This window comes from Eschrichtius robustus, chromosome 4 (assembly GCF_028021215.1).
Source record: "Eschrichtius robustus isolate mEscRob2 chromosome 4, mEscRob2.pri, whole genome shotgun sequence".
NCBI classification, from domain to species: Eukaryota; Metazoa; Chordata; class Mammalia; order Artiodactyla; family Eschrichtiidae; genus Eschrichtius; species Eschrichtius robustus.
Window position 1 is genome coordinate 106,174,591 of NC_090827.1, and position 72,089 is coordinate 106,246,679.

The 72,089-nt window shown below is 36.8% G+C and overlaps 1 pseudogene; it reads right to left on the reverse strand.

Annotated features, from left to right (window-relative positions):
* Positions 1 to 30,114: 30,114 nt before the first annotated feature.
* On the reverse strand, positions 30,115 to 31,976 carry LOC137763516 (ethanolaminephosphotransferase 1-like; annotated as a pseudogene).
* Positions 31,977 to 72,089: the final 40,113 nt, after the last annotated feature.

Sequence of the window (72,089 nt, forward strand, 5' to 3'; positions counted from 1 at the left end):
GCTGCTCTGTGTGAGACAGGCCAGAACAATGTGTCGGTGCTTAGCAGCAGATTGTTAATGACTCCTGACAGGGGTACCCCTCCATTCGTCCTCAAAATATGGGCCTTGGGGAGGTAAATTCACTGAAAGCCTGTTAAAATAGGTGGTGGGTGGAAGTGAAAATAAATAAATAAACCAATGGATAATCTAAGTGGGTTGAAACCCTTCTCCAAGGCAGAGGAGAGACCTGCATCCATCACACAGTGACATTATAAATCTGTATGCTTTGCAAGGCAATGACATGAAAAATTAGACTGAACAAGCCACAGATGCACAATTTGTCAGCCTCAAAGGAAAGGTTAATGCAAGTTAAATATTGACATGTCAGCAATAAGGATTACGCCAATTATAAATTTACACCAACACCGCCTGCACTTTAATGACTGTGTGACACTGACAGGTCAACATAGGAGGGAAGAATGACAACTGAAGAGAACATCATAGAAATTAGCACACTTGGACTTTTTTAAAACCTCAGCTTTTTTTTCCCCCTCTATTTTACCCTTTAAGAGATTTATTTTGAGAAATTTGCTCACATGATGATGGAGGCTGAAAAGTACAAGATCGACAGAGTAAGTCTACAAGCTGGAGATCCAGGAGAGCTGATGGTGCAGATTCAGTCTGAGTCCAAAGGGCTGCAACCAGGAGAGCGGATGGTATAGTTCTTGTCCAAAACCAGACAGCCTAGAGACCCAGGAAAGGCTGATGTTTCAGTTAGGGTTCAAATGCAGGATGTACCAAGTAGGAAGAATATTATTTTACTTGGGGGGAGGGTCAGGCATTTTGTCTTATTCAGGCTCTCAGCTGACTGGATGAGGCCCAGTCACATTGGGGAGGGCAACCTATTTTACTACCTATTTAAATGTTAGTCTCATCCAAAATCACAGATACTTAGAAAAATGTTTGACTAAATACCTGAGCACCTGGCAGCCCAGTAAAATTGACATATAAAATTAATCATCATACTGCCTCTGAACTGAACACTTTCTATGTACTGGGCACTGTGGTAAATGTTTTTCATTTAAGCTCCTATAAAGGATAACACAATCCCATAAAACTACTTGCATTTGCCTTGGTTCCATTTCCTAGATGAGAGGTTAAGTAACTTGCCCAAAGTCACAAAGCTGGTAGGTGAAGGGGCCTGGATTGGGAATCTGAATTGGAATCTGAACTCATGGTACTAACCTCTATTGATGTTAAAAAAGTTCTCACTAATTTGTATTCAAACAACTTAGTGAGAAACTTCTTTATAATTTTAGAAGAGATGAAATCTTCATTTCATCACCTTATGTTTTCTGCTTCTGTACATTCTTCCTATGGGCCACTACAGGCACTATGTAAAATATATCTATTGAAATGCAACCAGAATTCATCATTGTGGTTACCCAAGAGGAGGAGGAAAATACCAAAGACCCAGCAAATAAAAATAAATGATCTCTCTTAAAATTGAGTTATGACTATCATTTAAAATGTCTAATTTATTAAATAAGGAACTAGATTATATCATTGAATTTTGAATATCTTGACCTAATTTCAGCAATGGCACTTAACTGAAGTATGCTCTTCTGTGAGACAACCACTGTACATGTCATATGTGTATGGTCACCTTTCTTTTCACTAAAGTTGACTGATTTAGGCAAAATCAATATACCTCTTTTTAGAAAAGAAAAGAAAAAAATTTGGAACAAAACGATGGCTAATAAATATCTTCAAGGGGAAAGTCTTAAGTGACTTTGAAAAATTTTGTTACTGCAGCTTCTAAAACTAGAGAGAATTCCAGGTAAATAATCTTATGGTAAAAGATAGGATGCATTAAGTTTTTCATTATGCGAACCAAAAAGACAACTGAGAGCTGCCCTGTTCTGATAGCCATCCACAAAAACATTAGCTGTGTCCTTTAATACTTCATGAAACTTCTCAAAGGGCATGTTGGGAATAATTTAAACCTTGCATGAATTTTAAGTCTCCATTGGGTATCATCACTCTTATTGGATGTATTTAATTTTTTAAATCTACTGACTATAATTCATACGAAGTTATAACACAAGAAAAGTAAACCAAAAATTTTAAGAGCATTACCAACTAACCTATTATTTTGATTTGCTGCTTCAAATTTTGTTTCAACATTTAGAAAACACTATTATTCAGAGAACTCCCCATGCCTAGAGAAACAACTAATGCATAGATCTATAATTCCTATAACTTGGGTCAAAGCAATCAGTAAGGACTTTCTCAATGGTTGTGTTTGCAGAATAACTTTATCTGTGTATCTTTTCCAAAATCCTCTACCTGTAGCCAGGCCCCATAATGATGACATTACTGCTTGTTACTGTACAGAAGGGCTCTAACTTGAAGTTGTTGGAACTCAGTCATAATTTGGACTTATAGAGAAGACAAATGAACTGAGAAAAAAAATGGATGCAACTCAGGAAGATATAGTCAAGAATGGGGAAGCCAGCCTAGTTTTGTTGGTAAGGCTCAGCATGGGCAGTGGTGTAGGGCAAGAAACAGGGCACTAACGTTATATCCAGTTCAGGTTTTGGCTACAGTAGTGCCATTAAATCACATACAAAGAACAAAGCACAAATACAGTCCTGGGCAGGAGTGAAAAAATGTAATAAGTGGAAAGAAGTTTGATGTGGTATCGACATGGCTGGCTATCCAACTCAGGAAACAAAACATGAGACAAAATCAGAGTACCTTGATCTTGGTTTCTTAGCTCATTCTCCAGAAAAGGAGCCAGAGCTCTTTGGAGAAATGACTGGTCCCAGGACTAGGTCAGGAATTACACAGTATTAATCTGGAGCATCTTGCATTGTCAGAAAGTGAGAAAATAATCAAAGAAACAAAAGGATGAGGCCATGTCAGTGGGACACGGAAACCAACCTGAAAGGGCTTCAGATTCCAAACCTGGAATAATTTGAGCAAAAAATAATAATAATAAATAATGTACTCTTAGATTATACTTCAAAATATAAAATAAATATCCGTAAGTCCATACTGAAATAAATAAATTACTCAAAAAATAAATAAGGGAGAACAGACAAATCCTACATACAGAAGAATTCCAAATAGTTTAAGTAGTTATTCTTCCTCAAGGAAGTGGACTTAAGACTCCCAACCCTTTTAGTGCAGGCTGTATTTAATGACTTTGCTCCAATTAATGAAATATGGGAAGTAGATAAAAGTGACTTACAGTGGAGAAACTCTACAAACACTGCCTCAGCCAGTGCAACATCGCTATTAGAGAAGAGCAAATCAAAACCACAATGAGATATCACCTCACGCCAGTCAGAATATCTATCATTAAAAAGTCGACAAAAACAAATGCTGGAGAGGATGCGGAGAAAACGGAACCCTCCTACACTTTTGTTGGGAATGTAAATCGGTGCAGACACTATGGAAAACAGTAAGAAGGTTCCTTGAAGAATTAAAAATAGAGCTACCATAAGATCTCACCCCTGGACACATATCCAGAAAAGACGAAACCTCTAATTTGAAAAGATACACGCACCCCAATGTTCATAACAGCATTATTTGCAATAGCTAAGAAAAAATGCATTATTTGCAATAGCTATAAAAAAATGAAATATCTCCATTTTCAGCAACATAGATGGACCTAGAGAATATTATACTTAGTGAAGTAAATCAGAGAAAGACAAATGTCATATGATATCACTCATATGTGGAATCTAAAAAATAATACAGATTAATCAATATACAAAACAGAAACGGACTCACAGACATAGAAAACAAATATGGTTACCAAAGGGGGAAGGGAGAAAGGAAGGGATAAGCTAGGAGTATGGGATTTGAGATACAAACTACTATACATAAATTAGACAAGAAACAAGAATTTACTGTATAGCACAGGGAACTATATTCAATATCTTATAATAACCTTAATGAAAGATAATCTGAAAATTATATATATATATATAAAACAGAATCACTTTGCTGTACACATGAAGCTAACACAATATTATAAATCAACTATCCTCAATAAAAAGAATAGGATTTAGGCAAATAGCTTCAGTCACTTGCAAAGGAAGAGTGTTGAAGCATGATGAGCTCCATCACTAATCAAGTAAATGAAAATAATAATTTGATGCAACAAACATTGATGTAACGAAACAACATATATTTTAAATAATTATATTGATAACCAGTACTGGTAAATGGAAGGGAAATGGTATGCTTATCACAACTATTATGAGAATAAATTAGTATGGTAGTGTGAATTTTAAAACTTAAAAGTAGTCTGTCCAAGTAATTTTATTTCTAGGGATATTCTATCCAAAGGAAATTACTAAGAAACAATGTAAAATGCTATATATGAAAAAGATGGCTTACTGCAGTATTAGCTATAATTTTAAAAAATTAAGAGAAAGAGAATTGGACATAGCCCAAGTATATAAAATGTGATTTCTCAGGCAAATTATGGTAGACCTATAATTAACTATTAAAACTTACATTAAAGAATCTGTATGGACTGCATTATGTCTCCCACAAAATTCATATGCTGAAACCCTAACACCCAATGTGACTAAATTGAAGGTAAGGCCTTTAGAGAAGGCCCTATGGTGGGGTCCTAATCTCATAGATTTGTAGTGCTCCTACAGGAAGCGGAAGAAACATGAGGTCTCTCTCTCTCTCTCTCTCTGCCAGAAGAAAGACCATATGAGAACATAGCTAGACAGTGACCAAGCACATGCCAAGAAGAGGAGACTCACTAGAAACCAACCCTGATGTCATCTTCATTTTGGACTTCTACTCTCCAGAATTGTGAAAAAAATAAATTTCTATTGTTTTTAAACGAATCGGTCTGTGGTATTTTGTTATGGCAGTACAAGATAATAGAGAGGTCATTCTTTAATTCAAGAAGATATTCATGATATATTGTCAAAAGCACAAAAGCTGTTAACTAAAAAAAATAGGTGCAATATAAACTGAATTTAAAAAATAGTTATTCTTCTGTAGCATAAAATTTTTAAAAAGAGAGTATATACAAAATGTTAAGCAGTGCTTCTTTCCTATGTTGAAATTATTAGTGATTTTAATTATTTTATTTTTCCCTCCTTCATAGTTTATTTTATTAACCATGACCACAAATTACTTTTATTTATTAAAAATAACTTTAAAATAATAACAGATAGCTGGAGATGAGTGGGCAGAAGCTGTTTTGAAATGTAAACAAGGAAATATCAAAGTTCTAGTCCTGTAAGATGGGGCACTGGGGTGGAAGCAATACATATCCTGAAGTCAATCGTGGGGTCATATACCTTCAACAGAAATGAAAATAAAGGAAATGAGGAGGAAATTTAGGGGATGTCATTATCTCCTAGGTATAGTAGGATGATCCCCTATTAGGATCCCCTTGAATCTGGAGAAGGTCAAGCCCATAGTGAAGCAGTTTCTGTCATTCTTGCCTTGGTCAAGATTGGCTCAGGAATGAACATGCAGATGGGAATATCAGAGGGTCAGGTCATGAGACCCTTCTGCATAGGATGGAAATGGTTGGAGCACTGAGGGACATTGTAAGAGCCAATGAAGCACGCCTTGCCAGGCAGCCTTTGAGTTCACATGACCGAAGCAAAATAAACATAAAAATGATAAATGTAACAATCATACTTGAACAAGAAAAGGATTGAAAAAAGTGAAAACAAATGTGAGTAAACAAAAGAAAAAAATGAAATTGTCAGTTAAACTTGATTAGGAAATTCAGGGTTGAGAAATGAAAATGCCAATGAATAATAAGCCTTCCAGGATCAATCCATCTCTTCTATCTATCACCTCTCTATCTATCTATCATCGGTCTATCTATCCTGTGGTGTGTATGTGTTTGTATACATATACATTACAAAGAATCAACACAGACAATCAACATATATTTACTTTTTGCCTAGTGTCTTGTGGGAAGCAAAAAATAGGAAAAAGACTCAAATATAAAGAGTCCTGTTGCACTCAATGGAATCCAGATCCACCAAATCTACATACATGATTTTGGTTGTCGTATTCAGTCCCATTTAATTTCCATTTTAATTGGAAAGGTGCACTGAAGAACAAAAAAGATGATAAGTCATCACAGAAGTTATTAATTCTAGGAGTAAGGAAGATAATGTTTGTATTTGCCTGAGAAGAGGCAATTAAAGTGAGATTATGATTGAAGGGGATAAGAGACAAAGCATACAAAGCAGAGGCACTAAAATGTTCAATGGAATAATAGCAGCAAGAGGGGCCTGTGGCATCATGATTGGTTATGATAAAACTTTCCAGAAATACAATGGTTTCTCATATAATTTGTCCTATATGATGATAATATTCACATTAATAAATGATGTTACAATAAAAATATTGTGACATTAGACACACTGAGCAATATGTCATAAGCTCTAATCGGAAGATGCATGAAAAATAATAAACTTGTGGCATTACAATAGAAGTGATATTAATAAAAATTATAATAACTACAATGAGTTATAATAATTATTAATATTCTTTACAGTTTACCAAATGCTTATACTACATCACTTTATCACCTTGGCTTTGATTTATATTTGTGTTTAAAAAGTTTTTAAAATTATAAACTAACATTTGAGAACATACTACTAAGAGCCAATTTGATCCCTTTAAAATTTTTCTGTTTGCAAGTATGGAATCTAAGTATCATGTTAAATATTCTGTTTAATGGAATAAATGGCTCATCCATGGGGATGGATAGAAAGTGTATTCTTCTGGTTTTATCCATTCTAAATGTCAGAAAATGAACTGTATATTTAAGTAAAAAGGAAACATTGCTTCTTATGTCAGGGAAGAGCAGAAGTGGATTCTGGGCTCAACTGTATCATCGAACTGAGTTTCTTTATATGGCTTTCTTCTCTGAAAGACTCTTGCCAGTTGGTAAGCATATTGACTACCAAGAGCTTTTTATTCTCACATTTCTGAAAACCCATTAGAAGGGGACCTTTCTTCTAATTTTAACACACCAGCAAGATTGGTCTTGTTGGGTTATGTACCCATTCCTAAAACTGATGTGTAGGAACACTGCTTTATCAGCCAGCTAGAATCATTCCCCTATCCTATCCCAAAGGTCATGACAGGATTTTGCCATGAAGAGCCCACTTGGGACCACATGGGGTCAGGGACAATGTCTTCAAATTTCTTGAAGAAACATAAACGTGGGAGACAGGACTCCCTGCAGAGCACACACACACAAAATGCCAACTATATTCTGCTACTGGAGAAAAGGGGTAACTTGAAGGAAATATATTTTCTTTTCACGACACTTAGAAGCTTTGCTAACTTGTGCTATTTACATCTAACAGCTCTGTAAGTTTCTGCCTTAGTCTACTTGGATTTACAATGTCACAGTTTTTCAGTGATATTACACCTTCAATTTACCTGCACACACACACACGCCATATAAAAAGTTTCCAGAATAAAAATGATGTCAGTTTTCTCGACAGCAGCTCTAAAAATGAAAAATTAAGCAATGTTTTTAAAATTCTGACAGATGATTATTTCTAACCTATCAATCTATAACTAGCCAAACTAACAATCAAACATGTATATAAAATAATGATACATTCATACAAGAATTCATTTTAGAGAAGCTACTAGAGGATGTACTTCTGCAAAATGAACGTGAAAGATATGAAAGAGCAAGAAACAGGGTCTGGGAAACAGAAAATACAATCCAGGAGAGATGTGAGGAAAAATTCTGGATGTTGTGAACAAAGAGCCATGATAGAGGTCTATAAAGTACAAGCAGTTGGAATGAGGCAGATTTTTTCAAAAAAGAGGATAGCAGAAAAAAATGTTTCTAAAATTAAATAAATTGATATGTTATTGAATGTCTTTGAACAGGAAAAAAATATTTGTTCTATTGGAAACTTTGGAAAAAGTATGAAAAAAGTATTATTGATAACCCTAGGATAAGAAAAAGTTGCACAATAATGGAAATATAATTATAGTACACTATGTGGCACAGATCTAATATTTAGGTCATGAAAATGAAAAAGCAAATTTTAATTGTACAAATAATAATATTATAAAATTCAGCGGTTTGCAAAATATGTCCTAGAGCATGAGTTTCAGGATCACCTGAGAAATTGTTAGAAATGCAAATTATGGGGTGCCATATCAGAAGTACTGAGTCAAAAACTCTGACAATGAGGCCCAACAATCAATGGTTTCATCAAGCCATTCAGCTAATTCTGATGCATGCTAACATTTGAAAACTACTACTCTAATTATATTAGAAGAGTATAAGTGTAGGATTTTGAGGAAGAGATTATGTAAGCTAAATACTCATCTTCCAGAGTAGAATATCAGTGGAAAACAAAATAATCAGAACAATAACATAAGCATATTCTTATGAAATATGAATATAAGTACCAGATGGAACAGGTAATTTTACTAAAAGCATTTTCCTTGGGCAACGAAAAATTAGGAGTGGAAAGCTTAGGACAAGGAATTTTTTTCTTTTTTTTAAATTTATGAAGTATATTTCATTTACAATACCATGTTAGTTTCAGGTATACAACATAGTTATTCAATAGTTTGTAGATTCCACACCCTACAAAGTTATCATAACATATTGGCTGTGCTGTACCTTGCATCCTCGAGATTTATTTATTTTATAACGGGTAGTTTCTAACTCTTAATCACCTTCAACTATTTCTTTCCTTCCCCCACCCATCTCCCCTTTGGTAACCACTACTTTCTTCTCTATATCTGTGAGTCTGTTCCTGTTTTGTTATAATTTGCTCACTTGTTTTGTTTTTTAGATTCCACGTATAAATGATATACAATATTTGTCTTTCTCTGTCCTACTTACTTCACTAAGCATAATCCCTGACAGGACCATCCATGTTGTTGCAAATGGAAAGATTTCATTCTTATTCATGGCTAAGTAATATTCCATTGTATATATTTATCAATTCTTCTTTATCCATTCATCTGCCAAAGGGCACTTATGTTGCTTCCATATCTTGGGTATTATAAATAATGCTGGTATAAATTTTGGAGTGTGTATATCTTTCCAAAAATAGTGGTTCTGTTTTCTTCCAATAAGTATACATGAGTGGAATTGCTGGATCACACCATAGTTCTATTTTTAATTATTTTAGGAACTGCACAAAATGGCTGTACCAATTTACAGTCCTACCAACGGTGTGCTAGGGTTACCTTTTCTTTACATCCTCACCAATACATGTTATTTCTTATCTTTTTGATGATAGCCCTCCTGACAAGTGTGAGGTGATATCTCATTATAGTTTTGATTTGCATTTCTGTAATGGTTAGTGATGTTGAACATCTTTTCATGTGCCTATTGTCTATCTGTATGTCTTTTCTAGAAGAATACCTATTCAGGTCTTCTGCCCATTTTTAATTGAATTGTCTGTTTTTTTTAACATTAAGATGTTTGAGCTTTTGATATATTTTGGATATTAACCCCATATTGGACATATCATTTGCAAATATCTTCTCCAATTCAGTAGGTTGTCTTTTCGTTTTGGTTATGGTTTCCTTCCCTTTGCAAAATATTTTTAGTTTGATTTGGTCCTGTTTATTTTTGCTTTTGTTGACCTTGCCTGAGGAGGCAGATCTAAAAAATATTGATAAGACCAATGTTGAAGAATATACTGCCTATGTTTTCTTCTAGAAATTTTATAGTTTCAGGTATTACATTTAAGTCTTTAATCCATTATGAGTTTATTTTTGTATATGGTGTGAGAAATTTTTCTACTTTCATTCTATTACATGTAACCGTTCAGTTTTTCCAACACCACTTATTGAAGAGACTATATTTACCCCATGTTATATTCTTTCTTCCTTTCTTGAAGATTAATTGACTTTATATGTGAGGGTTTATTTGAGGGCTCTCTACTCTCCTCCATTGATATATGCGTCTCTTTTGTGCCAGTAGCATACTATTTTAATTATTATACATTTGAAATATAATTTGAAATCAGGGAGCATGATACTTCCAGCATTGTTCTTCTTTCTCTAGGTTGATTTGGCAATTTGGGGTCTTTTATGTTTACATATACATTTTTAAATAATTTTTTTCTAGTTCTGTGAAAAATGCATGGGTATTTTGATAGGGATTTCATAAAATCTGTAGATTGTTTGGTGTAGTATGAACATTTTAACAATATTAAATCTTCCTGCCATGAACACGGAATAACTTTCTGTTGATTTCTATCCTCTTCAATTTCTTTCACCAATGTCTTATTGTTTTTTGAGTAAAGGTCTTTCACTTCCTTGGTTAAATTTATTCCAAGGTATTATATTCTTCTTGATGAAATTATAAATGAGATTTTTTTTCTTGATTTTTCTTTCTGAAAGTTCATTATGACTATGTAGAAATACAACAGTTTTCTTTTTATTTTATTTTATTTTATTTATTTATTTATGGCTGCGTTGGGTCTTTGTTGCTGCACAGGCTTTCTCTAGTTGCGGTGAGCAGGGGCTACTCTTCGTTGTGGTGCAGAGGCTTCTCGTTGCAGTGACTTCTCTTGTTGTGGAGCATGGGCTCTAGGTGCATGGGTTTCAGTAGTTGTGGCATGCAGGCTCAGTAGTTGTGGCTCGTGGGGTCTAGAGTACAGGCTCAGTAGTTTTGGTGCACGGGCTTAGTTGCTCCATGGCATCTTCCCGGACCAGGGCTCAAACCTGTGTCCCCTGCGTTGGCAGGCAGGTTCTTAAACACTGCACCACCAGAGAAGTCCCACAACAGATTTCTATATGTTAATTTTGTATCCTGCAACTTTACTGAATTTATTTATTATTTCTAATAATTTTTGGTGGTGTCTTTAATGTTTTCTAAATACTATATCATGTCATCTGCAAATACTGGTAGTTTTACTTCTTCCTTTCCAATTTTGATGAATTTTATTTCTCTTCCTTGTCTGACTGCTGTGGCTAGGACTTCCAATACTGTATTAAATAGTGACAAGAATGGACATCCTCATCTTGTTTCTGCTCTTAGAGGAAAAGCAGAAAGCTTTTCACCATTGAGTATGATGTTAGTTGTGGGTTTGTGACAAATGACCTTTATAGTGTTGAGTTATATTCACTCTACTCCCACTTTGTTTATTTTTTATTATGAATGGATGTTGAATTTTATCAAATGCTTTTTCTGCATCTATTGAGATGATCATATGATTTTATAATCTGATTTGTTAACATGGTTTATCACATTTATTTATTTGCAGATATTGAACCATCCTTGTATCCCTGCAATAAATCCCACTTGACCATGATGTATGATCCATGATCCTTTTAATGTATTGTTGAATTTGGTTTGCTAATATTTTGTTGAAGATTTTTCATGGATGTTCCTCAGGGATTTTGGCCTGCAATTTTGTTTTTTTGTAGTGTCTTTCTATGGTTATGGTAGCAGTGTAATGCTGGCTTCATAGAATGAATTTGGAAGTGTTCCTTCTTCAATTTTTTGGAATAATTTGAAAATGATAAGTGTTAACTCTTCTCTAAATGTTTGGTCAAATCCCGCTATGAAGCCATCTGGTTCTGGACTTTTGTTACTTAGGAGCTTTTTGTTTACTGATTCAATTTCATTAGTAGTAATTAGTCTGTTCAGATTTTCTGCTTCTTCCTGATTCAGTCTTGCAAGAGTCTATGCTTCTAGGATTTTATCTATTTGTTCTAGGTTTTCCAATTTTTTGTTGTATAACTATTCATAGTATTATCTTATGATGGTATTTTTATAATATTGGTTGTAACTTCTCTTTCATTTCTAATTTGATTTATTTGGGACTCTTTTTTTGATGTGTCTCACTAAAAATTTATCAGTTCTGTTTATCCTTTCAAACAACTAGCTCGTAGCTTTATTGATCTTTTCTATTGTTTTTTGGTCTCCATTTTATTTATTTCTGTTCTTAACTTTGTTATTTCCTTCCTTCTACTAATCTTGGACTCTGTTCATTTTTTCTAATCCCATCAGGTGGAAAGTTAAACTGTCTTCAGATTTTTCTTGTTTCTTGAGTAGGCATGAATGGCTATAAACTTTCCTCCTTGGACTGCTTTTGCTGGGTCCCACTGACTTTGGACGGCTGTGTTTTTATTTTAATTTGTCTCAAGGTATTTTTTTAAAATGTCCTGTTTGATTTTTTTCACTGACTCATTGGTTTCTGCTAGCTGTTTAGTTCCATGTGTCTGTGGGGTTTTTTCCCCGTTTTATTCCTGTAATTTTTAATTTCATACCAATGTGGTCAGAAAAGAATCTTAATATGATTTCAATATTCTTAAATTCATTGATACCTGTTTGTGGCCTAGATTATAACCTATACTGGAGAATATTTCAGGTTCACTTGAAAATAATATGTATTGTGTTGTTTTGAGATGGAATGTTCTATGGATATCTATTCAGTTCATCTGGTCCAATTTGTCATTTAAGGCCACTATTTTCTTATTGATTTTCTGTCTGGATGAACTATCTATTGATGCAAGGGGAGTCTTAAGTCCCCTATAATTATTGTATTATGTCAATTTCTTCCTTTAAGTCTGTTAATATTTGCTTTAAATATTTAGGTGCATATATGTTCACAAATGTTATATCTTCTAGGATTGCCCCTTTGTCTTTTGCATAGGCTTTGTTTTAAAGTCTACTTTGTCTGATATGAGAATTGCTACTCCAGCTTTCTTTTGATTTCCATTTGCATGGAATATCTTTTTCCATTCCTTCACTTTCAGTCTGTATGTGTCCCTAGGTCTGAAGTGGGTCTCTTGTAGACAGCATATATACGGGTCTTGTTTTTGTGTCCATTCGGCCAGTCTATGTCTTTTGGTTGGAGAATTTAATCCATTTGCATTTAAGGTTATTATCAATATGTATGTTCCTATTACCATTTTCTTAATTGTTTTGGGTTTATTATTGTAGGGCTTTTCCTTCTCTTGTGCTTCCTGCCTAGAGAAGTTCCTTTAGCATTTGTTGTAAAGATGGTTTGGTGGTGCTGAATTCTCTTAGCTTTTGCTTGTCTGTAAAGGTTTTAATTTCTCCATCACATCTGAATGAGATCCTTGCTGAATAGAGTAATCCTGGTTGTAGGTTTTTCCCCTTCATCACTTTAAATATGTCCTGTCACTCCCTTCTGGCTTGCAGAGTTTCTGCTGAAAGATCAGCTGTTAACCTTATGGGGATTCCCTTGTGTGTTATTTGTTGTTTTTCTCTTGCTGCTTTTAATATTTTTTCTTTGTATTTAATTTTTGATAGTTTGATTAATATGTGTCTTGGCATGTTTCTCCTTGGAGACTGTATGGGACTCTCTGTGCTTCCTGGACTTGATTAACTATTTCCTTTCCCATATTAGGGAAGTTTTCAACTATAATGTCTTCAAATATTTTCTCAGTCTCTTTCTTTTTCTCTTCTTCTTCTGGGACCCCTATAATTCGAATGTTGGTGCATTTAATGTTGTCCCAGAGGTCTCTGAGACTGTCCTCAATTCTTTTCATTCTTTTTTCTTTATCCTGCTCTGTGGTAGTTATTTCCACTACTTTATCTTCCAGGTCACTTATCCGTTCTTCTGCCTCAGTTATTCTGCTATTGATCCCTTCTAGAGAATTTTTAATTTCATTTATTGTGTTGTTCATCACTGTTTGTTTGCTCTTTAGTTCTTCTAGGTCCTTGTTAAACGTTTCTTGTATTTTCTCCATTCTATTTCCAAGATTTTAGATCTTCTTTACTATCATTATTCTGAAATCTTTTTCAGGTAGACTGCCTATTTCCTCTTCATTTGTTAGGTCTGGTGGGTTTTTACCTTGCTCCTTCATCTGCTGTGTGTTTCTCTGTCTTCTCATTTTGCTTAACTTACTGTGGCTGGGGTCTCCTTTTCACAGGCTGCAGGTTCATAGTTCCCTTTTTTTTGGTGTCTGCCCCCAGTGGCTAATGTTGTATCAGTGGGTTGTTTAGGTGTCCTGGTGGAGGGGACTAGTGCCTGTGTTCTGGTGAATGAGGCTGGATTTTGTCTTTCTGGTGGGCAAGTCCACATCTGGTGGTGTGCTTTGGGGTGTCTTTGGCCTTTTTATGATTTTAGGCAGCCTCTCTGCTAATGGATGGGGTTGTGTCCCTGTTTTGCTAGTTGTTTGGCATAGGTTGTCCAGCACTGTAGCTTGGTGGTCACTGAGTGGAACTGGGTCTTGGTGTTGAGATGGGGATCGCTGGGAGATTTTCACCATTTGATATTACATGGAACTGGGAGGTATCTTGTTGACCAGTGTTCTGAACTTGGCTCTCCCACCTCAGAGGCACAGCCCTGACACCTGGCTGGAGCACCAAGAGCCTGTCATCCACACGACCGGCCCGCAGTCTCCAGGACTGTCACAGCTTCAGCTGTTGGGGACCCTCCAGAGACAGCAGCCTCAGTGAGGCCACCCTCCTCTCTGGCTCTGGGGCAGTTCAGTAATGGCAGAGGGAAGAGACCCCGAGCCAGGAGTTCCAACTCTCTAGTTCATTTATATTTAAAGTAATTATTGATAGGTATGTACTTATTGCCATTTTGTCACATGTTTTCTTGTGTTCTTCTTTTAGTCTCTTCCCCTGTGGTTTGATGATTTTCTTTTTCTTTTTCTTTTTTTTAGTGTTCTGGTTTGTTCCTTTCTCTTTTTTTAATTTTATTTGTGTGTATCTGTTGCAGAGTTTTGCTTTGTGATTGCCATGAGATATGTATATGTGTATGTGTTTGTGTGTAATTATTCATTGATGTTATCATTGACTTTACGATTTTCATCCTTTAATCTTTGTACTAGCTTTTTAGAGTAGTTGATCACTGCCTTTACTATATATCTGCCTTTACCAGTGATATTTTTTCTTTTTTGCATTAAAAAAGACCTTTTACCATTTCCTGTAATGCAAGTTTAGTGGTAATGAAATATTTTCATTTTTTCTTCTCTGGAAAACACTTTATCTCTCCTTTAGTTCTGAATGATAAACTTGCCAGGTGGAATATCCTTGGTTGTAGGTTTTATTCCTTTCAGACTTTAAATATATCTTACCCATCCTTTCTGGCCTGCAAAGTTTCTGCTGAAAAATCAACTGATAGACTTTTGGAGGTTCCATTGCATGTGACTCTTTGTTTTTGTTTTTTGTTTTTTTTTTGCTGCCTTTAAAGTTCTTTTTTTATCTTTTACTTTGACTTTTTTATTATGATATGTCTTGGTGTGGATCTCTTTGGTTGGGTTCATCTTATTTGAGATTCTCTGTGCTTCCTGGACCTGGCTATGTGTTTTTTTTTTGTTTGTTTGCCTTTTTTTTCCCCCGGGTTAGGGGATCTTTTAGCCAAATAAATGATAAAGGGTGGGGGTGGGTTTTGCCCCTTTGTCTGTCTATTCTTCTTGCTATTGTCCCAGAGGTCCCTTAAACTCTCTCTTTTTTTTATTTTTAAAAATTTTTTGCTGTACCAATTGGGTGATTACCACTATTTTGTCTCCCAGTTGGCTGATGCAATCTTCTGTATCACCTAGTCTGCTATTGACCTCTTCTACTGTATTTTTCATTTTAGTTATTGCATTCTACTGCTCTGATTTGTTCTTTTTTATATTTTCTAACTCTTTGTTGAAGTTCTCACTGTGTTCCTCTATTCTTATCACAAGTTTGGTAAGCATTTTTATGACCATGGTTTTGAACTCTTTATCAGGTAAATTACTTATCTCTGTTTCATTAGTTTTTTTTTTTTTTTTTTTTCCCCTTGAGTTTTATCTTGTTAGTTCATTTGGAACATAATCCTCTGTCTTCTCATTTTTTTGACTTTCCCTGTTTGTCTCTATAAAATTAAGCTAATTTTTACTGACCTTTGTCTTGAAGGCATGTCCTTGTTTGGGAATATCCCTATGTGGTCTTGTGTGCCCAGTGGCTTTAGTAGGAAAACTAGATCTGAAAAAAGTGCAGTCTGGGGCTGCTTTTTCTGGGAAGCACTGAGGCCGTTGCCTTGGCAGGGGTGAGCTAGAGGCAGGGGAGTGGGACTGGAGCCAGAGCCAGAGCCATGCTTGGCCTGGGGCTTCTCCCCAGGTGCACTGGGGGTCACTGCCTTGATGGGGATGGGGTTGGAGCCTGAGGGGTTAGAGTGGGAGGCTGGTGAAAGAAGTAGCTTCTCCTGGAGTGTGCTGGTAATGACCAACTTAGCGAAAAGGTTGGAGTGGAGCCTGAGGGGCAGGGGGTTAGAGCCCAGTGTGGACTGTGGAATGTGCCGGCATGGTCTTGGCAGGCTGGCTAGAAGGCCAGGAATTTTTAAATCTGCTGTCTCTTTGCTAAGTTTGGGAGTAAGCAAGTCCATGTGTGCACTTTAAGAGCAGAGTCTTGATTTCCTACAGCTCTCTGGTTCTCCCAGTCAGTAATAAGCCCCACAGGTTTTCACAACCAGCCAAGGGGGCTCATTTTTCTGGTGCCAGATCCTAGGGCTGGTGTGGCCAATGTGGGGTTCAAACGCCTCACTCCCCAGGAATGATCCTCAAGTTTGTGATATGCACTTCCTTTTCTGAATCACCCACCAGGAACGTGGGTCCAAACTAAAGGTCCTCTTTTCCCCTCCTACACACCTCAGTGTGGTCTTTTCTCTATATCCTTGGAGGTAGAAGATCCTTTCTGAGAATTCTCAGGTTATTCTCAGAGACAGTTGTTTTACATATAATTGTAATTATGGTGTGTTTGTGTGAGGTTATGTGATCAGAGTCTTCATACTCTGTTATCTTGATCCTGCCCCTATTGTTTTTCTTTATGACACTTTTAGTGGCATTTGACTTTTTAAACTATGTAATTTAATAAAAACAAAAAATAATCAGCAAGTAATAAATAAAAATTTGCAAAAGCATAGATTCTCAAGAAAAATAGGGGACTATATGTATTTGTGCAAGTGAATAATATCCTTTTGCACAATATGCAAAATGTGCTTGTATCCATAACTGATGTCACACTTTTCACTATTTGCCTGGCCCTAGAGGCATTTGAGTTTGCTACATGTATACATATTTTCTGAAAATAGGATGTCATAGCTAGAGATTATATAACTATCTCAAAATAATTGTGTTACAGTATTAAAGACCTTACTGAGGAACTTAATGGAGGTAATAAAGAAGTAGTATGATCAATGTTTAGAAGAAGGAATTACCAAGGGTGATGGTTAATTGTTATGAAGGAGAAGAAGAAAATCAGAGTCAAATATATATATATGAAAGTAGAGTTTGGGGACTAGAGGAATAACAACCCTGGAAATTGAAAGCAGATCAGGAAGATGATTTAACTTCTTAGAGCTTCCAGATGCAGAACTAAAAAAGCAAATGCACACTCAGACCTGCTGTGTAGCAAGAATAAAAAACTGGGACCAAGGAGTTGTCAACTGTCTCTCCCTATTGGAATAGAGGTTAAAACAATGTCCTTGATCAATTGAGAAAAGAGGACAGAACTTTCTTGAGGCTCTTGACATTATTGGCATGGTGGGTTCTTTATTTTCCTATTCAGATTGTGACAGTTCAATAAATATTGTTGGTGATGATCTATTGCTTTCCTAGTCCCAGGGTTATGTAGTGTCTGATAATATGAAACTAACCTGAAATGGTGATTTATATTTCCATGATTGTTTGATGGATAACTAAATAGAAAGTCTGAATATATATGCAAATGAATTGATTAACCATCCTCACTTTTCAAATGACTTCTGTTTTGTAATAAGCTTTCACATAGACTTTTTTGATTTATCAGAAGATTTAACCGTGTACAGTATTTGGGTTTACATAGAGTAGGGTCAATTTTAATGAAAATCGTTTATCATCTTCAAGACTTAGCCAATACATGTGCATGCCTGTTACTCCCTTGCAAAGTTGAGTATAATGCAGTCGGATTACATCAACTCCTGGAACAAGGACTTTGGGTTTTGAACTCAGTATTTAGAAAATATCAGAAACTCAATATAATTTTGTTTATAATGAAAATGAAGAACCAATCTTAAAAATAGTGATTATTCTTAAGCTTTTGTAATTTACTCCAAAAATAATAGTGATAATAACGATAATAAAGATCATTTATTGAGTACCAACTATGCACCAGGTTCTATGTTAGACATTTTTATACATTTGCTTTAATTCTTTTTAAACTTTATTCAGTTTTCTCTAATTACAGTATGAAAATTGAAGTTAGGAGACTATATGAGAGTAACTACATGAAAATGTGATCATTGGGCTGCAATGATAGGGGCATAAAACTCCAACCCAAGATTTACCCCTCCAAAGTTATTATTTGTCTCCACTCTCTGAAACAAAAGAGGTATCAGTAAAGGACTGATAAGCAGTTTATGATAAACATAAACTGATCTTATGTTTATCTGTCTTTAAAGCTCACATTTCTTGTGGCAATGCCATAGTATATCAGAAACAAATTAAAGAAATTAAGCAACCTTCTCCAGAATCAGCTTTCGTAATGTTGAATAATTGATAAATGAGTGAATGACTCAATGAGTATGCATTGTCATGTACTAAAATCCTGACATATATTAATGCAAATAGAAGAGCTAAACATAATAGCTATGTGTCATTTATTATCGTTTTACACATGAAACAGAGGTTAAGAGACGTTAAAGCCAAAGAATAAACAGTTGTGGGAGTGGAGGGATGTGAGGGAGTGGATCCTGGTATAACAAACTTCAAAGCTCATTTTTTAAATACTATGTCAAGCTGCCTCAAAAATAGAAGACAATGTTCCCTGTCAAATTAGGGAGACAAAACTAGTATCCTAGTTTAAACTTACATTGTGCAGTGCAAAACAGAGTGTTGGAGGAATTAAGAAATAAGGCACTGGTTAACTATTAATTGTTAAGTTACTACTAAATCCCATGTGCTATGTATAGTTTTTTACGTAATATTTTATTTAATCTCTATTATAATTTTAAACATGAAGATATTATTTAGAGCATAATAACTGTTATACAAATAGACTCCAGAAGTTACATGGTACAGAAGGATTGGAAGTTTACCTCTTGCTCACACAATATTTTGAAGTCAGTTAATAGTTATACAGATCAGCTGTCTTCCATGCAGTCATTCAGGAACCCCAGAACCAAGGGTTTCTATCTTCACTATGTGACGTTCAAGACTACTGTTGGGGTCATCTCCATTACATCCAGCCAGAAGAAAAAAAAATCCCTGGAGGAGAGCCATGGGTCAGGTTGATAAGGACAAGCATGGAAGTGGTGTTCATCATGTCAGCTCACCTTCCAATAGCGAGTCATAGCTATACCAGCTATAAAGAATGCAGGAAGGGTAGTTCTGGCAGGGCAACTATTTCCCAGGTACAACTTCCATTATGGAAAGGGAAACATGAAATTTTGAGGACAGCTCTTCATTTCTGACACAAGTGAGTATAAGTGACTCCACTGGTCATATAAGAAAACCAAGGCATAAATACATTAAATAACTTGCCCAAGATTCAAGGTTCTGGAAGGGCTATTTCATAGGAGAAACTTCACTAGCATTCAGCAAAAGTCAAATCTGGCCTGTCACCTGTTTTTACTGATAAAGTTTTATTGGAACACAGGCATGGCCCTTTATTTATGTATTATCTGTGACTGCTTTCATACTACAATGACAGATTTGAGTAGTTGTGATAAAAAAAAATTGTATGGCCTGAAAAATCTCAAATATGTTCTATCTGACCCTTTACAGAAAACATTTACTGACTATATTGGTTTTCTATTTTCTAAAAACTTGCCACAAACTTGGTGGCTTAAAACAACACAAAAGCATTCTATTATAGAACTTTTATAGCTGAAGGTCAGATGTCACAAATGGCTCTTACTGGGCTAAAGTCAAGGTGTTAGCAGGACTACATCCCTTAGTGGAAATTCTAGGACAGAATCAGTTTCCTAGCCTTTTTTAGCTTCTAGAAGTCTCCTGCACTCCTTGATTTGTGGTTCCCTTCAGTCTTCAAAAGCAGCAGTGGTTGGTGGAGTCTTTCTCATGATGTATCATTCTGACACTGACTCTTCTGCCTTCTTCTACACTTAAGGGTTCTTGTGATTATATTGGGCCCACCTAGATAAACCAGTATAATCTCCCTCTCCTAAAGTCAGCTGATTAATCACCTTAATTTCTCCTGAAACCTTAATTTCCCTTTGCCATTTAATCTATTGTAAAATAGTCACAGTTTCCATGGGTTAGAATATGAACATTTTCAGAATGTTATTATTCTGCCTATAATACTAATCCCTACTCTATATCCTAAATAATCTATTCTTTTCATTCTACTACCTTCTTTTTCTAAAGGAGAAATAAGGCTTTGCTACAGTAAAAAAATGAATCAGAGTGTCAAAGGATGTGTAAAATATTGATGGGTAGAAAGAATGGAGAAGATTACTAAAATGGGAAAACATTTAGAGAAGTTGCAAGGAAAAGGTCATTGAGTCAGAAATATGCAGAGCATGGAATGGATGGGAGTTTAGAGATCTGAATAAAAGTAATACACAAAGACTCTTGAAGTTGTATCTAACTGAGTAGAGGAAGATTATGTAAGGTTTTAAGAAGAAAATAAGAAAATCACCATTCCACATCACAAGGTTACAAAAGAGAACCTTATTCTACTCTAGGGAAAGGCGAGAGGTATACAAAATAAAATAATTTGCTCTTTTGTTTTTCAAATTTGGGAGGGCTAATAATAATAGCTCTAATAATAGCATTTTTTTTTTTAAAAAAACTGATCCTATCATGTTGCAACCTCCAATTGTGTCTTCAGGAAGGAAGTGAAATGCTGGTTTCTAGCCTCTCCTTATGATTTAGTCAGGATAGGATAGACCATGCTGCTGTATTGAATATCTGTTCTGTATAGAATCCATTATAGACATTAGTCTTCAGAGAAGACTATTAGAGTCCCCAAGTTACAGATAAGAAAACTGAGACCCAAAGCAGTTGGTAAGTTTGAGGAAACAAAGGTAGTAAATATTGAATCTAACCTTTCTATCCCAAAGTGTCTGAAACCATGCATTTATATTACAGAGTCAGGGTAAATAATGCAAATTTCCATATGTTTTCTCAATCTCTTGGAGCCTGAAATCTAGATCTATTGTAGAACACATCAAGCCTAGCTGGGAATACTTAGGCATAGCTGATACCTATGATTTGATTTTTCCCCTTACTTTATTGATTGCCAATATTTAATAATAAATAAACTCTATGTTTAAAAATATGGGGATTTACAAAATGCATAAATGAACCCATTTGTAAAGCATCATTTGAAGATTGGTTCTATGGGTCTACAATGCTCCCTTTTGTATTTTGAATTGCAAGAGCATTACCACCATTTCTACAGGTCAATGTGAAATTCTTCCACCTGACCTAAATACAGAAAAGAATAAATTGCATTTTCAGTATCATTGAAATAATTAATTTTCAATGTCATAATCAATCATCATAAGCTCAGTACCTTCCTCTTGGGAGAAGAATTATTCTAATTCCTGATGTATCACTTTTGTCATTTTGAAAAGAATGTGCCCACTGATAGAGAGTTATGAAACAATCTGCATGTTAGAGGTCCATTGTACTCTTTTGAGTCTCTGCTTGAATTTTTGATCCACAAAATAATAGCAATGATGATAATACTATTAATAGGTATAATTATTATTTTTATAGTACTTTGTTGTTTATAAAATGTCTTTATATTCAGTGTCTTGTGTTGTTCTGACAATAGTCCTCTGAGTTGGGGAAATGATGATAATCATTTCTATGTTATAGATATAGACGGCCAGGGAGGTTTAGAACATTTTCCAAGGTGAGGCAATTGTAGGTAGAAGAGCTGAGGATCAAACCCGGAGCTCTTAAGGAAGGAAAAAACAGATAACTTGTGTACATATTTTTAGAAATTATATAAACAAAGCATGTCCTTTCTCCTCACTAGTCTGTTAACAGAGCTGACCAAAATATAATAGCTAATTTGACTGATTCTGATTTCAGTGCTCATAGCTTCTGGACTCATCTGCCCATGTTCAAGTACTCCTGCCCTTTGATGCAAAGGCTAGCTGTATGCTCTTCTATTTCTGCTATATTAGAAAACTATAGGGTGGATTTCTCATTTAATTTTCAATAAGGCACTGACCTCCTTCTCCATCCCAATTCCCATTTCACTTAATATCAGTTGTTTCTTCTCACAGATTCAGGTTGCTATTTTAGCATTTCTTTAAGCTCCCCTTTGCCCTTTGGTTCTATTCTGAACCTGTGTGTTAGCCAACACTCACCTCCTTGATGTCCTAATTGAAGTTTGGATAAAACATTTCCCCGATCTGAGAAAGATTGGAATGGGGTTAGGGCAGCAAGGAAGAATGAGAAAGAAAGATAATTTAGAAAGGGTACAAATGGACACATGGTATAAATTTGTTTACTTGAAGAGAAGGGGCCAAAAAAAAAAAAAAAAAAAAAAATTATAGAGTCTGACATAACCGAGGAAAACAAAAGGGCCCAGGATGTGAAGGAAAACAGGATCGGAAGCCTCTGGTAAGTTGCAAGTGTTTTGAGTTGTTGGGTCCATAGATCCAAGTTGACTTGAGGAGAGAAAGAGATTTAAAATTTGTGAAGGAATATGAAATACATGCATTAGTAATAACTATGCTCAGCAGCGTTCCCCTTGGTCAGCTTGTGAACGCAGCACTTCCATCCCTCCTTGAGCAGCTTGCAAATCAGTAAATGTTTGGGTGAAGTCAGCAGGTTAGGGCTCTTTTGGACAGAAGTCACCTTGTTCAAACTGACAGTAGAATCAGATACAATTATTTGACTAATTTAACAAAAAATGTAAATAAGATGTTTGCTCAAGATGTAGCTGAATCCAGTGCTCAAAAGCTATTGTGAGGAATCTATTGGTCTCCATTTTTTGGGTCTGCTTTTCTCTGTGTTGGCTTCTTTCTCAGGAAGGAAATTCCATCTTAGTGAGCACTCCTGGCTTATTTTCCATTCTCTCTTCCCCCTGCACACGTCCATACACCCCCCCCCACACACACACACACGCACATCTCACCCCAAACAGTGTTTTTCAGTTAAAAAGAAACAGTAGTTTAGGCTTAAGGTAAGTGGAGCCTATTTTCTCCTCCCTGTTGATTTTTCCCTTAGTTTGGAGGGTGTGACTTTATGACAGCAGTCCTAGCAAAGGTCCTCCACAACTGCATAAAGCAGAATGGGCTAATTAACTAACACTCAGATTAAGTAAATGCTTATGGGAAGAACTGAGTAGCGGCAAAAATAAACAAAAGGAAACAGTAATATTTTTAAAAGCTTTCCAGCTCCAAAGATCTTAATCTGGTCCTGCTCACCAAAGACAGACAAAAAGGGCAAGGCAGATGGAAAGAAACTACCAACTCGTATGATTCAGAATGCTGTTCTGTTCTTGAATATTATTCACATTTTTTTTTCCTGATCAACTTCTTGACTGAGGGAGCTTTACCATGGAGCACAGTAATCTCATAGAAAACCATTTATAACTTTGATTTATAGCTAGGCAAGGACCCAGAATCCCCAAATACAGAGCTGCTACAACATTTGGAGAATGTGATGTGGCTTGAGGAACACATAGTGAAAGCCCACCAGGAACATCTCTCCAGTCAAAAGAATGGTTAGGTTATTTAGCTTGCTGCAGAGAGAAATGGTTTACCCAAGGGGAACCTAGGTGGGAAGAGTGAATCAGGAGTAGCTTACTATAGGATTTGTGTTTGTGTTAGAGAATTCTAAGCAGGAACCAGTTTGGGTTCCGATGTTATCAAAAAGTGAGGGAAGGGACTTCCCCAGTGGTCCAGTGGTTAAGAGTCCGCCTTCCAATGCAGGGGGCATGGGTTCAATCCCTGGTCGGGGAACTAAGATCTCACATGCTGTGCAGTGCGGCCAAAAATTAAAAACATAAATAAATAAATAAAATATAGTAAAAATCAATTAAAAAACAAAATTTTAAATGTGAGGGCAACTAGATATTATAATAAATTTAAATTTGGAGGCAAGTAGAATAGAGTTAGAATTGCCATAGTAAAGACGCAGCAATCACTCAAAGAAAGGCGGTGTATATCAGGAGATGAGGATGGTTAGTCATTTCTTTGGTCATGAGGAGTCTTGTCTACATCTATCCAAACATGGGCAGAGTGGCCTAAGTGTTGTCCTTGTTTGAGCATTATTTATATTCTATTGGGAACAGTGCACTCTGATTGTTAACAGGGTTGTTTTCCACTTTCTCACTGGTTTAAATTAGAAGACAAAAGGGAAGTTCCTTCTTTCTTGTTCTCTCTCTTCTCTCTGACCTCAGTGTACACTCTTCCTATGGTAATGTGATAAGAATATACTCTCCAGTACCAGAGGGAAAGGAGTAAGGTGGAGCAAACCCAAGCGAAGCATTACCCTTGACAGACCATTAAGCCCTGAGCATGCCTCCGGAGAAAGCAGAGGGAAGATGTGGTTCTTCCTTTCTTACAGAAATGAGTCTAGGCCTCTCACTGATCTATGACCACAAAGGTGAAGAGTGGAAGAAATCTCACTGCTCTACTACCTTTAAGACACAGGAACTCAGCCCACGTATTCAATATGTTCCCACAAATGTCTCTGGTTTAGATCAACCAGTTTGGCAATACTGCCTCCCTTAAGAGGACTTGGTAAGAAAGTAGATACAGATCCAGTTCAGAAACAGGGAAAAGCATCTTTCAATACTACTTTAAGACAGAAGAGTATCATGTATAAAGACATGGGCTTTGGAGCCAGAAAATGTAGAATCACTAGCTAATCCCATCATTACCTTTCACGTCATGTTAGACAAGTCAATAAGACTCAGTTCTGAAAGCCTTATTCTGAAAGTCTGTTCAATGAGGTTGTTGTAAAGATTAAATTAAGTAATATATAGGGTTTTTTGCAGAGTCCTTGACACACATTGTACATGCAGTAAAAGGTAGCTGAGTTATGGAAGAGACCACTAGGTTGACATACTCCAGAAAAAACAATGCTGGAATAAAAGGAGAAATTTCTTGATAATGATGACCTATTTCGCCAAAAGGTTTCTTTATTCTGTCTGAGATTCTAGTCAGTTCCTCAGGTGATGCCTTAATATGCAAAAATTAGAGAAGTACAGATAGTACTATCTGCCTATCTGAATAGTAGTAAGATTGAGGTAATTAATTCATGTATCCCTCCATTCTTTTATTTACCATGCATATTTTGAAAGCCTTCTATCCCTCAAACAATGCGAGGAAAACTGGGAATTAAAAATGAAAAGATGGTCCTTGTCCTTATGAAACTCTCAGCTATTTTTGAAATTGATATTTCATATTGATAAGTCCTAAATTTCTGTTATTAATTTAAATTGCCTAAATTGCAGATGTAGGAAGTGTCAGATGTTGCCCATAGCACAGTCAGGAGGTGTGGTGAAGTGACAAAGTTGGCACTGGACAAGAGCAGTGGGCAAGGACTCTGAATTTCTGTTCCTTCATTTTCAGAATAAGAAAAGTGGAAAAGATGGATGAGAAAGTGTTTTCTGGATAAAAGATTAGATGCTTTATTATCTGTGTTGTGAACAGAGCTAAGAGAAATTTGGGGCTGGCAATTTTAAGGAGGGAAAGGTCCATTCTTGTTGCATTGAAGTGTATTTGGGTCTTGCTTAGCAATAGGTGGCTGCATTCATTGACCTCTAAGTATCTTGGGCAGCCTTGAAGTCGTAAGGAACACTGAATTATCGGAAATTCATTTTGCTATAATTCTAAAAACGAATCATCTTCAGGGGTCAGTGTTTCTGATTTTAATCAGAACACACTCTTGCCATTTGTTTTATCAAGGTTTTTACTTTTGTTTCTCTAATCAAAATATAACATCTTGACAGTCAAAGTAGAATAATGCTTTGCAAGGCAGTCTTTTTTACTTTTGGTAGCATCTGGTAGGGAGCCAGTACAGCAGTTTGTACTTAGTAACAATGCCACAGACTCAGAGTTAGAGACACAACACCAGTCCTCTCTCCATCATGAACTTATGGAATGGATTTGGACATGTCACTTAACCCCTCTGCCTAACTTTCCTAAAAAAATAAAGGAAGAAGTTGGAATAGCAATATTTTCTCATAAGGAAATTGTGAAAACTGATAGGTTTGCGTGTTCTTGATATGCAGGTTACTTTCATTAGTTAGAAAAAGATATTTAATTTAATAATAGGCCAAGTATTTTGGAACACTGTGTTATCAACAATTCTTCTGGGTAAAAGAATATTTACAAGCTTTGGACTACACACTGTCGTTGGTAGATTGAAATCAATAGAGCATTTAAGTGTTATTGATTTCATTTCAAATTTAAGGGCGACCTGTATATAAAATACACTGAAACTGAGCTGAAAATATATAATCTTATATTGCTTAATGACATTCAGAATGGGGTTGATTTAGAGATATTTTTTAGAGGAAAAAACATAAGTCTTGTACTTTATCTCTTTCAAATGTTTAATAAATACATATTTATTAAATTAGCAAAATAATATTAACAACAGCTACCACTTACTAAATGCCTACTTTACAGCAGAAGTTGTGCCCATATTTTCTTACTTCTCACAATAACCCTATAATATAGGTATGATATTTTTTAGTTCCCTTTCATAGATAATATCAGGTGCCTGGTAAATGATGGATTTGGGCTTTGAAACCAAGTGTAGCAGACCTAAACGTTTCTGCAGTGTTCATGAGAACATACTTATTCATAATTTATCTGAGGAGGCAGAAAAAGATCAGGCTTGCCTTGAAAGAACTTCAGCCTTCCAATTGATGAATCAAGTCCCCCATAGAAATGCATGTTCTTGTTAGTCCTCTTTCCTCGAATCTGAGAAGACCCCTACCATTAGCCTGTGACTAAGAAAACACAACAGAGTTGGGTTGAGTGACTTCTGAGACCAGCTTAGGAGAAGGCTTGCAGCGTCAAAAGGGCTTTATGGAACAGATCCTCTGAGGGTTCCTCAGCTTGATCATTCTCTTTCTAGCTGGTCAGTCTGGCCCCTAACAGGTTCAATGCCAAGTTTCTCCTAAGATAATCATAACCTAGATTGATGTCCATGAAGATGACTGAGAGGAGAACATAAGCAAATGGAAGAATCTTACGCTGTCGTGTTCTGGGTTCCTTCCTTTTTTCAGTGGCAGTGTCTTTGATGCCCAGTGTCAGGCCCTGGTGACGTAAGGATGAATGAGACAACGTTCCTCACCACTAGATACTCACTGAACAGAGGGAGACAGAGATCCATTGACAAACAATTTTGAACAGAGGTGGCAAAGGTTTCGAGAAACTTTTCAGGCAGAAAATGCAGCAGGTGCGGTAACTCCTAGCTAAAAGAGTTTTGGTCCTTGGTAAAACAGGTAAACCATGTGTCCGGACCCAGAACTGAGCAAGAGATGGGGGAAATAAGAGTAGATGAAGGTGGGAGTCAAGCAGAAGGCTATGGAGGGGCTTTTATGAGAAAAGGAGAAGGAAAAAACAAAAGCAACACGATAAAGGGGTGCAAGCCAGTCTTTTATGAGGAAAGTTTTGCTAAAGTCCAGAAACTTTCTGGGTTTGAAGAGTTCACACACTTTTCTCAATCCTAAAATATTAAATTTAATTTCCTATGAGACAGTAAGCTGTTAACCATTATTCCTTTGCCATTGGTTCTAATAAGGAAACAGAGGGCAGTGTTAAATTAACTCAAATTTAAAAAATTATTCAGAGTACAATATCTTAGGCACTGGGCAAAGAGGTGAGCAAATTAACATAATCTTCACATTCATGGAGCTGAGAAATCAAAACAATGGCGATACTATGAAACAGTGGGGGAATTTGGGGAAACCGTTATGAGTTAAGATCATTTCTATACCTGGTAACCTCTAAAATAATATTGACTAACATTGGAGCTTAGCATTTCTCTAAGCAGTTTACACTATCGATTTATTTAATTTTAACAATGTATATGTAATTTAGGTATTGTTATATAATATGTATCTGTGCCTATTTTAAAGATGAAGAAATTGAGGTACAAGGAAGATAAGTAACTTGCTCAGTGTTTCACAACTTATAACTAGCTGGTGGAAAATAAATTTGAAACCAGGCAATTGGGTTCAAATATCTTCCCTTAGTCACTGCAGTATGCTACTTTGTGTTGTTTATGGTAGGGGTTTTCAGATTGCAAATTTCCCACTACACATTCCTCCTGTGCCCTACCAGAAATGACATGGGTTTATGGTGGGGCTCCGGAAACACAATTTAAACAGACACTCCAAGTGATGGTGAAGAGGGCTGTCCTGGGACTATACATGAAGAAACACTCTGCTAAAGCATAGAACAGCCACTTGTGGGAATGCAAAGCTACTGTGATGAGTTTTAGTGACACTTATTGCTGTTGCAGGGAGAATCACATGTATAGATATAAGTGCTGAACCTGGGGTCCTACAAAGCCCCTGAACTTCTCCCAACTCTCCAAAAAACATACACACACACACACACACACACACACACACACACACACATACATAAACTTCCAGAAGGCAAAGGAATGCATCAAGACTTGGCCTGCCACTTCAGGAAAGAAGTTCTTTATTCTTCCTTTATGTCAATTATAAGAAGTGAAATGTGGCCAATTCTTGCCTATCCCAGGCTGCTGGTTAAAATCTTCTAAATTAACTTCACTCGATTAAAATCCTAGTTTTATTTTTAATTGTGTATTTCCAATTCCAAGACTAGTTATTTTAAAAGCACAATTGAAACATGTATACTTTGCAATATTACAACTGTTCTGTGAAAAATAATTTATAAATATGGGTTGCCAGCAGAAAATGATGAAGCCAGGTTGTTGCAGAAATTTCCACACAAAGCAACTCCCCAAGTGCAATATATTCTATAAATGTATCACAAACCTGTGTATATGTTAATCAGGGTGACACCTTATTTGATCCCTATGGTAACCATTTCCATGTTGGCACTTTCCTTCTGATCTTGTCAGTCTGTAGCCTGTATAATTTGCTATGCGGCACAGCAATCACTCCCTTGGAGAATAGTGATGGTGCATACAGATGAATTCTCTAGACAAAATATCATATCAACTTCCCTAATGGCAAAGGATCTGAATCCTTCTCATATCATAAAGTGGTTTCTTTTCTGAATACTACCTATAGAAACCAATGCCCAGAGGTAGTCAGTGACTGAAGATGAAGTGGGTAAAAGGCATTTCTAGAAGGTTGTTAAACCCAATGTAAGGGTTATATGCAAACCTCTTTCAGAAATTTAGTTAAATTGCAATGGACTTACCTCTCTCTCTCTCTCCTCTCCCTTCCTCCCTCTCTTCTTTCTTTCTTTTTCTATTTCTCCCTTTCTCTCTTTCTCTTTTGTTCTCTCTCTTTTTTTCTTTAAGTTTGTCCCGGTTATGTTCATTTTCACTCAATTTTATCACTAAGAAATAGCGAAGAGAAGCTATTGTAGATTTTGTACTGTGTTCAGGAATTGTACGGAACTTAACATTTAGATTACAATGCAACATTATAGTCCCATAGCCTTTTTTCTACAAAAGAGTTAGGTAACCTTGCCAAGTTTATTCACCCACTTATTTATTAGTTTATTCAACATAATTAATTAAGCACCTTCTATGTGCTGCTAGACTCTGAGCTGGACTGCATAGCCTGTAAGTAATGGATTTAAGATTTGCACACAATTTTGTTTGACCCCAAATTCCAAAGTGTAATGGGTTTCAGCATGAGAACATTGTTGGTAAAATCTCTTCATATCAGTTATTATCTGTTTCACTTTGGAATATTTCCCTGTCTCAAACAAATGCATTCCAGTTTCATCTCAGTTTTCCAGTCTTTTCCAAGAAACTGAGATTCCTTAAAATGCAAATTAAAGAATATCAAACAGCCTTAATAAAACAGGAAACTCAATGACACTTATAAATGAAAAGCCTAGGAGATATAGCTTCCTTTGGGAATGGGTGTATCTAGGTGCCAAAAGTATATCATCATGTATTACTCAATATCGTCCCACCTAGTCCTTTCTTTCTTTCCCTCCCTCCCTCCCTCCCTCTCTCCCTCCCTCCCTCCCTTCCTTCCTTCCTTCTTTTTTCTCTCTACTTTTCTCAGTTATGCTTCCTAGTAGGTTGGTTAGAGTTTTCAGATTTCTTATGCTGAACTCCAGCAACTCCTTTCAAATTACCTTCAAATTTACAAGAAGAGTTTTATATCTTAATAGTGCTAAGAAAATCATAAAATTGAACTTCATTTGGCCAACTTAGATTACATACATATTCCTTTTAAAAACAAAAACAAAACCAACATGGTCCTTTTTTATCAGCTAGGCTTGGGTCACTAGCATCAGCTTCATAGACTGAATTGTGTTTCAAGGTGTTATTTTTATAGCTTCTGAAAAAGTTTAGTAAACTCATTGGAAGAGTCACGCATAATGCACAACCAATGATCATTGCAGTGAATAGGTCTCTATAAAAGAAATTAAACAGGAAAGGTTCATACCAGGCCTCAACTCCCACAATCGCAGTCACTATGTAGACAAAAGAAATAGTCACCTGGCTAACGTCATATCCCCATGGCAGGAAAAGAATCCCTGTGTTATACTTTTCCCAGTGGGACAGGATGAAAGAAAATAAAACTACCCATAGCAGGAGATAAAGAACAAAAACACTGACACCAGATGATCCTCATCCAAAAATGGAATACACAGTTACAACAAAGTAAACACATGACCAACTATCCAGGCCATGGTCAAAAAGCTCCCCTAATGGGGTGCTGGAATGGGTTCTACAGGCTTGCTTTCCATCCACACCATCTAGAGTGTAGGCTACGAAGTTGAGGATGCCCACTACAATCCAAACCCAATCAGGTACATGCTTGTGACCTGGTACTGAAGCATAAAAGTCAGGATCAAAGTATGCCATAAGCAGAAAATTGAACACAGCCAGCAGAAAGCCAGAAAAGTTTATCAGATTTGGGGTCAGCCAAGTAGGGAGCTTCAGAGCCACAGAGGAGAGTGCAGCAATAGGGGTGCAGAGGGCAAAGTGAAGAGAGTCCCGCACAGAGGATCGGCACTGACCAGCACTCACCAGCCTGAGACACTTGTCTGCTCACCCACCGGGGTGGGTGGAGCCTGGGAGCTGAGGCTCGGGTTTCAGAGGTCAGACCCCAGGGAGAGAACTGCGGTTGGCTGTATGAAGAGAGCCTGAAGGGAACTAGTGTGCCACAGCTAGACAGGAGAGAGTCCGGGAGAAAGTCTGAACCTGCCGAGAGGCAAGAGACCATTGTTTTGGGGTGCGCGAGGAGAGGGGCTTCCTGCTCCATGTCCTCACAGTTGGCAGAGCACTGCCTAAGTGAGCTCCAGAGATGGGCGTGAGCTGCAGCTATCCTCTCGGACCCCAGAGGTGGGCAAAGGAGAGCTACTACTGCCGCTGCTGCCACCAAGAGTCTAGTGTGCAAATGCAGGTCACTACCCACACCCTACCAAGAGCCTGTGCAGCATGCCACTGCCTGGGTCTCATGATCTAAGGCCAAATTCCCTGGGAGAACACATGGCAAACCTCAGGCTGTTGCAACTACACACTGACATCTGCCACCACAGGCTCTCCCCGCATCACAATTATGACTACCCTACCCCTCCTTCTCCCTGGGCTGAGTGAGCAAGAGAGCCCTAATCAGCCGCTGCTTTAACCCGCTCCTGTCTGGGTGGGTAACAGATGCCTGAGGGTTACCTACAGGCAGAGGTGGGGGCAAAACTAAAGCTGAACTCCAGGAGCTGTGTGAACAAAGAAGAAAAAGGGAAATTTCTCTGTGCAGCCTCAGGAGCAGTGGACTAAATCCCACAATTCACTTCATAAACCCTGCATGTGTGGAATACCTGAATACGAGTGTTCCCAAAATTGAGGTAGTGGACTTTGGGAGTAACTGTAGACTTGGGGTTTGCCTTCTGTGTTTGATTTGGTTTTGGATTCATGTTTATATTAGTTTACTTTTTAGTGATTGTTTTCATTTGTGGTTTGTTTATTGGTTTGGTTGCTCTCTTACTTTCTTTTTTTCCTCTTTTTGTGAGTGTGTGTGTATATTTTTCTTTGTGTGATTTTGTCTGCTTTGTGTTGCTTTTACCATTTGTCTTGGGGTTCTGTCTGTTCTTTTTTTTTTTTTCTTCCTTTTCTTCTTAGCCATGTGCTGGTAGGGTTTAGGTGCTCTGACCGGGTTTCAGGCCTGAGCCTCTGAAGTGGGAGAGCTGAGTCCAGGACGTTGGACCACCAGAAACCAGGGCTTAAAGGAATGCCTTGCCCTTCTAATTCTGCCATTTTTAAAATCATTCCCCTGCAATAAAATGATTGTGCAATAAGTGTTGCTTATTTTCTCTGAAACCAGCAGCCTGGACCAGAGCAAAAGAGAGTGTGTTGGTGACATCATCTAATGTCTTGTGAAACAAATGTTGTATTTGTTGTACTTAAGTTATTACAAAACAATAATAAACTGTTTTATAATCTCTTTTTAAAAAAGAAATATGATAGGCAAAAAATAAAAATAAAACAGAGATAAATTAATTTCCAATTTCAATCACAGAAAGACAACTCAAGACCATAATGAAATACTACTGATATTTTACTCCTGAATGAACTGGCAAAATTTAAGAAATATGACCCTACCAATGCATTGCTAAAGCCTTAAAGAAAGAATAACTCTCATCTGGTGCTGTGAGATGTGGAAAGTGGCACAACCATTTTGGAAAACAATCCAGAGTATATCACAAAATTGATCATACACATACACTGTAATATGGCAATTCTATTCAGCTATAAAGTTAAAATCAGTCCTAGAGAAGCACCTGCTTACAGGACAAGGTCACATGTCAAGGTTGATCCCAGAAGTGTTTGTACCACTAGACTACCTAAGTTAGAAGGTGAGTTCAGGGGCTTCTGTCCTATTGCTATATCTTGACTTATGTTTATGTTACATATTTTCTACTAAGTTATCAAATACTAAATAATATAACACATTAAAACATTAAAAAAAATGACATACAAGGGGCATAAATAACATTCTATGAGCATTCAGAAGAGAGCATCATTACAATATTATTTTAAGATCGTGAAAGCAGGGAAATTCTTGCATGTGGTAGCATTTTAAGACACCCTGAAGGCTGTATTATTCATAATTTATACCTTGCCTTGTTTTTCAAAAGATATAAAATTCTTATAAACATGTTATAAAACAACATTTAAAAATAGCAAGGAGCAGAAAACAGGAGTTAGGGGAAAAATAATGAGTGAAAAAGAAAAAGGAAGTAAGAAAGGCATAAATTAGCAAATTGGAATTCACAGTATTCAGTTAATTTTTGTGTAGGAGGTTGGATGTAAATTTGCCTCTAACCAAATGAAGAGAAAAATACTGTCAGTTATTATATCAATAATTACTAAGTCTGTTAAAGGGCAAGGAAAAGGATTGTTTTGTTAGCTGCTTATTGATTTGTGTTTTGTTTTTTTCCTGGCACTATTTTCTTAAAAGGAGATGCTGTGAAACATGACAATAAAGGCCATTCTGAGAAAAATAAAAACAGAATTAAAGTACCTATGTAAAAATGAGCAAATAAATAAAGAAATAAACGGCGTATGTAAGAGGCATCAAAGAGGATTTCCACCTCATTTTGCTGCAAATGCTTGACTGGTGACAGTTAATAAGGTTCCAAAGACAGATTGGGACCAGACGGACAGAGAGGGACACACAGTGGTACTCAAAGGGTGGTCCCTGGCCCAGAAGCATCAGCACTTCCAGGGAGCATGTAAGACATGCAAATTATTGGCAACACTGCAGACCTACTCAATTGGAACCTCTGGGGATGAGGCTCAGAAATCTGGCTTTTAATGATCCTCCAGGCAGTTCTGATGTGTGCTAATGATTTTGAACCACAAGGCCAAACAGTTTGGATTATACACTATATGTAATTAAGTACCACTGTAGATATTTTCCAATCCTAAACCCCCCTTAAGTTCCCGTGCTCCTGTGCCCCAGGAACCAGGATAAATTTCTGCTGCCGTCACTTAGAAGTGGAACTATGATCCAAAGTAGATACTCTTGGCATTTATTTAGTGCATTTCAATCTGAGAGAAAGTTCTAAAGCAGGATGTCTCAAGAGCAACAATTTTGACATTTCGAGGCTTGATAATTCTTTGCTTTGGGAAGCTTTCCTCTGTGTGTTAGGATGTTTAACAGCATCCCTGTAGGATATTCAACAGTATCCCTGGCCTCTCTACCCACCAAATGCCACTAACATCACTTACATAATATAAGACAATCAAAAATATCTCCACACATTGCCAAATGTTTTCTGAGGGACAACATTCCCCCCAGTTAAGAACCGCTCTACTAAAATATTTCTAAACTAAAATATATACTCTGGTTGTCATTTGATCCTGGGGTTGTTCTCACCTATGTCCTTGGTGCTCAGGTTGTATAGGGAATTCTTCTAAAGTACTGAGTGTGCCAACTCAGAGTACATGTTATGATAAAGATGATGATGAAATTGATAATGGTAATCATGATGCAAATGAAATGATTTATAATAATTTATCTAAAAGACCTTGAAATGCTCTTACACCAGACAGCCCAGAAATATGTTAATTCCAGAGTCTTTCCAACATAACAGACTACTCATGCCTAATGTCAGCCCAGAAGAATCAATTTTCTAAGGTTTTGGGGATGACAGCAGTTTTTAAATTTATGTACGATTATCTTAGGAATTTATTAAACATTCATATTCCTGGGCCTTAATCTCAGTTATTTTGATTTAGTAGGCCCAGTTGGGGGCCAAGGAAATAGCATTTTAATAAGCACTCCAGGTACTTTTGATGCAGTTATGTGCTGCCCCTTGGGAAATACTGCTCTTAAGAATGGATAATATAGCAGGAACTCTGCTCAACATTGTTATAATCTAAATGGGAAAAGAATTTGAAAAAGAATAGGTACATGTATATGTATAACTGAATCACTTTACTATACACTGTAACAGTGTAACACATTGTTAATCAACCATACTCCAATATTCAATACAAATGTAAAAAAAAGAATGGATAATGGGAGCACTGACTCTGAAGAAAGCTGAGTTACCTTACTAATTAAGAAACATTTCCTTTCCAAAGACAGGTTTTAGTCTGGACTATTCACTGTCGCCTTCTATTGAGAGGAGCAAGCAGATAAATGATGATGTAAACAGATGAAACATACCTGATATAGAACCATAGGCACTGATGAGGAATGTAGCAAATTAAAACACAGCAGTCGCTACTAAGCTATAGGTGATTGTTGTCAAGCAACAATAAAGCTCATGAGTGCCAGGTCTCCTGATACCTAAACATAGACTAGAATTTCAGATTTTTATGTCAGCTCTTCTAATCTTAAAAAGAATAGTTATCAGTAATTCAATTTTTGTTCAAGCTCTTTTTATTTTTCAGACTGGATTTGCACTACAAATCTCTTGTTATGACATCTGTAATAATGGAACCAGTCCATTCGAGGGCCAGTGAACAAAAAACCATAGTGGAAGAATCCATGCCTAAGCTGGAAGGTTTCCTGAATTCCATCTCCACTGTACACAAAATCCCTCACTGTTTTTTGTTTTGGTTTCAGGTTTTTTGAATACCATAGCCCAAACTTTCAGTATGTAATTCTGTCTATACTTTGTACAGCTGGTGTTTTGGCTTGGGGAGAAGGAAGGGAAAAGATGCCAGGGGGAAGGAAGACATTTCCAGCTTTGTCTCCTGGTGGTTTCTGTGGAGACTGCTGTCATTGCATGCATTAGATATATTTGTCTGAGTTCTCCGTGGTGCTGAATGGTCCAAGAGAATAGGTAGAGTCAGAGCTAGGAGAGGAGCAGAAAGACACAGCACTGGGGAAGCTCTCCAGAGTGTCAATTGGTCTAAACCCTCTGCTTACATACATAAGTATGCTTGACAGAAGGAGGATGCGAGGCCAAAACATGGACACACTTAATAATAGTTATCAAGTATGGCGTACTTAATATATAGCAGGTACTGAGCTAACCCTTGGACCCACACATACATATTGTACATACATACACATGTACATACTTGCATATATACACACATGTCAGATATGTGGTGACACATGACTGGTAAATCTTGGAGCTGGAAATTAGAACCTAAGTCTGTCTGTCTACAAAATCCACGCTCATAAAATTATCACGTGGGGTTTACATTCAAAAATATTTAAAACAGCAAAGTCTTTGCAAATACTAAGTGCACAGTTTTGAATCATATCTGCTATAGACGACCATTCAAGGCACTACATCTGAAGTCCTAAGGTTAAGAGGAATGTTCTTATAAGCAGTACTCGATCCTGATGTAGTGAAGTTCTCTAATTCTCAAATGCAACCCATTTTATGACAAATATAAATTTAGTGATAGCTTTTTAAAATATTTTGTCACGGGAAAGAAGTACTACTCCATAGGTGTAAATATGAAATACTGAAAGAAATATTTTAAAATATATATTTAAAATATATCTTAAAATTAAGAAAATTCAGTAGTTCCCTTTCTTGCCAAAATCTCTGGAGCACTATAAAACCTTAGCATTGCTGCAGCTCTGTAAGGAAGAAATGCACAGAAATTCCCAAGTGGCATACCCACAGAACTGGATAACTTGGGTAATTCCAGCATCTTCACAAGTTTCTGAAATGACAAAGAAGAACAGAAATTGAACACTCCCATCAGATAGAGTGTACTTTAGAGATCTTCAAATGCAGAGCTCCTAATGATAAATAGGCATTCACTACATGAACAGTCAAGGGGATGTTTTTCTAAGCTAGTGATTAGCATACGGAAAGGTTAAAGGCCTTTAACCAGAATAGTCAGTTCATGGGAAAAAAATAATATAGTATTCCTACAAAGAAGAGCAGAGAGTAGTAGAAAACTAGCCTAGCAATAGGATTAGATTGAGCTCATTTTGAATTTAATGCATGTAAAATGACAATTTCATCCAATTGCTTAAAACCCACAAATGGGTCTCCAGTACTGCAGAATACTACTCAGCAGTAAAAAGAAAGGAACATGTACCACCATGGATGAAGCTCAAATAATTATGCTGAATGGAAGAAGTCAGACAAAAAAAGAATATATGTTGCATGTTCATTTATATAAAACTCTGGAAAGTACAAACTAGCCTATAGTGAAAGCAGATTAGTGGTTGCCTGGGGATAGAGGTAGGGGTGGCAGGGATTGGGGGAAAGAGAAACAACAAAGGGCTGCAAGGAAGCTTTTGAAGGTGATAAATATTTTCTCTCCCTTGATTTGAAGATGGTTTCGTAGGTGTGTTTATAAGTTATGAAATTATGCATGTTAAACACTTGTCATTTACTATATGCCAATTATACCTTAATAAAGCTGGCAAAAAATCAAACAGATAAAAAAGATACAGATACTTTGCATTTGGCTGCCTAAAAGTTCTGTGAGGATATACATAGAACCCAAAATAGTTTCCCATTGGAGTGGTATAAGAACTAGGTAAATAGAGCCTACAAAGGAAGAGGACATTTTGTCATATATCTCTCAATTAAATTAATCAGATATTTATTAAGCACCCTCTCTGTGCCAATTACTCTTTCTGACGTTAAAGATGCATTGGTAAACAATATAGAAAAATCACTATCATTGAGAAGAATATGGTGTAAGCATACCTACCATATAATTTAATTAAAATATTGAAGAGCAAAAATACTGTTCGAGTTTTATTTGTAAAATACCTATCTTTAAAATCACTACCATTGCATTTGTTTATATATGGAGAGGTAATATACATATATGTGTGTGTGTGTGTGTGTGTGTGTGTGTATGTGTGTGCATGTGTACACTTTTCATGTCATTTCTCTTTCCTAGAATGCCTTTCCTGGTCTCTTAACTTATTCATCTTTTAAACTTCCATTTACTCTCAAGGCAGATATAAAGTACTTCTTCCATTGTGAGTTTTTTTCTAATCTCAGTTGTACACTGATCACCCCTTCTTGTGTGTATTTACAAGGCCTCAACCATACTTCAATCATATCATCTGTTAAATTTCCTGCCACTTATTTATTGGCATTGGTGTTTCCTCCACTAGACTATCATCTTTGTGAAAACATTACCTGTGTATTCTGAGCAATTAGCAAAGTACCCAATATGTAAGTGTATACTTATTGAAAGAATTAATGCAGTGCTTCTCATTCCTGCCTTGGTACAGATGTTCTAAGGTATGGATGGAAAAGAGGTACAACCTACAGAATACCAGAGTTGGTCAGAAGCTCTCTATTCACAAGGATTCTAATGTCATTTCTGAATTCTAGACAGAAGGTCATATTTGTTTAGGAACGTCTGCCATGGGTTTAGTAGAGAGGAAATGAGGACGTATGCACCACATACTCGTGATTTTTAGACTTGGGAATATAAAATATGAAAATAAAATAAAACATTATATAAAACAGTTCTTTAAATCAGTTTTCCTATCCAAAACGGACTGTCACCCTTTCTTTCTAGAACGCATGGTCTTTTTTCTATTTGCTATGTTGGGTGTTAAAATTGAGATGCCCTTCATCTTCTCACATGTCCTTATTTAGATGAGATAAGAAATTAGTGGCAAATATACGGCTCTATAAAAATAAACATGAAGTTGGGAGTGGTTGAAAGATGAGAAAAGAGAAAAGGGAAAGACAGGGGGAATGGAAGATGACTTAGTGGAGATGGACAAAGAAATATGAAGTGTGAGAACTGTCCCTGACAGAGAAGGTCAAAGGATGTACAGATACTGAACGTCAACTTCTGTGGCAAACCTGCCCTGTGTGACTGCTGTTTCATGAACTCAAGGGATTTCAACTAAAATCTGAGTCAGGTGAGGGAAGAGAATGGCCACAAGATAAAATGGCTCCCATAGGTTAGAGAGCTTAGTATAGTTGTGAGGAAAACAGAGCTGAAAGTGACCATAAAAATGTAAAAGTTACACAAATCTTGGAGAGGCAATGGATTCTTCTGAAACATGATAGGAAAGCCAAGAAGACTTTATGAAAATATCACAGCACAGGGTGATATGGGTTACAACGAGCATAATATGATTACATACATCTTTGTAGATTACAGTAGATCTTTGATCATGATTTTGTCGGATTCTTATGACTATTCTGGAAGACAAGCAGGTCAGGAACTATTATCCATTCTGAAGTAACTGAGGCTCCTACAAGTTAAAAATCACCCTGGAGCCAGAGAGTCTGGGAGGGAGAATGTGCTGCAAGACCTCTCCGTTTCTGTTTCCCCTCCCCCTCCCTCCTCCTCTTCCTCTTCTCTTTTTCCCTTTATTTCCTTTCCTTTCCTTCCTTCCTTTCTCCCTTCTTTCCTTCCTTTCTTCCTTCCTCTCTCTCCTCCCTCCCTCTTTCTCTTTCTTTCTTTCCTACCAGACTGAGCATATGTGAACCTTCATTTAATAGTTCAAAGCTTATACATTGGCGGTCATGGCTGTGAACACAAGCAATAAACATACACAGTGATACATAAGACTACAGGAAATAAAGAAGATGGAACCATATTTTTATGGCAAGGATGCCTTGATATATGATCTACTTTTGAAATGAAGATGTAATGTAAACGTATATTTTGTCACTGATTTTTTTTGTCCCAGGAATTAAGCACAATAAAAGGCTCTGATTATGTGATTCTGCTTATTTGGCCTTGATCACTGAACATTTTATTAAAATGTAGCTTCTTGAGGTTTTGTGTGTATGTGTCAGTATACCATATATGTACAGCATACTGTATATGTGTACACATACACCCATACACACACACACACACACACATATATATAACTTTAAATAAATAATTTTTAACCAAAACCAAGGAGTTTTTATTTCTATGATTGTTTGACTGGGTTAGGAAATTGTATTTATTTATAAAGACCCCTCTGGCCAGAAACAGTGTTATACTCTGGATAAGAAATTTCTTTCTTCCTTGATGAAGACAACTTTTTTTTTCTTTTTATGGGAACTAAACTATTCTCCAATTCCCCTGGTGGGATATGAATTAATATAGTAGAACAGAGTTTACCCTCAACAGCTGCAACTTGCACCTGTGCAGTATATTCTTAATCCTTTTTCACTGCAGTATGATAGGGAAAAAAGGAGGGGAAAATGTTTTATGGAAACTTCCAACTGAGATGCTTAATGCATTATTAGGAACAGAAATTCTCAGTGGGATTTAACCATGCCTATTAAGAAGTAGGCTTAGGAACCAAATACAAAAAGTATATAACATTTCCCCAACCTGCACGGAGATCGACAGTTGGATCCACACTGCTCATTTTCTGGTTTTTCTCCAATATGTCATACTAAGGTTCCCCAGATAATTTCATCTCCTGGCTTCTTTGATCCATAGCCAACAGAGCAGAGACATTTATAATAGCACACTGGCATTATGTGAGAATCATTGGCCAAGACAGAACACAAATCAGCTCTGCAGTATGCCTGCTCTGCATCATTAAGCATTAATAAAGTGATGTCTAATTGTTTCTCAGTCCTGGGCTCCAGGCTCTTTATTGCTTGGTACTACTGTGCAGCTCCCCTTGGAAGTCAAGTTAATTCTTCCAACTGTTGAGATAGCAGGCACATGCTTCCCTATGGAAGCAATGTCATTAACCTGCTATGATTTGGAAGGTAAAGGAAGGGAGAAAATGTTCCTAATCATGGGCATCTAAGAAAACATCCTCTGTGCTGCTTTTAGATGCCAATTCTTTTACCTCTGAATCCCAAATGCTTCCATCCACTCTCAGCTTCTTGTGAAGATCTATGCCAACAATCAAAAATATCCTAGCATCGTCCATTGCTATTTGGATAAATTTTCAGCAATAGGTATGTATAAATGTGTACAACATCTGAAGAATCTTCTCTGGAGAAACTTTGTAATTAATGTATAATAAGAGAAAATTGGAAAATACAGATGATTAAAGCAGTCAGCCAACTTATACCATCACATAGAGATATGCCTTTTCATATGCCTTGTGTGTGTGTATATATATATATATATATATATTTATTTTTAAAAGGCTTTATGTGTCTAAGCAAAACAAATCCCTCTCATCAGAAAATAATGGTCAACTTACATGTGTGTGTTGGGAGTAGGAGAAAAAATTTATTGCTCACTGCTAAAAAAATAAAAGGAGCAAATGCTATTAACGACTGTCACTACACTTGACAATTTACTACATGGAGACTATGAGAGTATTATTATCTTTGCAAAATATTTCATTTCACCTAGAATCTCCCCATGAAGCCCATGTGGCAAATCTAGCTTAGGATTCAGTGCCAACTTTCACACTGGACAAATAAGACCTAAAATCTCCAAACGTAGCAAACAGTTCCTGTTGACCAAGTAGTAAAATAAAATTCAGGAAGGGGTAAGGGTGAGTTTGCGAAATTCAATGACCTCAGGAGTTATTAGACAGAAGACTTTTCATTTTTAATGAGGGCTCTAGGGGATTTAGGATACACAAATGAATGTGGTTTTGACTAAAAATATCAGTTACATATTGCATGCAAACATTTAAAGGAAGGTTAAGTTGCAATAAAGTTTCTGTGGAGTCAGGTTATATCAAAATGCGTTCTGAAGAATTTATTTGATTAATATGAATCCGCTGAATGACAAAGGAAGTAAATACCAATTATATTCCTCTTATTTGGAAATATTAGTGTCCTACAGTGAAACCAAAAGTATCCAAAGACTATATGATCTTTTAGGTATCCATTTTGCCATCATTTTAGATCACTGAATTTCTCTTTTTCTTTCAAGATACACTATAAAGTATCAGCCAGCCATATTTTTAAGTAGATGCATTTGCCTCTTTTGACTTAGTTTATTGCCCTTGTGGCTCCAAGAGTTGAATGCTTATGGCAACGCCCTGCAAGACACGTGTTGGTGGCTGAGACCTCTGCGTGCCTGTCACTTCTCTTTGGTTTATGTTGTACAGCTGAGTGGGTCTGTCCTTTGAGTGGCTGCAGGGACGGGACTGGGAGACAGAAATCAGAGTGACAGCTTAGCTCAAAACAGACCCATCATCACAGACTGATGTGCTGCACAGGACAAGTGCCTGCAGCTGGCATTTCCACCATATCCATGGGCTTAAAGGTACATATTTACTTAAAGTTATAGGATTTTCAGATCTGCATAGGAGCTTAGAATCCTTCTTACTTCACACTCGAAGATAATGGCACCTACAGAAATGAAGGGGCACCTTTGCCTGGTAAATGTCATGACTTGGACAACTTATATCTGCTGGCTCTCAGTACCCCTAGAAACCAGGCTCTCTCCATAGTCCCTTAATGTTACATTTTTTACAGCTCTGGACCAGGACAGCTGGAATCTTAGGTACATCCTTGGTGTGAGTAGAGTATTTTTTTTCTTTTTAGATTACAGTCTCCCTCTTACACAACTCAAGCTGCCTTGCAGGTATGAACAGGTGATGTATAAGGAGAACTTTAAAAGAAAATGTGACTCAGTATAATCCCATTATCTTTCTGGAAAGCTGTTCAAAATCTAGGCCCTGTGTTTGTTTAAGCTCTCAATATGTTTTTTGATATAAGATCTCTCATTTTATCTATAAAACAGGGACTCAATCAATGTATTTTATTTGATTCAGTTGTCCCATTGAATTATTTGGGGATACATGTGACAAAGGAGAGTGGGCTGACAACTAAGTAGATGAAACTGTCCACAGAAGCAGAAATCAATTCTATCCATAGTATAGAATAATCCTTCCCATCAAGAAGGTTATAAATACAGTAGACAAATACTTCCAGCTGTACAGTCTTACCTGTCCACCAATTTACCCCTTCCTGGCCTAGGCAGTATCAAAAGAAAGGTGTAAAGAGGGTGTTAACAATAGGGCTAGAAGGCGGGTTCAGTCCATTCCAGATGTGGTAGTTGACACCTTGTCTTAACTTTGTTCTCGGTCTAACACCCCATGTATCATTGACAATGGGGCAATCAGGAAACATAGTCAAAGACTGAAGTATCACGATTAGGTGTTAATAATTAGGACAGGAACTCCTCTGACTGAAACAAACATTTTGGTAATCTATTTCTCAAAGTTTTACACTAGATCTTTTTTTAATCTGACTTTTTTTTTTTTAAACATCTCTATTGGAGTATAATTGCTTTACAATGGTGTGTTAGTTTCTGCTTTATAACAAAGTGAATCAGTTATACATATACATATGTCCCCATATCTCTTCCCTCTTGCGTCTCCCTCCCTCCCACCCTTCTAGCTGGTCACAAAGCACTGAGCTGATCTCCCTGTGCTATACGGCTGCTTCCCACTAGCTAACTATTTTACGTTTGGTAGTGTATATATGTCCATGCCACTCTCTCGCTTTGTCCCAGCTTACCCTTCCCCCTCCCTGTATCCTCAAGTCCATTCTCTAGTAGGTCTGTGTCTTTATTCCTGTCTTGCCCCTAGGTTCTTCATGACCATTTTTTTTTTTTTTTTAGATTCCATATATATGTGTTAGCATACGGTATTTGTTTTTCTCTTTCTGACTTACTTTACTCTGCATGACAGACTCTAGGTCCATCCACCTCACTACAAATAACTCAATTTCATTTATTTTTATGGCTGAGTAATATTCCATTGTCTATATGTGCCACATCTTCTTTATCCATTCATCTGTTGATGGACACTTAGGTTGCTTCCATGTCCTGGTTATTGTAAATAGAGCTGCAATGAACATTGTGGTACATGATTCTTTTTGAACTATGGTTATATGCCAAGTAGTGGGATTGCTGGGTCTTATGGCAGTTCTATTTTTAGTTTTTTAAGGAACCTCCATACTGTTCTCCATAGTGGCTGTATCAATTTACATTTTTATCTGACTTTGAAATTACACTTTTTTAACCCAGTACTACAATTACACTTTTTCTTCTTCTGCTCATTCTATTTGGAAAACATGGATTTTTTTTTTTCTTCTCTTTTTTCTACCCCATTTAAAGCCACAGGATATGATATTCTGAGCTGTATTGCGGAACCTAATTCATCAATAGGTATGGGTTTAATGCTGCCTTATTGCAGAGCAAGAGGGTGAAACAGACAAATAAGATTTTAGCTTTATTTTGAAGTGTTTTGATCCAAAAGACCTTCAGAAACCACAAGGGATCATGCTTTGAAAACCACTGAATTAAAAGATATTCTCCTGAAACTAACTATGTTTACAATAAGAGTTTGGAGCATGGATATATATGGAAGAGGTAAAGCAGGGTTAGATGCTGATATTTGAAAATGGGTAAATTGCTGAAAATGGTCAAAGACATTTCTTATACCAGGAAAAGAAAGAGAAAATGAATGGAGAAAAGAAAGTACTTGACTAAGGTAGAAAAGAAAGTACTTGAGTAAAGTACTTGTTCTAGAAGACTCAAGCCTCTTCAAGTGTGGTAATGCTGATGCAGCACGTCTTAGACATGTATAGATACTTGAGGATATATACCAGGTATATATACTTCCAAATAAGAAAAATGTTCTCTAAAACTCATTTCCTATAGATTGTATAGAAGTAAGAGTGCACCAAACTGTTTAACAAATCAAGATCCCTATCAAAACAGAAACTAATGAGGACACTTACCTTACTGAGGAGCCCTAAACTGGGGTGGAGTTGTAATTCTAAATTAGATATTCATTTAGACCTCACTGAGAAACTGAGGTTTAAACAAAGATTGGAAACACATGAGGGATGTAACCATGTAGGTATGTGAGTGAAGAATATTTTAGGCAGTGGGAATAGCCAGTGCAAATGCCCTAAGTCAGGAAAATGCCTAGAGTGTTTAAGAAAAACTATAAGGAAGCCAGTGTGACTAAAGAAAAGTAACAATAGAATGGTTGTAGAATCTAAGTTTAAAGAGGTAACAGAGAGCCAATGTGTAGGGTTTTGTTGGTCATTGTAAGGACTTTGGCTTTTACTCTGACTTATACTGGGAACCATTACAGGGTTTTGAGCAGAGGATTAATATGTTCTGACAAACATTTAGAACTATTCTTGATTCAGCAAGCATTCAGTGAAGGGGGACAAAGATGGAAACAAAGACAAGTAAGAAGCTACGATCAGGAGCCCCCAAGGTGATCTAGATTAATTCCTTCCCTCCCTGATTTATGCACTCGCTGCTTCTCAACTTTAAGAGCTGGGGGCTCATTCATCTCCCTTCTCTTGAATCTGGGGCAGACTTAATGACTTGTCTGAGTAATTAAATGATATGGGAGTAATAGAAGGTCTTCATAAGTCCCACAGCTTTGAAATAATTTTCTTAAATCTCACTGTCAAGAAGCTCCAGCTTAGAACTTAGTCTCCATGCTGTGAGAAACACAAACTACATGGGAAATCCATATGTAGATCATCCAGTTGACAGACCAAGATGAGCTCTAGTCAACAGCCAGGATCAACGGCCTGGCAAGTGAGTAAACCGTCTTGGATATCCAGTCTTCATGTGTTATCAGGCTGTGAACGCATGAAAGACCTCAAGTGAGAATCACTCTGCTGAGCCCACTCAACCCAGAGAACAATGGAGAAAAGTAAAATATTGCTTTCAATCACAAAAAATGTTTTGAAGTAATTTGGAGCAATCTATGCAGCTATAGATAAATAAAGTATAAGCTATTGCTTAATCCATAGGGAAGTAGCAGTAGAGGAGAGAGAATAGTTCGGAGTCTCAATACAATTGACGTAGAGCATAATGGATCATCTCAGTGATTGATGTGCAAGTGAACTTGAGAAAAAGCAAGAATTAAGTATGACTACACAATGTTTGACCCAATCAATAGAGAGGTGGGTGAGAATTGCTATCAAATGAATTGTTGGATGACTATAGTTTGAGGAAGCATGGGGAAGGAATAAGCTTTTGAACAGAGAGGTGAGAAAGGAGAGATTTAGGAATGCATTTGGGACTGTAAGTAGGATAGGCAAACAGGAGACATTAAAAACAGGAAGATTACTGAAAGACTGTGATTAGAATCCATTTATAAGATAAATCTGGCCTTCTTAAGAGTAGTTTCAGAATGGATGGCAGAAAAAGAAAATGTGCACATCAAAGAAAACTTCAAAGAAGACAAACGACAAAGTCAAATGTCAAAGAGTCATATTATTTGGAAAACATGGTTATAGTTTATGAAGTTAGGCATAAAGACAATGTCAAGTGTTCTATAGTCAGGGACAGATAAATGGAGATTTTTTCAGAAATGAGGAATTTGTGAAAGTATATGAAAAGTGCTGTGTAAATTGTTTTTAGTAATTAATGGGTAAAGGAGAAAAGAACATATATACGTTTCCCTTTATGGGGAAGAGCCAGCATGGATTATGATTTTTGTGTTGTAAGCATGTGTCACTCTATTTTTTGTCTGTATTTATTTTCTTTCTTTATGGATATGATGAAAGATAGTTTTGGTTTTGTTTGTTTTCAGGAGGAAAGTAAATTTGTCATGTTCTGTCCTAGTCCAAAAGTGTTCAGGTTAAATGTTTTGGCTTTATTTGTAAACCAGAGGCACTTGAACTTTCAAGGAAAATCCATATTTTAACAGATTTTCAACGTAATTACAATATATTAGTGATCCAAATAGATTTACATAAGCTTTAGTTAAATACAAAAAGTGAATATTCTTTGTATACAAAACACAAGCCCACCTTTCGCCTTCTGAATTAGGAAGAAAGGAAATATAAACACTTTTAAAAGATCGATGCCAAAAAAAATTGTTTTACAACAAAGAACAAAGAAAAAGGAGGTCTTTGCTTTTACAATCTTCTCTCTTTGCTATTCTCTTTTAAGAAGTTAAGGAATGGGGATAACATAAGAAATGGAAGTAGAGTCAATGCCATTTTGTCAACCTGCAGCAAAGAACAGCACATTTATTTTGCTGCTTGAAATGCAATTGAATTTAGAAACATAAGTCCATCATAAAATCTGATCCATTTCTCACTGTCAGTTTTCAGAGCTGTTCTCCAAAAGACGTAGGTGGTGTTGATGAATTTTCATTTACTCTATCTATCCTAAAAGCTTGATATATGGTATCATGTCTAATTTTTTTAGCCTCAGGGTCAGTACTTAACATTGGAAATTCAACTCAAACCTATTAATTCCCTATATGCCTACACATATAAAAAACTTTTAAAATTTGTCGGTGTAATATTTTCACTACACCCAAGTATAGCTGTCTGGAGACAGCTGACATTTTACAGTAATAACTTTGTGGCAGGCAGTTTTCAAAGAAGTTTGTGTGTATCATTTCTTTTAATCTTAACAAGACACTGATGATGTAGGCATTATTATTCCTAATTTACAGATAGAGAAACTGAGGCCCATAAAGATTAAGTAACTTACCAATGTTGCATAGCAAGTAAATTGCAGAGCAAATATTTAAACCTGAGAATTCTGGCTAGAGAATATATATTTCCAACCACTACACTATTACTGACTTATGTACATAAGACGAGAAAGAAGAGATAGAGTGCTATCAAAGGAAGTAAGATTAAGAAAAATCAACATTCTGAATTATTAATGAGATATAAAATTTTCCTAAGGGCTTATAGAAAAGTCCCCTTAGACTTGTAATAGAAAATATCAAATAAATCTGAATTCATGCTGCTCAGTGAGTGACTGGATTAAAAAAAACAAAAAAACAAAAAACGGTGGTATATCCATACTTTGGAATACAATTCAGTAACAAAAAAGGACAAACTATTGATACACACAACAATTTGTATTAGTTGCAAAGGCACTGTATGTAGTAAAAGAAACCAGTATCAAACAGTAATTTACTGTATGATTTTGTACCAGAGGTTAGGAGTAGGACTAGTGGATTACTATAAGGATGTAGGTCAAGTGAATTTTTGAGGGTGATGGAATTGTTCTGAATCTTGATTATAGTGGTAGTCACACAAATCTGTACATCTTTTAAAATGTATAGTCAATTAATTTTATAAAAGTGAAAAAAGTCAATTTTACTGTATTATCATACTTAAAAAATAAAATTTTAGTACTTGTGGGGGAAAAAAGAGTCATGATTCAAGACTTGGTCACTCCACTTAAAACTGTGGATCCTTGATCAAGTTGCTTAAACTCTTATAGCTTCAGTTTTCTCTCTTTAATTAACAATTAATTAAAAATGTAAGCATTAATGGTAAATTATGTGAGCTGCTCAGTACCATGGCTGAAAAATAGAAACACTCAATAAATGGTTATGAATACTGTTCATTGTCTTAAAAGGAAAATTAACATAGCTTCCTTTGCCCTTTTTCCAGATTCCCCAATTATAGATGTCATGATCTGGTCCCAGGAAGAAAGCCTCCTGCAGGAGCTATCAACAACGACATCGTGTCCTTAGGTTCGTATTTGGTGATTTTACTGCATCAGAGGAGCATTGTCTTCTTGTCATCATCTGAACCAACAATTCTGCCAAAGAAGCTGTGTATGATGCTCTTCAACCACAGGAGATTAAGAAATGTTAGCCTCTTCTTCATCTTTCCTAGCTGCCTCTGATTTCATTGCCCTGCTTAAACACCAATCTCCCTTTCTGCAAAGACTCCCCCTCTTTTCCTTTCAGCCACCAACCCCAGTCCCTTCTGGTCCTTGAGGCTCCAGCATGGTCCTTTTCCTAAGTTCTCTGCATGCCTTACTGAGTAGCTCATCTTGCTCCATAACCACATACAACCTGGGAGTGGATTAAAAGTATCAGATGCTCATGCCGTATCGCATCAAGGAAAATCCAAGTTTCTTGAAAGCAGGCAGACAGAAAACTAAAATATATTACAAATCTGGTGTGTATTTGGCCTTTTCCCTGAAATTTATTCTGAAAGTACAAAAACCTTTGTTTGATCATTGCCCGCATGCACTCTCAATTATTCTTCAAGCGAGTTTCCTTGGATGGATATTGATGGGGTTCACGCTCACAGAGAAATCTCACTGACATGCAAACAAAGACAAGGAGGAGGCTTAGCTCCAAGCTAGTATCATCCATAATGATTGACCTTGTACTGTGAATTTTAACTGTTGAGCAACTGAATTTCAGATTCCAAGCAAGAGTAAGATTGTTACATGGGTATAAGCATAGTGTTATGAGGCTGCATATACCTGGGCAAGAAAGAAATCCGACTTCATACCATTATTACTTTTCTAGGCATGTAGGTCATCTGCAAAAGTTCATTTACCCAGAAAGAATGCAATTAGAACTCAGATAATAAACTGTTTTAACAGACACCAAGACAAAAGCACCAAGGACTCATTTCAATATATCAATATACAGCAATGACTTCATACATTTTGGAGCCTCTAGCATAAAAATATCACTCTTTTCAAAGATAATAATGCTATGGCATCATCAAGGATATTACATATTTTTGTGTGTGGGAGCTAAATAAAGTCTGACACTTCAATTTCTTTCTCAGATAAAAAGTCATGTTTATTTAGTAGATGTCATGTGAAAGACACTTTATGATATCTTTCTTTTAACTTTTTATTTTATATTGGAGTACAGTTGATTAACAATGTTGTGTTAGTTTTAGGTGCACAACAAAGTGATTCAGTTATACATATACATGTACTATTCTTTTTCAAATTCTTTTCCCATTTTGGTTATTACAGAGTATTCAGTAGAGTTCCCTGTGCTATACAGTAGGTTCTTCTTGGTTATCAATTTTATTTATTTATTTTTTTAACTTTTCTATTGGAGTATAATTGCTTTACAATGGTGTGTTAGTTTCCGCTTTATAACGAAAAGAATCAGTTATACATATACATATATCCCCATATCTCTTCCCTATTGCGTCTCCCTCCCTCCCACCCTTCTAGCTGGTCACAAAGCACCGAGCTGATCTCCCTGTTCTATGAGACTGCTTCCCACTAGCTATCTATTTTACCTTTGGTAGTGTATATATGTCCATATATACACTACTACTCTCTCACTTTGTCCCAGCTTACCCTTCCCCCTCCCTGTATCCTCAAGTCCATTCTCTAGTAGGTCTGCATCTTTGTTGTCTTCTTACCCCTAGGTTCTTCATGACCATTTTTTTTTTTTTTTTGGATTCCATATATATGTGTTAGCATACAGTATTTATTTTTCTCTTTCTGACTTACTTCACTCCGTATGACAGACTCTAGGTCCATTCACCTCACTACAAATAACGCAATTTTGTTCCTTTTTATGGCAGAGTAATATTTGATTATATATATGTGCCACATCTTCTTTATCCATTCATCTGTCGATGGACACTTAGGTTGCTTCCATATGCTGGTTATTTTAAATAGAGCTGCAATGAACACTGTGGTACATGACTCTTTCTGAATTATGGTTTTCTCAGGGTATATGCCCAGTAGTGGGATTGCTGGGTCGTATGGTAGTTCCATTTTTAGTTTTTTAACGAGCCTCCATACTGTTCTCCATGGTGGCTGTATCAATGTACATTCCCACCAACAGTGCAAGAGGGTTCCCTTTCCTCCACACCCTCTCCAGCATTTAATGTTTGCAGATTGTTTGATGATGGCCATTTTCACCGTTGTAAGATGATATCTCATTGTAGTTTTGATTTGCATTGCTCTAATGATTAATGACGTTGAGCATTCTTTGATGTGTTTGTTGGCAATCTGTATATCTTCTTTGTAGAAATGTCTATTTATGTCTTCTGACCATTTTTGGATTGGGTTTTTTGTTTTCGTTTGATATTGAGCTGAATGAGCTGCTTGTAAATTTTGGAGATTAATCCTCTGTCAGTTGCTTCATTTGCAAATATTTTCTCCCATTCTGAGGGTTGTCTTTTCATCTTGTTTATGGTTTCCTTTGCTGTGCAAAACATTTTAAGTTTCATTAGGTCCAATTTGTTTATTTTTGTTTTTATTTCCATTTCTCTAGGGGGTGTGTCAAAAGGATCTTGCTGTGATTTATGTCATAGAGTGTTCTGCCTATGTTTTCCTCTAAGAGTTTGATAGTGTCTGGCCTTACACTTACGTCTTTAATCCATTTCGAGCTATTTTTGTGTATGGTGTTAGGAAGTGTTCTAATTTCATTCTTTTACATGTAGCTGTCCAGTTTTCCCAGCACGACTTATTGAAGAGGCTGTCTTTTCTCCATTGTATATTCTTGCCTCCTTTATCAAAGATAAGGTGACCATATGTGCGTGGGTTTATCTCTGTTCTTTGTGTCCTGTTCCATTGATCTATATTTCTATTTTTGTGCCAATGACATACTGTCTTGATTACTGTAGCTTTGTAGTATAGTCTGGTGTCTGGGAGCCTGATTTCTCCAGCTCTGTTTTTCTTTCTCAAGATTGCTCTGGCTATTCGGGGTCTTTTGTGTTTCCATACAAATTGTAAAATTTTTTGTTCTAGTTCTGTGAAAAATGCCAGTGGTAGTTTGATAGGGATTGCATTGAATCTGTAGATTGCTTTGGGTAGTAGAATCATTTTCACAATGTTGATACTTCCAATCCAAGAACATGGTATATCTCTCCATCTGTTTGTATCATCTTTAATTCCTTTCATCAGTGTCATAGTTTTCTGCATACAGGCCTTTGTCTCCTTAGGTAGGTTTATTCCTAGGTATTTTATTCTTTTTTGTTGCAATGGTAAATGGGAGTGTTTCCTTAATTTCTCTTTCAGATTTTTCATCCTTAGTGTATAGGAATGCAAGAGATTTCTGTGCATTAATTTTGTATCCTGCTACTTTACCAAATTCATTGATTAGCTCTAGTAGTTTTCTGGTAGCTCCTTAGGGTTCTCTATGTATAGTATCATGTCATCTGCAAACAGTGACAGCTTTACTTCTTCTTCTCCGATTTGGATCCCTTTTATTTCTTTTTCTTCACTGATGGCTGTGGCTAAGACTTCCAAAACTATGTTGAATAATAGTGGTGAGAGTGGGCAACCTTGTCTTGTTCCTGATCTTAGTGGAAATGATTTCAGTTTTTCACCATTGAGGACGATGTTGGCTGTGGGTTTGTCATATATGGCCTTTATTATGTTGAGGAAAGTTTCCTCTATGCCTATTTCCTGGAGGGTTTTTATTATAAATGGGTGTTGAATTTTGTTGAAACCTTTCTCTGGATCTATTGGGATGATCATATGCTTTTTCTCCTTCAATTTGTTAATATGGTGTATCACGTTGATTGATTTGCGTATATTGAAGAATCCTTGCATTCCTGGGATAAATCCCACTATATCATGGTGTATGATCCTTTTAATGTGCTGTTCGATTCTGTTTGCTAGTATTTTGTTGAGGATTTTTGCATCTATGTTCATCAGTGATATTAGCCTGTAGTTTTCTTTCTTTGTGACATCTTTGTCTAGTTTTGGTATCAGGATGATGGTGGCCTTGTAGAATGAGTTTGGGAGTGTTCTTCTCTCTGTTATATATTGGAAGAGTTTGAGAAGGATAGGTGTCAGCTCTTCTCTAAATGTTTGATAGAATTCACCTGTGAAGCCATCTGGTCCTGGGCTTTTGTTTGTTGGCAGATTTTTAATCACAGTTTCAATTTCAGGGCTTGTGATTGGACTGTTTATATTTTCTATTTCTTTCTGGTTCAGTCTCGGAAGGTTGTGTATTTCTAAGAATCTGTCCATTTCTTCCAGGTTGTCCATTTAATTGGCATATAGTTGCTTGTAGTAATCTCTCATGATCCTTTGTATTTCTGCAGTGTCAGTTGTTACTTCCCCTTTTTCATTTCTAGTTCTACTGATTTGAGTCTTCTCCCTTTTTTTCCTGATGAGTCTGGCTAATGGATTATCAATTTTGTTCAGCTTCTCAAAGAACCAGCTTTTAGTTTTATTGATCTTTGCTATCATTTCCTTCATTTCTTTTTTATTTATTTCTGATCTGATCTTTATGATTTCTTTCCTTCTGCTAACTTTGCTGTTTTTTTGTTCTTCTTTCTCTAATTGCTTTAGGTGTAAGGTTAGGTTGTTTATTTGAGATGCTTCTTGTTTCTTAAGGTAGGATTGTTTTGCTATAATCTTCCCTCTTAGAACTGCTTTCGCTGCATCCCATAGGTTTTGGGTCATCGTGTGTTGATTGTCATTTGTTTCTAGGTATTTTTTGGTTTCCTCTTTGATTTCTTCAGTGATCTTTTGGTTATTAAGTAGTGTACTGTTTAGCCTCCATGTGTTTGTATTTTTTACAGATTTTTTCCTGTAATTGATATCTAGTCTCACAGTGTTGTGGTCAGAAAAGATACTTGATACGATTTCAATTTTCTTAAATTTACCAAGGCTTGACTTGTGAACCAAGATATGATCCTTCCTGGAGAATGTTCCATGAGCACTTGAGAAGAATGTGTATTCTGTTGTTTTTGGATGGAATGCCCTATAAATATCAATTAAGTCCATCTTGTTTAATGTATCATTTAAAGCTTGTGTTTCCTTATTTATTTTCATTTTGGGTGATCTGTCCATTGGTGAAAGTGGGGTGTTAAAGTCCCCTACTATGATTGTGTTACTGTCGATTTCCCCTTTTATGGCTGTTAGTATTTGCTTTATGTATTGGGTTGCTCCTAAGTTGGGTGCATAAATATTTACAATTGTTATATCTCCTTCTTGGATTGATCCCTTGATCATTATGTAGTGTCCTTCTTTGTCTCTTGTAATAGCCTTTGTTTTAAAGTCTATTTTGTCTGATATGAGAATTGCTATTCCAGCTTTCTTTTGATTTCCATTTGAATGGAATATCTTTTTCCATCCCCTCACTTTCAATCTGTATGTGTCCCTAGGTCTGAAGTGAGTCTCTTGTAGACAGCATATACGCGGGTCTTGTTTTTGTATCCATTCAGCCAATCTATGTCTTTTGGTAGGAGCATTTAATCCATTTACATTTAAGGTAATTATCGATATGTATGTTCCTATTACCATTTTCTTAATTGTTTTGGGTTTATTATTGTAGGTCTTTTCCTTCTCTTGTGTTTCCTGCCTAGAGAAGTTCCTTTAGCATTTGTTGTAAAGCTGCTTTGGTGGTGCTGAATTCTCTTAGCTTTTGCTTGTCTGTAAAGGTTTTAATTTTGCAGTCAAAGCTGAATGAGATCCTTGCTGAGTAATCTTGGTTGTAGGTTTTTCTCTCTCGTTAGTTTAAATATGTCCTGCCACTCCCATCTGGCTTGCAGAGTTTCTGCTGAAATATCAGCTGTTAACCTTATGGGGATTCCCTTGTATGTTGTTTGTTGTTTTACCCTTGTTGCTTTTAATACTTTTCTTTGTATTTAATTTTTGATAGTTTGATTAATATGTGTCTTGGCATGTTTCTCCTTGGATTTATCCTGTATGGGACTCTCTGCACTTCCTGGACTTGATTAACTATTTCCTTTCCCATATTAGGGAAGTTTTCAACTATAATATCTTCAAATATTTTCTCAGTCACTTTCTTTTTCTCTTCTTCTTCTGGGACCCCTATAATTCGAATGTTGGTGCGTTTAATGTTGTCCCAGAGGTCTCTGAGACTGTCTTCAGTTCTCTTCATTCTTTTTCCTTATTGTGCTCTGTGGTAGTTATTTCCACTATTTTATATTCCAGGTCACTTATCGGTTCTTCTGCCAGTTATTCTTCTATTGTTTCCTTCTAGAGAATTTTAAATTTCATTTATTTTGTTGTTCATCAATGTTTGTTTGCTCTTTAGTTCTTCTAGGTCCTTGTTAAACATTTCTTGTATTTTCTCCATTCTATTTCCAAGATTTTGGATGATCTGTACTATTATTATTCCGAATTCCTTTTCAGGTAGACTGGCTATTTCCTCTTCATTTGTTAGTTCTGTTGGTTTTTTACCTTGCTCCTTCATCAGCTGTGTTTCTTTGACTTCTCATTTTGCTTAACTTACTGTGTTTGGGGTCTCCTTTTTGCAGGCTGCAGTTCGTAGTTCCCATTGTTTTTGGTGTCTGCCCCCAGTGGCTAACGTTGGTTCAGTGGGTTGTGTAGGTTTCCTGGTGGAGGGGACTAGTGCCTGTGTTCTGGTGGATGAGGCTGGATCTTGTCTTTCTGGTGGGCAGGTCCACGTCTGGTGGTGTGTTTTGGGGTGGCTGTGACCTTATTATGACTTTAGGCAGCCCCTCTGCTAATGGGTGGGGTTGTGTCCTCTCTTGCCATTTGTTTGGCATAGGGTGTCCAGCACTGTAGCTTGCTGGTCGTTGAGTGGAACTGGGTCTCAGCATTGAGATGGAGATCTCTGGGAGATTTTCCCCATTTGATATTACTTGGAGCTGGGAGGTCTCTGGTGGACCAATGTCCTGAACTTGGCTCTCCCACCTCAGAGACACAGCCCTGATGCCTGGCTGGAGCACCAAGAGCCTGTCATCCACACGGCTCAGAATAAAAGGGAGAAAAAAAGAAAGAAAGAAAAAGATAAAATAAAATAAGATTAAAAAGTTATTAAAATAAAAAATAAAAAATAATTATTAAAAAAAGTTTTTAAGCAATTTAAAAAAAAAAAAAAGAAAGAAAGAAGAGAACAAACAAACCAAAAAAACAAATCCACAAATGATAACAAGCGCTGATACTAACGGACAGAAGGAACCTTAGGACAAATGGTAAAAGCAAAGCTGTACGGACAAAATCACACACAGAAGCATACACATACACACTCACAAAAAGAGAAAAAGGGGAAAATATATATATATATCGTTGCTCCCAAAGTCCACCTCCTCAATTTGGGATGATTCTTTGTCTATTCAGGTATTCCACAGATGCAGGGTACATCAAGATGATTGTGGAGATTTAATCCGCTGCTCCTGAGGCTGCTGGGAGAGATTTCCCTTTCTCTTCTTTGTTCACAGAGCTCCTGGGATTCAGCTTTGGATTTGGCCCTGCCTCTTTGTGTAGGTCGCCTGAGGGCGTCTGTTCTTCGCTCAGACAGGACGGGGTTAAAGGAGCAGCTGCTTCGGGGGCTCTGGCTCACTCAAGCCAGTGGGAGGGAGTTGTACGGATGCAGGGCGAGCCTGTGGCGGCAGAGGCCAGCATGAGGTTGCACCAGCGTGAGGTGCGCCGTGCGTTCTCCTCGGGAAGTTGTCCGTGGATCACGGGACCCTGGCAGTGGCGGGCTGCACAGGCTCCCAGGAGGGGAGGTGTGGAGAGTGACCTGTGCTTGCACACAAGCTTCTTGGTGGCTGCAGCAGCAGCCTTAGTGTCTCATGCCCATCTCTGGGGTCTGTGCTGACAGCTGCAGCTTGCGCCCATCTCTGGAGCTCCTTTAAGCAGCGCTCTTAATCCCCTCTCCTCGAGCACCAGGAAACAAAGAGGCAAGAAAAAGTCTCTTGTCTCTTCGACAGTTCCAGACTTTTTCCCAGACTCCCTCCTGGCTAGCCATGGCGCACTAGCCCCCTTCAGGCTGTGTTCACTCAGCCAACCCCAGTCCTCTCCCTGCGATCCGACCTCCAAAGCCCGACTCTCAGCTCCCAGCCCCCGCCCGCCCCGGCGGGTGAGAAGACAAGCCTCTCGGGCTGGTGAGTGCTGGTCGGCACCAATCCTCTGTGCGGGAATCTCTCCACTTTGCCCTCCGCACCCCTGTTGCTGCGCTCTCCTCTGTGGCTCCAAAGCTTCCTCCCTCTGCCACCTGCAGTCTCCTCCCATGAAGGGGTTTCCTAGTGTGTGGAAAACTTTCTTCCTCCACAGCTCCCTCCCACTGGTGCAGGTCCCATCCCTATTCTTTTGTCTCTGTTTTTTCTTTTTTCTTTTGCCCTACCCAGGTATGTGGGGGAGTTTCTTGCCTTTTGGGAGGTCTGAGGTCTTCTGCCAGCGTTCAGTAGGTGTTCTGTAGGAGTTATTCCACATGTAGATGTATTTTTGATGTATCTGTGGGGAGGAAGGTGATCTCCACATCTTACTCTTCCGCCATCGTGAAGGCTCTCCCCAGTTATCAATTTTAAATATAACAGTGTGTACATGTCAATCCCAAACTCCTAAACTATCCCTCTCCCCCACCCTTCCCCCTGGTAAACTTAAGTTCGTTCTCTAAGTCTGTGAGTCTTTTTCTGTTTTGTAAATAAGTACATTTGTATCTTTTTTTTTTTTTTTAGTTTCCACATATAAGCAATATCATACGATATTTCGCTTTCTCTGTCTGACTTACTTCACTCATTATGACAATCTCTAGGTCCATCCATGTTGCCGCAGATGGCATTATTTCACTCCTTTTAATGGCTGAGTAATATTCCATTGTATATATGTACCACATTTCTTTTTATCCATTCTTCCATGTCTTTGCTATTGGAAACAGCACTGCAATGAACATTGGGGTGCAGGTATCCTTTCAGAAGATGTTTTTCTCCAGGTATATGTCCAGGAGTGGGATTGTAGAATCATATGGTAGCCCTATTTTTAGTTTCTTAAGGAACCTCAATATTCTTCTCCATAGTGGCTGCACCAATTTATGTTCTCACCAACAGTGTAGAAGTGTTCCCTTTTCTCCACACCCTCTCCAGCATTTATTGTTTGTAGATTTTTTTATGATAGCCATTCTCACTGGTGTGAGGTGATATCTCATTGTAGTTTTGATTTGCATTTCTCTAATAATTGGCAATGTTGAACATCTTTTCATGTGCCTCTTGGCCATCTGTATGTCTTATTTGGAAAAATGTCTATTTAGGTCTTCTGCCCAATTTTTTATTGGGTCGTTGTCTTGATGACATTAAGCCACATGAGCTGTTTGTAAATTTTGGAGACTAATTTCTTGTCAGTCACATCATTTTCAAATATTTTCTCCCATTCTGTGGGTTGTCTTTTCATTTTGTTTATGGTTTCCTTTGCTATGCAAAAGCTTTTGAGTTTAATTAGCTTCCATTTGTTTATTTTTGGTTTTATTTCCATTACTCTAGGAGATGGATTGAAAAAGATATTACTGCAATTTATGTCATAGATTGTTCTGCCTATGTTTTTCTCTAAAATTTTTATAGTGACTGGTCTTACTTTTAGGTCTTTAATCCATTTTGAGTTTATTTTTCTGTTTAGAGTTAAAGAATGTTCTAATTTCCTTTTTTTACATGTAGCTGTCCAGTTTTCCCAGCACCATTTATTGAAGAGACCGTCTCTCCTCCAGTGTATATTCTTGCCTCCTTTGTCGTAGATTTATTGACCATAGGTGCGTGAGTTTATTTCTGGGCTTTCTATCCTGTTCCATTGATCTATATTTCCATTTTTGTGCCAGTACCATACTCTTTCAATGAGTATAGCTTTATAGTATAGTCTGAAGTCAGGGAGCCTGATTTCTCCAACTCCGTTTTTCTTTCTCAAGACTGCTTTGGCTATTTGTGGTCTTTTGTGTCTCCATACAAATTTTAAGATTTTTTTGTTCTAGTTCTGTGAAAAATGCCATTGGTGATTTGATAGGGATTGCATGGGATCTATAGATTGCAGTGAGTAGTATAGTCATTTTGACAATATTGATTCTTCTAATCCAAGTACATGGTATATCTTTCCATCTGTTTGTGTCATTGTCGATTTCTTTCATCAGCATCTTATAGTTTTTGGAGTACAGGTCTTTTGTCTCCTCAGGTAGGTTTATTCCCAGGTATTTTATTCTTTTTGATGCCACGGTAAGTGGAATTGTTTCTTGAATTTCTCTTTCTGATCTTTCATTGTTAGTGTTTAGAAGCACCAACACATTTCTGTGTATTAATTTTGTAACCTGCAACTTTACCAAATTCACTGATGAGCTCTAGTAGTTTTCTGGTAGTGTCTTTAGGATCTTCTATGTATAGTATCATGTCATGGGCAAACAGTGACAGTTTAACTTCTTTTCCCATTTGGATTCCTTTTATTTCTTTCCCTTCTCTGATTGCCATAGATAGGTCTTCCAAATCTACATTGAATAAAAGTGGTGAGAGTGGACATCCTTGTCTTATTCCTGATCTTAGAGGAAATGCTTTTAGCTTTTCACCATTGAGTATGATGTTAGCTGTAGGTTTGTTGCATATGGCCTTTATTATGACATCTTTATTGATGTTATTCAATACTACTCAGTTAGAAACTGTTATGCGATGATTGCGACCCTCTCCCAAATTCATATGTTGAACCCTAACTCCCAGTACCTCAGAATGTGACTGTATTTGGAGGTAGGACGTTTAAAAGGGTGATTAAGTTAAAATGAGAACATTAGGGTGTGTCTTAATCCAACATGACCAGTGCCATTATAAAAAGAGGAAATTTGGACTCACAAAAAGTCACCAGAGATGCACACATACAGAAAAAAGACTATTTGAGGACATAGTGAAAAGAGAGTCAGTGATCTGCAAACCAAGAAGAACTCAGGCCTCAGAAGAAACTAAACCTGCCAACACTTTGATCATGCACGGCTAGCTTCCAAAAATGTGAGAAAATAAAATGTTATTGTTTAAGCCATCCAGTCTGTAGCATTCTGTTATGGCAGCCCTAACAAACTAATACAGCAACTATCCTTTAACTTACCCTGTCACATTGGCCAGAAATTTCTCCCTATTCGTAAGACATCTGGCAGTTTGGCGTTCTTAATATTGAACTGGGAAAGTTGATTTTTTTTAATTAAGTGTAAAGAGATTGTGTTTTTTAGACTGTTCTTTATCATAAAAGCTTAATATATTCTGAAGAATAAAAAATCCTCAGTGCAAAGCAATGGGAAAAGATAGCTTTTCCTTCATTTAAAAGGAGTAAATGTGGTTTATTTTATTGTATAGTGAACTAGAACTGAAGAGTTCAGGGTTCAAATCCCTGCTCTGTACTTGGAGAAATTGTTTAACCTCTTTATCTGGGACCGTAAATTATCTCCAACAGTGACTGTGGAGAGAGGGCCAGATCACTGGTAAAGAGCACCTGGTTCTTCTTCTAAAGTAGCCAAACAGCTAACACCATTGTGATTCAATTTCTTGTCAAATCTCAGTGGACTGAAAGGTAATACTATCTTCTCTTAACAATTAACCAAATTATGACAGCCAGCAAGCCAAGTCCACTGATCTCACTATCCATACTCTTGATGGGACAAAAACCAATCTGATAATTCTTTTAATTTAGAAAGAGTGCTGGTTTGGGGGTAGAAAAACCTGGTTAACAATCCAGCTCTACTCTGTTGTGTGTCTAACAGTGTGACTTTACACCTTCAGACCAATAGGGATCTGTGTTTCTTAAAAGCATCCTCAGTGACATTGAAGATAAAACATTTGGAAATAAATACACTACACTAGCTATAGTCTTTAAAGAACAAAAAAAGTCTCTATTTTCGCAGTATTGTCTCTAGTTCCTTGCAAAATTTATGGTACCGAATCAGGAATCAACATATACTCATTGAATGAATAAAAGCTTATGATTTTCTGGAAAAAATAGATATTAATACTTATAATACAGTTGTAGAGTAAAGGAGATAAATGACATATATTACTTTGCAGAGAAGGTGCTCATTAAAGAGTATCTTTGAGATTATTATTCATTCATTTTATTTTATGGTGTTCCTGTTATTGTGTGGCCAGTTTACTCAGCCACAAAGCTAGCAAGGTGACAAGACATTTTTCCAAAGTCCATTTGTAAAGGAGATGTGCAAACAAACAGTGATTACATCCTATGATAATTAGAGTTTTAAAATGTAAGTTCTACAGTACAGTGTCAACATATTAAACTTTCTGGATAAGTCATTATTAAGGCAAATCTTAGTTGGTAAAATTAATGAATTCCAAATTTCAATGCAGCTGTTCTATATGGCAGAAAGTGGTTTTATTCCATGTGTTATTCAGCCATCTTCTTCCTCAGCCATCCTCTAGGGTCTTTAAATCTCTGTATTCATCTTCAGGATGTGGGAAGAGAGCCAGAAGAGGACACAACCACTTCTTAAACATCTTAACTTGAAAGTGATCCGTACCATTTCTGTCCATAGACCACAGCAAAAGCTAGATAAAGGATTTTACCTAGATGATTGATAGGGAATCTGGAAAATGAAACCCCTGCCTGAGAAGGTGCTTCTCAGAGACAGATCCTTGCTAGGGAAATTTCGTGGACTGTTATAACCATTTGTGCCACAGGTGCCCACAATGGGCCATATAGAACAGCTGAATTGAAATTTGGAATTCATTAATTTTACCAACTAAGATTTCCCTTAATAATGACTTATCCAGGAGTAGTTTAATATGTTGACCCTGTACTGTAGAACTTACATTTTAAAACTCTAATTATCATAGGATGTAATCACTGTTTGTTTGCACATCTCCTTTACAAGTGGACTTTGGAAAAATGTCTTGTCACCTTGCTAGCTTTGCGGCTGAGTAAACTGGCCACACAATAACAGGAAGGCCATAAAATAAGATGAATGAATAATAATCTCAAAAGTACTCTTTAATGAGCACCTTCTCTGCACAGTAATATATGTCATTTATCTCCTTTACTCTACAACTGTATTATAAGTATTAATATCTACTTTTTCCAGAAAATCATAAAAGGGTCTAGAGGCCTATGGAGAAGTGATGCCACATGATCTGAGACTAGAATAGGCATTATCCAGGAGGATAGGCAAAAAGGATGCCCCAGGTGAAGTGAAAACATGTGCAATGTTTGTAGGTTAGATAGAGCAGATGTATACAGGACAAGAAGGGAGTCCCATTTTGCTTCTGCACTAATTGTGTGGTAGTGAGTAGTGGAGGATGAGTTTAGAGAGATAGATGAAGAGCCTAAATGTCATTATAGCAACACCCTATCTTCTCATTCAACTCCTCTTCCCCTCAGAATTTTCATTGATTGGGCCTAGGTCTTCACAAATTATTTTTCTCTTCCTTGCTCATTCAAGAGGATAATCTCCTTGCTAGACAGGGTCACTAAAAGGGAAATATTTCCTATTGAATGACCTTTTAATTCTCACAATTGACTGTGTAGATAAAGCCTGGTCATGAGTCTCAGCCAATTGGCTCTCTATTGAGAAGGGCAGTGCACAGTTCTCTCATTGACACACACATAACTTGAGTGCACCAAGGACATGGGCAAGGGTCATTCATATAGCTTCTATAATTAACTGCCTTTTGAAATGTAGGCAGTGCAGTGTATTGTGTCCTGGTATTGTGCTTCCTCATCGATACCCTTCATCCGACAGAGTTCAATCCCCAGTGATAGCAATATGTTCATTTATTTTTAATATTCCATGACCTACTCAGGGTTATGGCCTCATTAAAAAACTATTGATGTCTTTGGCATATGCTTGTGAAGTGTCCTTGTTGTTTGCATTTAATCATGATGAAGAAAGAAAGAATGAAAAAGGGTGGTTGCCCTAGATCTTCCCAAGACTATAACAAAAACTGACAAGAGTAATTGTTTGCTACTTCAGAGACTTACAAAAATAGATAACCAATCAAACAAGATCAGTAATTTTTGCTTCTTCTGTATTTGGTTGAAGAGGTGTTATTTTGAAAGCTTTAAGTTGCTAACATTAATGGAAAAAGTATGGCTCCTTATTAATTTAGATTGAATTAATTTTCTGTGTAGTAATAGGATACTAAAACATGTAGAATCTTTTAAAACCTATTTATGTAAATCCCACAAACCATCTTTTCATTGCTCTCTCTACAACTACTGCACTGGGGAGACTCATGAATAAGGTGTATAAGTCTGCGTAGTTCAGACTGAGATTTTAAATACTGACAGCTGTCAAGAAATGTGACTAACACTAGATTACTTGGAAATGTACAGATAGTTACAGAAAAGGTATTACCTTAAACAAACCTGTTTATTCTTACTGGATGTTGATAGTGGTATTCACAATGATGTATTTCTCCTAACGTTTTTCTTTGGTCTGTAGAATCTTCTGAATGACATAAGAAGGATTGCATTGTTCTAAACATCATTTTGCTAATAATTCCATTGTAAGACTAATTGATTATCTGGAAACTGGATGTCAATATTCAAACATATGTTAACCCAAGCACTGACTATATTTCTAATATCCGCCACACAGTGCTGCGAGCTGGGATGCAATGATCAACAGACTAAAGCCCTTGACTTTGAGATATTCATAGCTTAATAGGAAAATGAGTATGTGAAAAAGATTCTACTGAATTTGCGTAATTAGAAGAAAGACGAGTACAGAGTCCTCTGGGAGCAGAGGAAGATAGGAGAAAAAAAAAGAAATTTACTTGGAAGTTTAGGGTTATACAAGTAAATCAGTTAGAATCCCAGACCCTCCTCTTCTCTACCTATGAATGATGTGATCTTGAATTCATCACTTTACTCCTCCAATCTCATGGAGATAATCAAAATACAGGGTGTTGTGAGAATTAAAAAGAACAATCCATGTATGTGTCTGAAATGACATCTGATAGAGCATATTCCCCAAGATGTTAGTTCTTTACTATATTAATATTAGAGGATATGGGTAATATTCCAGACCTGTGATATTTTTGATAGGCCTTAAAAAAAAATGTTTACTAGGTAAAAAGAAAGGGAATAAGAATATTCTAGGGCAGAAGAAAAAGATGCAAAAGCACAAAGCTGTGACACCACAAGATCATTGACTTAGAGTCCCATTTCCTTTGCCTCAAGAAAAAAACCCAGCAAATTTCTATTTATTTATATTTTAAGAAGAAAATGAAAACAACTAATGCACATTGAACACCATCTAGATAACTTAGTAAATCCTCAGGTTCAGTACATCCTATTTTACCAATGAAGAAGCTGAGATGCTATTATATGACTTAATTTGCTCTGGATTATGAGACTGGAAAATAAAGCCTACAGAATATTGATGACACCAGATGCCAGTGAGCATGTAGAGTTTCTGTTGAAACTCTCATTCTTTGATCGTGGGAATGCAAAATGGTACAATCACTTTGGAATACAGTTTGGTGGTTTCATACTAAACTAAACACAGGTTTATAATCCAACACTTATACCCCTTAGTATTTATCCAGGTGAGTTAGAAACTTACGTCCACTCCAAAGAGTCCACACATGGGTTTATAGCTGCTTTATTCATAGTTGCCAAAACTTGGAAGCAACCAAGACGTCCTGCAGTAGGTGAATAAATAAGTGAGCTGTTGTATATCCAGATAATGGAATAGTATTCAGTGCTAAAAAGAAATGATCTGTCAAGCCATGAAAAGATATGGAGGAGCCTTAAATGCATATTACTAGGTGAAAGAAGCCAATCTGAAAAAGGCTATATACTATATGATTCCAACTACTTTCTAAAAAAGGCAAAACTATGGAGACAGTAAAAAGATCAGTGGTTTCCAGAGGTTGGTAGGGGTGGGGTATGAATAGGCAGAGCACAGAGGATTTTTAGGGCAGTGAAAATACTCTGTATGATACCATTATGATGGCTGCATGTTATTATACATTTGTTCAAACCCATAGAATGTACAGTATCAAGAGTGAAATGTAACATATGGACTTCGGGTGATTATGATGTGTCAATGTGGGTTCATCAACTGTAACAAATATACCACTCCATAGGAGCTGTTAATAATGCAGAAGGCTTTGCCTGCGTGGGAGCAGGAGCTACATGGGAATTCTCTGTACCTTCCCCTCAATTTTGTTGTGAACCTAAAATTGCTCTAAAAAATAATAAACTCAAATTTTAAAAAAGTCTAAAACTCAGGTCCACTTAATCTTATCTCTAAAATATATACTATTTTGACTTCATCAAAACTTGGGTTAGGATTTGCCAATTCTAATTGATACTATATTAGGGAAAGAATCCATACCACTCAAAAATATGAAATTTTTATAAAAAATCTCAGCCAAGTTGGTTGACTGAATTCTCCAGCAGTGCTTCATATAATACTCAACAATAAGGAGGTATAATTACCCCTGTATAGAAAGTGAGGTTCAGAGGGATAATATGGAAGTCTCTAAATAAACGAGGAAACTCTGAAATCTAAACCTTCGGAGTTATGAGCTAGCAAGTGGTGGAGTTAAGAATCGAACCCATCTCTATCAGATTCCCCACCCTATGTCCTTTCCACCACACCTGGGTGCCTCTTTTGATGTATAATTTGGCCAAAGCCTGTCCCTAATAGGAACTGAGTGCATCTAGACATATCTAAGAGTCTTTTGGTCTGCTTTCTTGTATATATTACTGAGGATGATCAATAGTTCTCATGGCTTTTCATCAGCTTCTTTTGGGGAAGAACTGCATTTAAGAAAACCAACCAGAAAATGAAATGAAGCTCACACTGAATGACAGTATAAGCCAGGACAAATACAAAGTAAATCTCCTCCAACATCATCCCATCTATTTTACATTTAGAATCCAATGGTATTTGCCTCCTCATGTTATATTAGCAGGTCAAAATGTGCTTCTCCTGGGGAATTCCCTGGTGGTCCAGTGGTTAGGACTCTGTGCTCTCACTGCCGGGGCCCAGGTTCAATCCCTGGTCGAGGAACTAAGATCCCGCAAGCCACGCAACAGGGCCAAAAGATAAAAAAAAATGTGCTTCTCAAAGAGACTATTTTGGCCCAAGTGAAATAGTACCCCAAAAAGCTGATAAAACAAATACTCTCTAAATCAAATAATATCATCACATCAGTTCTCAGGCAGCAAATACAAATATAGTCACAATCTAGACACTCAGATTTCAAAATAGTCATTCTCCTCTTTACAAACATACTGATTTGAAATTTAGCAGTAATATCAGAAATGAGCTTAAAAATAAGATTATATATAATATAATATGATATAATGTGATACACCTATACATATATAAATCAGATTTGCACGTACTGTACATAAAAATAGAAAGATGTATGTATAAACACATAAATATATAATTTATGTATAAACACATAAATATATAGTATATACACCATATACTATATTGTATACTGTATACACTTTATATCAGACAGCGCTTTCTCCTCCGTAGGTCACTTTCAGAAATGCAATAGCTATGGAAAAGTATGGATGTTTTCAGTCATAGCTCAGATATTATTTGAAGAATGAGAGACAGTAGACCTTGAAAGTGGTTGAGATCCATTTTCTCTCTTTATTGTTATTTATTGCTCTTATTTAAAAAATAACTAACATTAATTAAGCACGTGCTATAAGCCAAATATACTTACAAGAATATGTGTGTATTTTGCCACACTTTCCTTAGACCAACCCTAGGAGACACTAATATTGTCCCCATGCTGTAGATGAGAAAACTGAGGCATTAAAAGGGTAAGTAACTTCCTGTGTTCATGTAGCTGATAAGGAACAGAACCAGGATTTAAATCCAGGCAGTCTGGCTTCAGAGTCTACCCCTGATTTCCTCTCCACTTGGTGCATACTATATAGCAGGCTCTATGCCAGATGATTTCACCACCATTTAATAAAACGCATTCTTTTTTTGTTTTGTTTTCCCTCCTGAACACTTGTGTTTGACATAGATTAGGTAACTGACTAACCAAACACATCACTCCCTTTTTCTCTCCCCTACCACCCTAGAAACTTGAAGATTGGATGAGTGGTCTCAGCTAAATGGGAGATGAGGTTGTGGAAAGTGCTTTAATGTATTCTAAGAAGCAACTCATGCTCCCAAAGTAGCTTCTGGTTAGGGGTGCAAAACATAACAAGGCATGTAACCTTTTGAAGTCCAACCAGATGAAGGAACAATCGATGGCCCAGCTGCAGTGCTCAGACTTACAAAAACTCCTCTGCCAATTCCCAGTCATCTTCCCAGGGAGCCACGTTGTTCCCATCAGCATGCCCCATAAATTTTGCAGTAGGATGCAAGCTGCTGGCTTGAAGCTGACACTGATTGAAAAACCTCACCCAGGGCCAACTGCTGTAAGAGAGGACTTGGGGGTCCAGAAGGAAACACCAGTGTTTTTTGTTCAGCAGATTTGTCAGCGTTTAGAGATCACAGGAGAGATAGAGAACAGCAAGATAAGCCTAATTCCCCCAAGGGGAAATATTGTAGGCTTGTGATGTAATTTCTTTTCTTTTCTTTTTTTTTTTTAACTTTGGTCAAGCAAAAACAAAAATTCAGTTATCAGGCCCGGTTGTTCTTAGTAGTTACAAAAGGATGTTAAGGAGATTAGGTCTGCCTGTAGGTTTTTTTTTTTTCCCTCTTTACCTTCCAGTGAACTTTCTTCTTTCTCCCTTCAAGCAATAGAGGGTGACCTAGGCTACAGAAATTCAGTTTCTTCTCATTAGAGAGTAGCCAAGGGCTCTTTAAACTAATAAAGCAGGAGAAAGATCACAGATAAAACAAGATAGGACATTCAGGTGGAGATGACAAGAGTGCCTAGAGGGTTATGTTAATAATTACAGTCTGAGGGGTAGGAATGAGACCTCTATAAAGAAAGTTATTTTATGATGTCTTTACAGCGCTTTCAAAATGCTCTGCATAATAAAACCGATTTTGAAGTTTCCCATCCCCCTCCCCCCATAAACAGAACAGTTCTCCCCAGGAAATTATTCAAAAAGCAAAAGTAAACACTTTCCTTCTCCAAGCAGAACTGACTCATTTTTACAACAGGAAGAAAATGAAATAAAACATGCACTATAATACATGGAGATTGCCTTCTTTAGCCTGTGGGAAATTCTGAAAGGCATATGTACAGATCCATAAGGCAATTTCCTTTGGTATTGGACAGTAAAAAGCTTACAATTGTTCCCCCTCCAAGTTCTCTCTCAACTCTACTCTAATCAATTCCAGGTCTTTTCTGTATATTTCTCCCTTGCTTTTCTACCACATTCCTAGGTACCGGCTGATGGGCAATCAGTTGTTTTACTACACTTTGGTGTTTATTTGTTCATGCTATAAATTTGTCCAACAGATACCTGGGGACAAAGCTTGGGGGCTGGTAGCTACACAAAAAGCAAGGCAACTAGGCCCCTTGACATACAATCTGTAATTATATACTGTGTAGCATTATAATGTAGCATTTGGAAACATTATAAATATAAAAGCAATAAAACTTATATTTATATAAATATAAAAGCAATAAAATCTAAAGTCAAATATTGATAATAATAATGAAAGAAGGAATGGAAATGAGAGAGAAGAATACAGGATCCATGAGATGAGATGCACCTGGCTTTGGACACTATCCTTTTCACTTCCTGAGTACACTGCCCTTGGTTAAGTTGCTTAAGTTTTCTGAACCATTACTTCTTCATCACTAAGGTGGAGAAAATGCTCACATCAAAGGAGTCAAAGCAGTGATGAGAATAAATATGGTATATAAAATGCATAATAGTAAACATTCCAGTAATGTGCAAAAAAAATGTTAGATAAATGAAGTATTGTGGTGAGACATAGGAAGGAAGCACTAACTCAGCTAAGGCTCCCCAGAAGTTGTGAAATTTGAGGTAAGGTCTAAAAAGATAATCACAGACAGAGGTTTAAGGGGTAGGTAACAGGAAGTCCTAAAGTGAAATCCATTAAGTACACAGAACTATACAAGAATGACAAGTAATTATTTGTGATTGGAGTGTGGGTTCATGCTGAGTGAAAGAAGAAAATGAGACGTGAAAAATGAGTTAGGAGAAGACTGTGAATGGACTTCTATTCCACGCTAAGGAATTTTAGTCTCTGAAAATAAGAAATAATTACAAATTTATCAGAAGAGAAATAAAATCTCAGAATTGTACTTTAAAAAGTGAAACGTGGAACTCTAGGTGGTATGTAGCTAATGGATAACAGTAAGGAGAGACTGGAGACAGAAAAACCAGTTCAGAGGATATAACAATTATTTATGTATGATATTTATGTTTAGATTATATTCCTATATGCTTAAATTATGTTTATATGGCCATACGATAATTTAAATTTTTGTGATAATATAAATACAACAAAACCTATATTTATATAATAATATATAAGCAATAAAACCTGAAGTCAAGCAGTGATAATAAAAATGAAAGAAGGGTTAGAAGTAAGAGAGAAAATTAGAGGAAACTTTATGATTGACTGGATGTAGGGAATTATGAATCTGGATATGTCAAAGGCATTTCTGAGGCTTTTACCCTGGGAGACTGAGTGACCTGTGATCCCCTTAATCATTATACATAATTCACAATGAATAGACAGAATGAAGGAGCATGGTGTACTGGATCATTAATCTCTAATTCTTTATCGTCATTCTGCATCTATCCAAAACCTTTGCCAGGTGACTTTGTAGTACCTCCAACTGAAGACGGAGTATTTTTCCTTGTCTCATTGACGTTGGGCTTGGCCAAATGAACTGCTCTGGCCAATGAAATTTGAATCAAAGTGTCAGTATGCCATTTGCAGGCTGAGGCTTTAATAAGAATAACATTTCTGCTCAGACTTGTGTTTTCCAGGGATGCACTAGGAGAAGTAGACGTTCCAGGTAGCTTTGGCTCCAAGGAGAATGACAAAGCTCATGGAAAATACCTATACCCAATCCACAACCTGGAGAAAATCCTAGCCAAACCCAGCCAAGCCTCAGTCTGAAGCAAGCTTTCCAACTTAACCTGTAATAGACCTAAAGCAAGAAAAATAAATTCTTGCTGCTGTATGACCTCTTGAAATAGTTTTTTTTTACTCGGAATTATTATGGCAATAGTACCCTAATACAAATAGCCAGAAACAGCAATGTTTAAATATCTACTTCCAGTGTGTTTCCAATGCCCAACTATCTCCTTACCGTTGAATTCTCTGAGCTGCCACAATATTACTCCAATTAGTCCTTTTTTCTTTTCTTTGTTTTCTTAAGCAAAGTAGAGTAGTTTCTGTTATTTGTTGCCCATTGAAATTTATTAAGCTTAAAATTCTGCTGAGATACTTTAATCATAATTATCTTTCCAGATGTAATGGTAGAATAATGAGATCACATGTTGGACCAGAAATCATCATGTATAGAAAAGGGCAATTTCATTAAAGATTTAGTCAATTAATTAATTAATTAATTAATTAATGACAGGGTGGATTCCATAGCTATAGACTATATATTCCCTTATGCAGTTATGCATCTTGAAATCATGTTTCATTGATGAGTAACAAAGGGACTAAATTAAAGAGCACGGTAATATAAATACTTAAGATGTGGTCAAATAAAGAATAAGTTGAGAAGAAATATGAGTAAAGGGAGAACAGGAAATAATGGTGTTGTTAAAGCAAAATAAGGTAATAATTTTATGAAAGAGAAAGTGGTAAACATTATCAAATACCAGAGACATATCAATTAGGTTAGATGACCTTTAACAGAATCAGGTCATGGGTGAATTTTCTCTCTAAGCAGTTAGAGTGAGGTTTGTGCCACGGGAATCTGAGAGTTTTTCAGAGAGTAAATTTTAATAGAATGAGAAAGCCTTCCAGATACTGAAGAGTATCTGAAAAGGAAAAAAGTGAAAACAGAAAAGAGATAAGAAAAGAGAAAAGAATAAGAAAATATAGACAAGCCCCAAATTTGTGCTTAAAACATTTCCTGCATCCACCTGAGTTGACTATTCTCTCTTTATTTCAATTTCTGGTAGACCGAAATTGGTGATTAAATAAAAGCTATTTGTGATTATTTATATGATAATTAATCATGCTTGTGAACAAACTAATTCTTTAGAAAATGTAATACTTTACAATTTTTTCATTGTTTTTCTTTGTCTCTAAAATTCCCACATTAAAAACTGTATTCAATTTTTGTTTATTAAATATGAATAGAGGTAAATAAAACTGATCATGTGATCACAGTTCTTATGCCTAAAAAACTACCCTTGGCTTATTTATCCTTCTTATCTACTATAGAAAGACAAGTTTCAAATCTGGTACTTGAACAAGTGGACTGTCCTTAATTGGGTCTTTCCAAATAAGTTGAATTTACTTTAAGAGCAGATGTGCTGTGAATGTACTGACTTGACATCCATGAAGGGAGATAATTTTATGTCTACTTTTATAACTATATTTCCTGTGAAATATAATATAGAGTAGTGTCTGACACATAGTTGTTCTCAGAGAATATCTGTTGAATGAATCAATGAGTGAACACGTGTCTTTGGTTTCAGTCTTAAGTTTTGAACAATATGCTCTCAAGTTTTTTCCCCTCTCCCTCTGCCTCTTTCTCTCCATTTCAATTAGTAAAATCTGGATAGGAGACTCAGCTATGACGAGAATACACTATAGCAGTGTATATGTTTATATATTTATATAGCTTTTATGCCTCCTACGTAATAGCATCCACATCACAATGTCTTTGAAAGAACTGGTAATCAGTCTTGTCTCGTACTTCTTTTGGAGTAACTATTCAAGCTGATGAGCAGAGCAGTAGTATAGTTACACTCAATGGAATAGAATGTCTTGGGTACAGGAGAATCCATCTGGCTTTAACCACTTCAGAAGCTAAAGTATAGGAACAGCTTTCACATACTCTATTCTTACCCTCGACAGAGACTAACAGGAGTTTTTCAGGTTGTTAGAGCCGCAAGAAAACAGGATACAACACAGGGCAAGGCTCCTCACCTAGATAAGAATGGAAATGTCAATCAGAGAATGGCACAACCAGCCAGAGAGAGCAATCAGAGCCAGGACCAGGGAGTCAGGCTACATCTCATCAAGCATATCCTCATGAGGGGTTTGAACACTGCCTTCTGGACTAAGATCACGGCTCTAAGATTTCATCTGACCACTAGGTTTAAGCACTGAGTGGGATCAAGTCTGCATGCCTGGGCACCTGCAGGAGCTGAATCTCCCTGGAGCTGGGATAATCAGGGATTGGCATTCACCGCCTTGTAAGAGTCCAGTTAAGACCACTGCCATGTTTTTTACCACACAATCTGCAGGGATATCCAGGATGTGACAATGTGTTATTAAATTTATCTACCACATCTTTGAACTCCTGAATATTTTCTCATGTTCCCTATAGGCTTTATACTTTGCTAAAAATGTTTTAATGCAGTGGCTTGTTCTGACAACATTAAATTCTGCTTTGTTTATATTTATTACAATTTATAGGATCCCTGAATTCTGGAGGTTCACTGTTTAGGGGGTCAGGAAAAGACTATTCTTAAAGATCATTGAAACTATAGACAATGTAATTATCAGATACTATAACTAGAAAGAAGCTTCAAGTGCAACTAAGCTAATGTTTGCCAAATAATATTTGCTGGGGTTCTTCAAGAAGAAGACTACAAATAATGCTAAGAAAAGCCACATATATCTCCCTTTTTGAAATTTC